General features: G+C 36.8%; 1 protein-coding gene across 1 annotated transcript; it reads right to left on the reverse strand.

The window, feature by feature from the left end:
- Positions 1-8,562: 8,562 nt before the first annotated feature.
- On the reverse strand, positions 8,563-23,398 carry LOC149299882 (endothelin receptor type B-like). Its single transcript, XM_089485843.1, has 7 exons — positions 22,955-23,398; positions 14,228-14,340; positions 13,342-13,543; positions 12,272-12,421; positions 10,156-10,289; positions 9,441-9,549; positions 8,563-8,697 (listed from the first exon to the last, which is right to left on the reverse strand). The coding sequence occupies exons 1-7, from the start codon at positions 23,396-23,398 to the stop codon at positions 8,563-8,565; spliced, it is 1,287 nt and encodes a 428-aa protein (XP_089341969.1).
- Between the last annotated feature and the right edge of the window lie 48,691 nt (positions 23,399-72,089).

A 72,089-nucleotide genomic window follows, 5' to 3' on the forward strand; every position in this document is an offset into this window, starting at 1 on the left:
TTTTTTTAACTTTATTTAACATGGAGGATGTTAAATAAAGTTAAAAAAAAAACCCCGATGTTTTAATTTAAATCCTGTGCGGCCGCAGACACGTAAGGCCGGCCTTGGTGGGGACTTCCCGGCCCCTTAGAGTGGCGGACCCGGTCGCAGGTGCGGCGGGCCTAAGGGGCAGGCGCCCCTTATGCCCTGCGTAGGCAAAGTATGTCTTACTTTCGGGGTACGGCTTATATTAGCTGACCCCTCTGAAACTCCCGATACGTCTTACTATCGGGGGTGTCTTACTATCGGGGAAACACGGTATGTGCCTCCTCACCTGTCTCTGTAAGTCAAATTGTTATGTTACATACTACTTGTGTCCTGTCCACCCATTGTACAGCGCTATAGTACTTGATGGCACTATTTAAAACAATAAATAATAATAATAATAATAATATGCAGACCATATTGAGCCATTTTTCCAGGACACATATACATTTTACTTATTGCCGACCAGCACAGTATGTGGAATGTATAACAGTAACTGATGCATGATATGTGTCCTGAAAAAATGGTTGAATGTGGTCAGCTTAGTAGAGTAGTGATATGATGTCAGAGTTTCAATGATGTGACCCTACCCCTGATTACTTTCCTCCTACATTCTTTCCACATATTGTGGGACAGAACTATATTCCAGAGACGCTATATGAAACAACTCTTTTAAATGACTTCATTAAAACAGGACATCCTTCTTGCCAAATAATTAAATCGGATTTAGAATAGCTTGCCTGTTGCTTAATGAATTGTTATGGTGTCATTGTCATGCACATGAAAGGGTACTCATTGGAGTTTATTTGGTGCTTTAATAAACACATTCATTGTTTTGTGGTATAAAACATGTTGCTATTAGAAATTGTTACTGGCTAAATGCATGTAAAGTAAAACCTTTAAAAAACGGCCACATTTTTTCAATTTGAATCTGGCTCTTGCTTTGAACAGAATTCTTCATTATTTGATGAATGGTGTGCGATTTGTTGCACTTGTCTAACTCCCAGGTTTGCATAACATAAAATTCAAAAATACTTAACAGGGATAACATTGTTTTCGATGGCCTAGACGTGGACAAACACACCACCACAGCAACTACAGATATTTGAAAGTATCCCTAACAAAGCTATAATATTTTTGTGAGTTGAGTTTAAACATAAAATATATAAATTTATGTTTTTAATAAGGGTCATACCAAGTTGACAAACTGGTTTCTTTTTAGGGACCACCTGGTTCAGGAGGCAGATGATGGTCATTAGGATGATTTGATACAACCTAGCTAGAGAGTCAAACATGCTTGCCACCAGTCCATTGGCCGGTGGGCAAGCAGGGTACGTAAGCTTACACAGTAATGAGCAATGGCTTGTTTTGCCTTTTGCTTCCTTGTTTGCTCTTGATTGTTTGCATTAACACATTTTGCACATAAGTGCTTAATCATAATATAACTAAGCACTCAGTGTGAAACGCGTTAAGAGTGTCCAGTTTGTTGTCCTGCTGTTTATTAAAGTCTAAATAAAGAATATACAGTATTTATATACTGAAACACTAGGGCTGGCCTTGCCTATTCTAACACATATATAGAAGGGCACTGTTGAGAAAAAGAGTAGGAAAGGTGTAGTTTGTTTGCATATTGCAAACAATTGATATATCAATCATAAATATAATGGGAGAACACTTTATAAATGTAGAGGGATGACATTTGCCATACTTCATTTCGGTTAATTATTCTGTTGGGTTAAGTTTGAAAAATTACTATTCAAAATATTTCTGTTTATGTGAAAAGAGAAGATAGAAGGGAGAAGACAGGACAGCAAGAAGATGCAGAACAAGAACATGCAAGACACGTAAGTGGAGCAGTGAGACACGGAAGCGTGGTCGGCAGAGTAGGTAGGGAGACATTCAGTAAGCATGAGAGGGAGTGTGAATGAAAAAGTCTGAGAGACTTTGAGACTGTGTGTAAATGTGGGTCTCGAAGAACAAATGCGTTCCCGAATTTAAAATGGCAGTAAATGGAATTTGTTCCCTAAAAATGAATGGGCTAAGAAAGAACCCAAAAATTTGTCAGAATCATTTGGTCCATTTGCACATGTCTAATATATATATATATATATATATATATATATATTCCACTAGAAACACACATTTAAAAATAGCATCGTGTTTACTTCTACGTGCTTATGGTATTGTGCTTCATTTGTTTATCCTACACTTTCGTCTTGCTTTTAGAAGTAAATGGGTTTCCCTTGATCACTGTGTCTGTTTGTAAGATTGGTGCAGTGGAAATAAATACTTTACTTCCTTGAATGAGAAAATTAGTGGTGTTGTAAACTGATCCCCAACAGCTTTAGGATATAGAAATTGACCATGTAATTTGGCCTATAAACAATTCACCATGTATTACCAAATGTATTTAATTGTGTAACCTGTTCTCCTGTTTAAATATATCCTTACATTTTTAAGTCAAGTTCTTCTACAACACTCAAGGAACATTAGAAGTAGATACAATTTCAATGCATTAATACCCATATTAATATAATGCCTATTCATTGGCAGAAATTATATATCCATTAATTCCATCCATTAATAGCATTTATAAGAAAATTATGTATGGAAGCATTAGAAAGAAGATTGATGCTTTTTCCCATATGTTTCTTGATGCTTAAGGTTTGCTGTGTATCTCCTCTATTACATGTATTACTTTTACTTGTCATAGTAACCATGCTCATATAATGTGGCCCTCCTCTTTGCCCATAGATAACTGAAACATATCAAAAGTTGTCAAAATCTTTTATCCCCAAGATTAACCAATAATAACAGAGATTATGTACAGATAATAGCAATTAGGAGGTACCTTATTCTAAAAAGTAAAATGTAACTTTTTTTAATTACTAGTTGTTAAAAGAAAATATGCGAAAGCCACACCTGTGGTAAAACGTACGTCAGGTAGGGTACTTGAGCACACATTAATATAGTGATAGCCAGCAAATGTCTACCCGTACCTGCTTCAGTAACTAGAAACGGAGATAGCAGCATCTGTACTCTACTAGGGACTACAGAAGAGTCTTCTGACAATAACGTCTTTTGTTAAATTACGTTTTTAAGTAGGGCTGTTCAAATGAGATCCAGCATTGCCACCTCAGTGCATTCGTTTGCATTATTCCCCTTTACAATTGCTTGGAGATGCTAGCTGCAACAATACACTACCATTCAAAAATTTGGGGCTACATAGAAATGTTTTTTAACATTTTTTTTTAATGTTTTTTAATCCTTTTTTTCATTTTTTTAAGAAAAGCTCTTCATAGGCATACAGAGAGGTCCTTAATCAGCAACCATCACTCCTGTATTCCAATGGCATGTTGTGTTAGCTAATCCATGTTTAAGTTTAAAAGTCTAATTGATCGTTAGAAAAGCCGATGGCAATTATATTACAGCTATAAATGTCATTGCTTTCCATGAAAACAGCTGTGACCTAAACCTTTGAAAGGCCATGTATATTTATTAACAACTAGTAATTAATAAGTTACATTTTTACTTTTTGGCATAGGCTACTTCCCAATCACTACTATGCGTAAAAATTATCTTTTTTAAAGCATAAAAATATGATTATTTGTAAAGTTTTGAGTGTGTCCTAATCATTGTATGAGAAGGGCCGCTAACAAGGGGAGGTTGTGGTACGTGACCATTGGTCTGTAGGTCAAGGATCCACTCTCATTCACACAGAGGCTACATAAACAGAAAATGTTCCATTAAAGTGCTTAATTGCATAGTAAACTGTATAATATAAACTAACAATAAAGGGAGAGTAAAAAAATCTTACAACCACCAATCTGCCATTCCTTTAGAAATATCGACAAGACATGCTTACAGTCTTCAACATAATCTGCAAAGTTTGTGAAATTACATTATTATAATGTTGTGAAAAAGTGGAATTGGCTATACATAATATTTCATTTTGTTTGTTTAAAAAGCAGAACTTGTGGATCTCGCATGCAGAGGGGCCAAAGCATGCAGGTTCAGTAGGCCAAGAACAACCCAAGTAAATAAAAAATCAGTCCAATCCGAAAAACAAGCCAGAGAGACAATCCAGAAATGAAAGCCAAAAATCTGGTTAGCCAGGAGTCGGTCCAATCCAGAAAACCAATAAAAGGGAAAATCCAGGAGCTTAAAACAATGCCAGGATCCAAGTCAGAGCCAGATATCAACCAATATCCAATAAAGTCCAACCAAACAGTCCAAGGAGTAATCCAAGAGCCAAAGACAGAACAAAAATGCAGATCAAACCGTGCAACAGGAACTGGGAACAGGAAGACACAGAGAACCCAGCAACACAGGACAGCTGACTACCAATTTTATCCACTGAATTGGTGTAAATGTTTGCAGTAACCAGGTGAGAAGTAACCAAAGCTTGATGACTAATGTCAAAAGGAAACAAAGAAGCCAGTGACTACATACGCTCCTAGTGGAGACATAGGTATGTGTAGGATCTTTTAAGCACAAGTTTGCTTAAACTAGTCATGTGCCTCCTAAGAGTTAGCGCTTCTTAAATGGTATATAAGCATATCCTCTCAGTTATAAAAATGTATTATTTATTATTTATTATTAAAATTTGGACCGTCACTTTTTGGATAACAAACAACATGTGTGTATATATGTCCGGCATTCCTGGAAAAACTAGACTAAAAAATATATATTGCCTCAAAAGTCAAGTACTGGTTTTTCTTCTGGGAGGGCAGAACATATATATCAGGGGTCAACAAATTTGGTCTGGATCAGACTGGAGCCAGCCAAACAATTTAGTAGCCAGCTAACCAGCATTTATTTCTTCCCCAATTATGTTTTTATTTTCATACATTAACCCCTGGTCTGCAGTTAAAGTACATATATTGTGGCAATATGACATAAAATACACCTTTCTTTAGTGCTGCACCACTTTGTATAGTACCAAATTTAACCCCTTCATGACAAAGGGCATTTTACACCATAAAGACTCACTTAAAGCTTGTTTGTTAAACTGTTATTCCTCTTTTTGTGTTTTAGTGTGCTGGTCAAATGTTTGACACTCCTCCCTCCATATTTGGCACTCCTCTTCCCATTTATTTTAATTTTTTAACATTTTGGTTAGATAACTTTTTTGGGTCTTTATAGAGCGTTCTGTGGAAGCTGTTTGAAGATGTGTTGCTTTCCGCTACTAAAGTGTTTTTCATTTGTTTATTTTTTAATTTTTTTTAAAACAACAATGACTAATTTATACTTTTTCAGCTCTATATTCCTTCCCATTAAGCACCCATGAATTTTTATCACAAAGCTTATAAAGATAAGACCTAAAGCTAAATAGCTAGCAAGACCTTTCCTCTAATATTTACCAACATGCATGCACAAAACAGTTAATGAAAACATCAGTTCTTTTATCTGCTCTGTATGTAGATGGATGCTTCATCCATTACAAATTGTAGTTGTACCTGTTACATCATACACTAGAAGACACTGTATAATATACACTACTGTTAGGTCACAGAGTTACAGCTGTTTTCATGGAAAACAAGGGTAACTGTGTTAACATAATTACCAAAGAGTTTTCTAATGATCAATTAAACTTTTAAACTTAAACTTGTATTAGTGAACGCAACGTGCCATTGGAACACAGGAGTGATGGTTGCGGATAAAGGAACTCTGTACAGCTATGAAGCCATTTTTCAGCTACAATAGTCATTTACAACATTAACAATGTCTACACTGTATATCTGATCAATTTCATGGTATTTGAATGGACAACAATTTGTCCCCTAAGTGTGTGTATGTTTATATAAGGACAAATGTTGAGGATGAGTGATAATGGACACTGCATTATGGGATGCAGAGGGAAATTGCATTAAACTCCCTGGCCTACATAATTAAGATTATTTTTGTCAGAGAATTGTATGTATGAAACTACTGTACGGTTTAAACATAGAAACATAGAATGTGTCGGCAGACAAGAACCACTCCGCTCATCTAATCTGCCCAATTGTTGAATACTTTCCTCGGTACCTGGCTTAATCTTATATCTAGGATAGCTTTATGCCTATTCCATGCATGCTTAAACTTGTTCGCTGTATTAACCTCTACCACTTCTGCTGGAAGGTTTTCCCATGCATTCACTGCCTCCTCCTGATCTTTGCACCTCTGTATTTTAAGTTGGTGCTTTGGTTGAGTGTGGCGTTTGCGTAACCTCCCTATATAAGGCGAGGTAGTTACTGACGGCGCCACTAGGTGGCACGAAGAGAACCTCGTCTGGACAGGAGAGCCGGACCTGACTCCTGGTTGCGGCAGCAGAGGCTGCCATGCCAACGGAAGGGGTCTGCCCCTTCTTCGCAGTGGCTGAGGCTGCTGAGCAGAGGCGGGAGGTCTACCCCTTCTTCGCAGCGGCTGAGGCTACTGAAGAGCGGACCCGGACGATCTCACAAGGCACGTAACACAATAGCCTGATTTTCCTTTTGCTGTATTTGACCTCTTGCACCCCGTCATTGAGTGTTTCCTGGAGAGTTTGCATTTGCTAATACTTAATAAGCAGCACCTGTAAGATTTATTGGACTCGATTGCTACCCACTTTGAACCTTTACCACATTTTCTGGAAATATTGTCAAAATGCTAACCACAGCTTATTTAAGCCTACTTGACTTCAGAAAAAGTAACGTTTTGTAATTACTGGCAACCAATGTGAAAGAAAGATTACTTGGCTACAACAGGCAAAGAAATAAACACATTTTAAGGACATTTTGGAGGTTTGTTTTGTTTGTTTTGTTGGAGACGCTCCTCAACAGGCAATCTTGTTAAAAAACAAGTTTGTACGAATGTGAATGCACAAGTCTAGTATTTATAATGTAGATAATAAAGGAAATAGTACAAACAATATTAAACAACAGCAGTAAACATAACTTAAATAGGTTTATTGATAATATTTTTGCGCCCACATATGACATCATTATATAAAGTCAGAAGACTAAATGCATCATTTAAACGCACTATTCTTTTATAATAAAACAATAATATACAAAGAATATTACTTTATGAAAATAACATTTACAGTTCTATATTTATTGTCTGTGTTACCCGTTTTGAATATAAAAATGCATGTATTGGAATAAAAAATATCTAAAATATATTTAATAGTTTTTGCATAGTAACTAACTCCAAGCAACTTTATAAAATCAATAAACTAATTTAATATTAGCATATTGTTTGAATTTGAGAACACTGACTTTTTTGAACATAAACGTTCTAAGATGGGTTATTTCTCCATTAACCATGCTGCCTTTATTAATGTTTCACCCAATGTTTTGTATTAAATTACATTGATATATTTGTGATGTATGTTACCACCCAAGGGAAAATATATTTTAATACTCTGCACAATATAATAATTAACACCACAATGTGTTATTTAATACCATATTTAGATATGACACTCTACCACCACCCCAGTTAATACATTTTCTGAAGATATAACCCCATGATCCTGGAGTACAATAGGGATGGGGTTTAATCGTGAATCTGTCCACTTCTTTATCTTGTAGTGCATACTTGGGATTAAAGGTGTCACATCCCTATGGTTTGCAAAACCATACCTGATGGCTATAGAGGTTTGGCCTGGAAGCTCTGGGTATGACAGATGTCTGCCAGTCTTCTGTCACAGACTTTTGCTATCCATGTAGGGAAATGATGTTAAGCAATGCCTAGCCTCACCTACTTCCACCCACTTACCATATATCCATCCCAGTTTCTTCTTCTAGATCTTACTGTTGCATTTTAGTCCTGCCTTGCTTGGATCAGCTCTCTCTTGACTACCATATGAAGGTGCAGATACATTTGGGGAGCATAGCCATGAAGTTCCCAGGCATATCAATAATACACAATGTGTTTGATCATTAGATAAAATAGAAAACAATATGAAAGGGCTTTACCTCCTGATTACGGATCTGTTTGCATTCAAACATTGTGGGTACATTGTGAAGCACCAATTTGAGGTTGTAATGCCCACCTGCATGATATCTGCAGTGACTGTTGTGCAAAGATGTTTTTAAAAATATATGTAGTCTAATGTGCCTTATTTTCACAGTTTGTTGCCTTGTTTTAGCATGACTGTGTGGTTGGATTTACCGTAAAATATTAAAGTATAAAATATACTACAATTGTAGTCTTGAGTTTCAGTCGTTTTCAGCATTCTGAATTTGACCTTTTTGGCCATATTTTCCAGATACCCAATTTATTTTCATCCTCACTCTCACTGTTTTTTTTTTGTTGGTCGCCGGTCATTGTTCTGTATGATTAAGTATAATTTTCCTAGACATGAGATATTGCTTGGGATAAATGTAATGAAGATCACTGGGAAGTACAGGCTCACATTACTTGAAATGCATAAACAATACCTCTTGTGAGCTTCTTTTGTTTTTGACCCAAGCCTTGTTTATCTTTCATTTTGCTAAATGCTATCCAATATAGATTACAAATAATGATTACAGGTTACTTAAAGTAACATTATACATGATGTAAAAGCTGTCTTCATGAAGAACTGTCTTTGATATTTGAATGAAAATTGTCGTATCCTGCGTGGTCGTGACCTTTGAATTTCGTACAGGAATGGTTATCTTCCAAGCTCAATAAATCTTTAGGTTGGCACCAACAGCATAAACATGACTAATCAAAAGCAAAACAAAAAAATAAAAGTTAACTATGACAAGTACGAACATCATGCATTTATATATACATACATTGGTATATCTAGTATGTTTGTACAGTATGTATGGTATATACAATAACAGATCTACAGAGTAATTTGAATGAGTGAGGAAGGGATACATTCTTTAAAATCAATATATGATTGCAAAGAGTTTTGCTCAGTTGTGAAGTTAATTAACAATTAATAGCTGCTGAATACACATTAACCCTTTTTTTAGAGGAATGCCATATAAAGATGAAAAAATATCAAATATAAAGCACTAAAAGGGCCACTACATGCAGCACATACTCATGTACATCCTCCTGAAAGAATGATGTCTCTTTATAAACTATTGTGCTCATTGCCACTGAGATTGAAAGGCTGGGATTTTATGATTTTTCAAAAAAGTTAATGATTTAGAATGGCTAGAATTGTAGTAAATGTAATAACATTTCCTTTTTGGCACATTGGAACAATATAAACAGGGAGCCCATCCTGTCCTTGCTATCAAATTGTAAAATTTGCTATATTCACATTTTTGTGGGGTCTGATTAAATCTACCCTGCAGTGAAACAGCATAGCATAATCTTTAAATTGTTATTAATAGTATTGAGGAGATAGGGATCTTTAAACAAACTCCTAAGCTATCACTAAAAAATGGTACAGAATTGCCCCTTTTACCTGCATAAACAAACATTGCAAAAAATACTTTATTGCTTACCTTAAAACAATTTTTAAATTTTTTGCTCACTAAATAAAGAGCTATTGGGTTGATGCAGGAATTCAAATTAGACATGTTTAGTCCAATGTAGTCCAAGGAGAGGAGAAAGCTGCAATAAAAGTACAAGTTACCTTATTTGCAGCAATATTCTCTTATTGCTTATACATATCAAATGGTTCTCTATATGGATCCATACTAAAAAAACAAAGATGTAACCCCTGAAAGGGAAAATGTGACGCACAAATAGTCACGCAAAGTGTAGAATATGATGGTTTTAAGTATTTCTTGTATAGCCAGATATTTTTCATGCTTTCTCTACGGAGCTTTAGGCACTCCCGGTTTGATCCTTCCGTGTACATTACATTTAGTCAGTGTGTGCCAAATAAAGTAGGTAAATGAGCTGTAGCTGAGATAATACTGGGAAGAAATGGAATGGGTTGGCCTTATTTGTTAAACCAATTTGTTACCAATCTGCTGCTAAATAATCCAAAATAGTGTTATACAAACAAAAATAGCATTCCTGGATTATTTAAAATATGGAACATATTTCTATAGATTATAAACAAAGTGTTACAGTGTAATTAGTCATCTATTGGAATCACTCTATTAAGGATGTTGTTGGATGTTAGTCATGCTAAAGAATTGATGAGTTTATATATATATATATATTTTTATTTTTTTTTATTTTGTATCTTCAGTTGACAAATATAGTTACCTTAGAAGTTCACAACGATTGGGATCTTGTTCATCATAAAAGGTAAATTTTATAATCCGGCTTAAATGTAGAGGAAGCCAGCAAACAGCAAATACAAGCACAAGACAGAATACTGTTTTAGCGACTTCACGCCTCTGAAAGAAAAGAATTAAACAGATGTTTAAAATATTTTTACATTTCATACCAAACGATTAAAATCCCACTTAACCATACATGTATACCTATTAGTGCACAAGAATGTGAGACTAGCTAAACCAAAGAAAGACAACACAGTAGTAGTCCTACTTTGAGTCCTCACTTGGAAGGGTCAAATGTTACCTCACTACAATTACTGTAGGAAAATCACTAACAAATTTTATCTCACTTCAATTGCAGTAGGAAAATTAGACCAATACAGAACCAAAAAATGAACAACAGAGCTCAGTGTAAAATGGTCAACTATAATAATGGTTATCAGAATAATCCTGCCCACAAGGGCAGTCTAGAACCAGGTTTCAAGGCATTTATTTTATCAGTACAAAGATGCTCATTCACAACAGCTGTATGTTATTGTTTGAACATAGCAAGAATGTGGGAGGCATATATTTAGTGATTTAGATGACCAAGATTCCCAGCAGAACTGCAATAATAGGCATTGTTAGAGGTTTAGAGGTTAGATTGATAGAGGTTTAGTGGTAGTTGGGTCTTTTAAGACTCAATGCCTTAGTACTTAAGAGCCCTGTTGCATTACATGCAACCCTTAATATTCCATCACTGTGAGTAAAGTAGTTGTGGAAAAGAAAGAATATAATAATTATTGGGTTTATATTACATTTATAGTTTATCATTTTGTCAATTGATTATGCAGTATTTTCAACAATCGCATATTGCATATAGAAAGAAGATTATTGGTGGTTTTTGTCTGGCTTTAAAAATGATTGTGTCAGGATCCACTCTCTGCTGCCTGAACCATGGCTGAATTATACTTCAGGCTAATACTTCAGTTACCACTAGTGGCCACCCTCCTCCCTCTGGAGTGATCAGAGCCTGATTATCAGGTACAGCTGCGCCTCATGAACTTAGTGAAGCCCTGCCTTTAAAAGACCTGCCCTGCCCTTCAGACAGGGCCTTGACATTGAAGTTTTAGGACTGCCTTGCTCTGAGCCGCTGCCTGTACCTGAGCTTGTCCCTGCCTGTGCCTGTGCCTGTGCCTGTGCCTGTGCCTGTGCCTGTGCCCGTTCCTGAACCCGTGCCCGAGCCTGAACCCGTGCCTGAGCCTGAACCCGTTCCCGTACCCGTGCCTGAGCCGGTACTCGTGCATGATCCAGTACCCGAGCATAAGCCTGTACTCGTGCATGAACCTGTACATGTGCCTGGCCCGGTAGTACTCTGTTCCCGTCCGCCCTGCCAGTGGGCCTCCGTTCCCGTCCGCTCTGCCAGTGGGCCTCCGTTCCTGTCCACCCTGCCAGTGGGCCTCCGTTCCCGTCCGCCCTGCCAGTGGGCCTTGCCTGTGCCTGAACCTGTACCTGGACCTGTACCTAAACCTGCCTGTGGGCTTACCTGCCTGTGGGCCCGCACCCGAGCCTGTACCTGTGCCTAAACCTGCCTGTGGGCTTACCTGCCAGTGGGCCTGCACCCGAGCCTGTACCTGTGCCTGAACCTGCCTGTGGGCTTACCTGCCAGTGGGCCCGCACCTGAGCCTGTACCTGTGCCTAAACCTGCCTGTGGGCTTACCTGCCAGTGGGCCCGCACCCGAGCCTGTACCTGTGCCTGAACCTGCCTGTGGGCTTACCTGCCAGTGGGCCAGCACCCGAGCCTGTACCTGCACCCGAGCCTGTACCTGTACCTGCACCTGCACCCGAGCCTGTACCTGTACCTGCACCCGAGCCTGTACCTGCCTCAGCTCCCGTCTCTCTGCCTCAGCTCCCGAGCCTGTACCTTCCTCTGCTCCCGTCTCTCTGCCTCAGCTCCCGTCCTTTCCAGTTCTGCTACTCTGTCTGTACCTCTCTCTGTCACCATGCATAAAGGGGTACAGACAGAGTCCCCCGTATCCCCTGCACATGGACTCCTACCAGACCTGCTCGCCCGGGTCCTGACAGATTGAAAACAATATCATAAATCATTATTACTACAATACCTGTCTTAAGTTGTCTGTTAAAGCAATTGTCATTCCACTTCTTTTCCGAAGTAACTCCAGTGTCATCAATGTATAGAAAACTGCCGTCACAACCAATGGCAAACAAAAATAGAAGATAAAGAGCCACAGATGCTTGTATTTCTGATAAAACTAAAAATAAAGACATGTATTTTATTAATAATTTGTGCTGAACCTGCAAATAAATAGTGATATGTCTTGTATTAATCTCTAATTAACCCCCTCATGTCCTTAGTATCTGTCAATCAATCACTCCATTGACTCCCCATACCCTCCAGAATCAAATTCAGTGTTTTTTTTATAGGCATATCCAGCCAGCGGCCGCACACTGCTGCAGAGTATGGGGTGCTGAAGGCCTGTCAGGACCTGCCTTAGGTGCATAAAGACACCAAAGACATCCAGATAGCAAAAAAATGAAAAAAGTGACTTAAATACCTTACAGCTCAAATACCATAAACCCTTACCACTAGAACTATAAAATAAAAAGCCCTTACCTATTCCCCTACCGAAAACATTTAAAAAATAACAAATCCGATTGCCTCTTGGAGGCAAGAAGGAATTTTTTTTCCTCTGATGGCAGAATTCGAATTAGCTTTATTAGGGTTTTTTTTTGCCTGCCTTCTTTTGGATCAAGAATAGGAAGGTTAGGTAGAAGGGTTGAACTTGATGGTCTTTTTTTCAACGTTATGAACTATGTAACTATGTATATATGTAACAAGTGAGGTATGTAAAAGAGCATTTTGCAAAAAACCTATGCATGTGGGATATTACTGTGCTTACTGTTTTGTTTTTTCAGCAGTGGTGCCAAAATTGTTGTTATCTATTTTAACATAGTACTCATACTTCATGATGAATATGTATAAAAATTGTATAAAAAATCTTAGGGTCAGCCCTTTTGGATCACTATACTACTTGTATTAACAAGTCTTTGTGAATGATGTACCACATTCAAATTACAACACACATATATAAACATTTAGTAAATAGTTTACTTGATACTTTTTTTTATATTTATATGGATATATAACAATTAAATTATACTACCAACTCACCATCATAAAGGATGTTGTTTGTACAGGAAGCAGCAAGCATGCTTGAATCTGTTGTGTAGGGTTGATTGTTACCGTGCCGAAACCAATCGCTTCCGGGATGGCTAGCACAACTGATAAAACCCAGATTAAAACAATTTCCAATGCCGTCCATTTTGAAAAACCAAGCCCTTTAATGTGACTCCAAGAAGCTACAGCCCGGTACCTATGTTAGGAAAAATATTATGAATATTATTTAAGAAATATTAACTTTTTTGAAAAATATGTATGCAAGTTTATCCATATATTGTTTTTGTCCATACAGTACAACACTACATGATTACATTTTTCAAATGACAATTCAAAATTACAAATATTGCACTGAAACAGCTCTAAAACTAGTCAAAGCTACCCACAATTAATGGGTTGCTCATTCCCCCCTTTATGAGATGCAACCTATAATTCCCAATTCAGTATTTTCTCATGTATACAGATGATAAGAAGTATTGTGCATGGTGGAAACAGATGCATATGTATAACTAATTTTGAATAGAAGTGCCATTGTTCTTGTCAATGGAATTTACCAGCACTGGGTTGGACTGGAACAGCACTTTCATTTATCCTAAACCTTCTCTCCTTACATTCTTAAGGGAGCAAGAGATGCTTGTATTATAGCACAGATATCTATACCTCTGCTGTTGTGATGGCCACAGGACGGACAAAATTAGCATATGTTTATAAATCTTGGCATCCTTAATCGCAGGGTTACACATAGCACGAACAGCGGTATTTGAGCATACAGTGGCTCCACTTTTAGTCTTTAAGAAAAATCCAATTAAATCAAAATCATAATCCATTCTTGAACTTGTAAAAATATAAATAAAAAATGTAAAATAGTGATAGATGTTACCTGTCAATACTAAGTGCGCATAAGCTTAGTACTGTAATTCCCACTGATGATTTTTGTAGAAATGGTACTAGTTTGCATATTTCAACTCCAAAGGGCCAGTCTTGAGCTAAAAGCTTTGGAAATAGAGAAGAAACAATTCATTTAAGGCACAATATGGTAAAAGCTTTCTATACTATTCTGAAACAGAAAAGCAAGAAAACTGTGGCCAAAATTGCACATTAGAAAAGTTAGATTTATTACATGCCTGGAAGTATAAATGTTGAACACTTAAGACTAGACATTTTGGACCACATCAAGCATTGGAAAACATCAGACGTTGTTTTTGCCAACACAGGTTCAAGTAGGACATGATCTGCCTAATGTTAACACTGAAACAAAATTAAAGACTAAATGCTGGAAAAATAGACACAGACCATTGGCAGAATGTTGACTATTTTAGTATTCATTTTGTAGAAAAAAAAAACTCAATAGCTTATATGCCTATTAGTGGGAATAGTGTCCATATCTTCTAAACATTTGTAAGCAATCAGACTGTTTCAACAAATAGCGATACGAGTGAGGAGGATTTTTATGCATTTCCTTATGGCATTCATTTTTCTAGAAACTTTGGCAAGTAAAAGTAAATGTCACTTAGATTGACCACATTTTTTCTTACAATCCTTTCTTAAATATCAAATTCAAATGGAAATGTACTTTGATTTCCAAAAAATCTGTTTTTGAACCTTTTGAATATGTTTAAGCATCCAAACTTATTAAAACTGGTGCACGTGAATTCCGGTAAAATAGTTATACATGTAACCTGATTATACCTGATATTGTGTCATTATATAATAGAACCTAGTAGTGGGGTGTTTTGATTTGGATATTAATGCTTTCCCTTTTAAGTTAGCCTGCTAATGATTAAATATTCTTAATAATCTACAAAACCAGTGAATGTAAAAAAAACCCTTAATTTTAAAAGTTTATCTATGTAAACATATTAAAGATCAAAACCACTCAAAGTGGCATTAAACCTTTTTTTGACTCTTTGGAATATTGTTAAGAAAATATCAAAACTAAGATTTCCAAAATCATTTTTTAAGATTTAAGAAGAAAAAAGCTTGCCAGATCAAAAAGTGTACTCGGCTCCATTTTGTTTTATGGACATAGCCAGCTGCTGTATGGTTGGAGACTGGCTTCTGCAATGAAGATCAAGGACAAGAGGGCACTATTTAAGCGAAGAGCCAACAACATTTTCGAAATAGCCAGATACTGTACAAGAATTTACAGTGAAGACCAAGGACAAGACAACGAACAGAAGTGAGCATTGACAAACAAGTAAATTTACTTTTTTTCTTATAAACTATTTTGAAAGATTCTTCAAATCTTATTTTTTATTATTTATTCAATGAACACAAAGTTTAATGCTAAATGTTTCATATAAATAAGGATGATGTGGGAAAACTAGTTAACTCTTGTATCCCTATTGTTTTTAGAATTTTAAAACCTTTTGTGGAGCTGGAAAAAAGTAGGTATAAATACAACAACCAAATGAGATTTACTTTAAAATACTTAGATGAACCAAGATATACATTATCAATCACCATTATGCATTTTGAGTATCATAGAACTATTCTTGCGAATATTTTACAGTAGAAGAAAGAAACAGCAGGTAAGTGGATGAGGGAGTATAATTTTATCATTGAAGACTTGAGGTGCCCTACTTGGACGCTTCTCAGTAACACATATAACAATCAAAACAGAACAACTCTGCATGCACTAGGCCTATACTATACCAAATAGACGAGATGTTGACACAGGTTGCATATCACCTGCATTTCAGTTCTCCAAATTAGGACACCTTCTTTGTGGGACAAGACTATAGACAGATGTGGAGGCAACATTATAGGCAAGACCAGAGAAACCTGCCTTAGCCTGCACCCACAAGATAACATCATGGTTCTTATACCCAGAGGTTTAGAAGAATAAATATTTTCTTAGAAACAAAGGGGTAGACAGATTTACGCATATTGGTTAAACAAAGATCAAGAATTAAGAATTTAAGGTAGGAGTACTAGATAAGAAGTCTAAATTTAGCAGGGCAGAACTTTTGATGCAGTTTAGGTAAGTATATCATCACTAGAAGGTTGCTATGAATAAGTGTAACAGACATGTCACAGAAATTATAGAGGTTAATATAGTGAGGGCAAATGTGAGGGCATAACACAAACATAAAAACAAGCAAGGTTGAGGTCTTACAGTAAGTATTAAAATGGAACCTAGTTTACCCAGAGAGCAGATTCTAAAATAATAAAATGATTTATATATGATATTGGCCATTACACATGGGATATAAATTGTTTTGACATAACTCAGAGTACTACAGATCTGTACTGAGGCTTAAAATATTCAGTTGAGTCAGACCAGGTAGAAATGCTCTGACTATATATATATATATATATAATATTTAGAGATATTTTACAAATATTAAGTGCTATTTTTACTTTCAGGATTCTACATGAAGCTGTGCAGACCCTTTTAAAAAATCATAAGATCAACAATTACAGATCTTTTTACAATTACGCTATAGGTATCATCCTGCATTGTCATGTTAAAGATTTGGTAGTTTAAACTACATTTCTATAGCAAATTGATTTCCAAGCATGTAAAACTGTTATTTAAAAAGATAAGTGAATTCATAGACTGGCCTCCAGCATTGGTGATTAATATAGAAACAGGTTAGGCCTTTGGGGTGTGTGACCACAGAGGGTGCAACACCCCAAAGGGCACCTCCTCTGCGGAGGACTGGACTGACCGCCACTGGAGAAACAGGGCCAGTTGGGGAGATCATGGATCTCCCTTTAACTGTCCTAACATAAAAGGCTGCTGTCTCACAATGCTTCTGGCTATTCATATCATATACCAGCACTCAGCAGTGGAGTCGAGTGCAGAGGGCTGTAAAAAGGAGACGCATTCCCACCACAGGACTTCATAAAGGTAAGAGATGGGATAAAGGGGAAAGATAGGTAGTATGGAATCGAATAGTAAAAAAAAATGGAGATATAAAGAGAACCATATAGGGGAGAGATAATGTGGAGGAAAGAGACAAAGATAAAGAGAGAGGAGGAAAGGAAAACAGAACGGCGAGAGATAGGGGGAAAAGGGTGACGTAAAGAGAAAAAGGAGGAGAGATACGGAGAAGAAAAAGGAGTAGATGTAAAAAGAGAGGGTGGGGAGATAAAAGGAACAAAGATATAAAGACGAATAGGAGGTAGAAAGGAGCAATAAAAAGAAAGGGATGATCAAAAATAAGGGGGGAAATAAAGAGAAAGAGGAGAGGTAGGAAGAAAAGTAAGAGATAAAGCAAGTTTCGGTATGCAAGGGCAAATGTAAGCCAGGATGTTTATGTATAGGGGCAAGCATGTTTATTTATGGGCAGGCATTTGTAAGGGTAGAGTATGCGTGTGTTTTCTGAGTCTATCCGTTACTGTTACTGTTTTGAGCCTAAAGGTACAATCCAGGTGCTGGCTAAATCCTGTGGATGCAATCTAGGCAAGTCATGTGTCTGTGTGTAATCTGGGTGCTGGGGGAAAACTTGTGGATGCAATCTGAGTTCTGTGTAAACTATGTGGATGTAATCTGGGCAAGTCCTTATGTGTGCAATATGAGTGCAGGGGTAATTCCTATGTGTGCAATATGAGTGCTGGGGTAATTCCTATGTGTGCAATATGAGTGCTGGGGTAATTCCTATGTGTGCAATATGAGTGCTGGGGTAATTCCTATGTGTGCAATATGAGTGCTGGGGTAATTCCTATGTGTGCAATCTGGGTGCTGGGCAAGTCCTATTTGTGCAGTCTGGGTGCCAGGTCTGGCCTTTGGGGTGTGCGACCTGTGATTTATGTATGAAGTTTCCATGCATTATTTATTTGTTCTATGCCTTCGATGCTAAGTGTGTTTATGATTTGTTTCCATGGGTTATGTATTTACTTTATACCTGCAAATACAGGGTTTGTATGTCTTATTTAGCTGAACTATACCTGCAATGTTGTGTTTCCATGTGTTGTTTATTTGATGTATACCTGAACTACATGGGGAAGGAATAGAGAGGTCTAGCACAGTGAAGGGGGGACAAAGGGACTCCTGGGGTGTTGAGTGGGGGCGGCTCTAATGGAATACAATTAAGGCATGTGACAGGCTTAAAGCCAGAATAGAAAAAGGCTCCAGGCACTCAAGGGTTCCATCAGGCAGATTTATTGAAGGAGAAAGACAACAACGTTTCGACCTCACGATGAGGTCTTTAAAGCCAGGGCCGGCCCAAGGCAAAATGCCGCCCCCCTTTAAAATGCCGCCCTGCCCCCATTATCTACCCTTCCTCTCCCTCCCTCCCTCCCTCCCTATTATCTACCCTTCCTCTCCCTCCCTCCCTCCCTATTATCTACCCTTACTCCCCCCTTGTACTTACCTTTCAGCAGTCCTGCGGCGAGACTCCCTGTTCGGTCTTGGTGCCGGCTTGTAATACTGGGCGCCGGAAATGAGGTAATCTTCCGGCACTCGGCATTACAAGCCGACACCGAGACCGAACAGGAAGACTCGCCGCAGAGGAGAGAGGGGCGCCGAGCGGGTACTGACAGCTTGGTAAGCGAAAACCACTCGGCGCCCCTTTCTTTCTCTTTCGCTTTAAAAAAAAAAAAAAGGGGCTTGGGGGGGCCAAGTGCCGCCCCTTCAAAAGTGCCGCCTGGAGCGGTTGCCCCACTCGGCTCCATTGTCGGGCCAGCCCTGCTTAAAGCTATTCTTAAAAATAGCCACCCGTAATTCAAGTCTGTTTTGATATTTATAGCAACATAAATGGAAACATGCATTTAGCACAATAAGATGTAGTTACAATTAAGAGCATTAACCTCCCTACTAATAAAAACAGAACAATGCTTTCTTTATGATAGTAAAACATCTGCCCTCAAACACAATGGTTCTATAGCACAAACGTATGCTTATTTCAAAGCTTATCATGACCATTAAAAAGGATTTTTTTTATATTTTAAATATTACTATTATTAAATTTTCAAAATGTACAATAATATTGAAAAAATAAATATGAGGAGCCAGTTTCAAGTAGTATTAAACAAAAATATCTACAAATAACATGACTGGTATTCCTCACTTGAACTTTATTGGAGGGAATACTAGGGGTGTATTGCATTAATATTAGGGTTGTTATGGTTAGCCTTTCAATCAGCAATAAAAAACTATATCTCCCAATATCTGTTTTCAACAAATGTGTTAAAATTACTTCCTGTATTGGCCAGGGAAGCTTAGATTTCTTAGATGCTCTATCAGTGTCTTGGGACACTTCTCAGGAATTGTTATTGCGTTAGTATGAGGATTTGAAGTCCTTTCCCGTTCTAAGAAATTACTACTAATAATAACCATGTTATCATTTTTCATGTTTGATATTGTGCAGTGACAGTCTTAAATATTACATGATGTTCAGACAGAAGTCTTTATGGCAGTGGGAAATACCAATGCTGTTAGATAGTGAGCTTTAGTGAATAGACTTAAAGCTATCCTTACTATGGGACCAGACCAAGGACTGACATGGTTTTGTACCTCTTACATCAGTCATTGTTAGGTATGTAATGTTATATATGAAACATAATAGTTTTAATAATATTTAATAATAATGGTCTATTCAGTGCGACAAAGTCAAACAAAACTCTATCCCATCTGTCCTAGGGTTGATTTCTCAATATTGATCTTGAACTGTTTCTGTTCTGAAAAATAAACCAAGGGATTTTGCAGAGATCTTGCCAATGTTAAACAAATGTGTGTCAACAACAGTGCAATGTATTGAGAACACAACCATCATTATTTTTTTTAGGAGTGTGTTGGATATTAAAATGGGTCAGGCTTCTAATTTAAGTTCTGGAAGCTATTTTCTCAGTGTCTGTGGTGCCAAATGCTACATAATGCTAGCATGTCATATTAACCATAAAATTGGGATTTAACATGGGTCACTTGGCTTTCAAAAGACCATCTAGAGACAAGACAATGCTTCCTTTCTGAACAGAATTGAGAGGAAATACATGTACACTGTGATATGTATAATTTGTGTTGGCAAATTATCCACAGAAATGTGGGATTTTAGCTGAATCGTCTTACAAAAAGTTTACTTGGATTTATTTGAACTAAAATAATATAATAAATATATATATATATATATATATATATATATATATATATATATAACTTAGATTAAAAAATATTAGGAAACTTAGTAAAGCCATAAATAACATTTAGCAGGTTTCTGTTACCGGTATATCTACATAATTATATTTATGTAAATATATTTACTGTCTTTCTAAAGCTACTGATTTATACGAACAGTTACAGTGTATGTTATATAGTATTACTGATGTATATTAATAGAATGTTATTTGAATAATTAAAAAATAACAAAAAATAATGAAATATATATATGAGTGAATGAAACTAATACTAAAATGACACAAAATGGTATAATGATCAATGTGAATACATACATAAGTAAAAATGTTGTAACCATGACAAAGGAGTTATATTATTATATTTTGTAATTGGTTTTGCCACACTGAATTTCAGTTGATAATTTATAATTAGGAATTCTGAAGAAGTCTAGACAAATAAATAAATACATTAAAAATAATAAAAAGGCTCTGTAAGTAGAGTGGGCATGGATGAAAAGAGACAGTAAATAGGCAAGTAGAGTGGAGTACAAACAAGACATTCTTCAACATGTGTTAAGTGAGTAGATTTATCATTCATGAGTGGGGAAGCACAACCATATAAGAAGATTAAACAGCTCCGTAGGGCCCTAATTAGTTTGAGGTGTCCACCATGGGGTGTGGGAGGGGTGAGACACAGATCCTTCTTAGATATATAGATTTTAAATGCACCTTGTTCCTTAACTTCTGATCATAAGTAATGTGCTCCATTGCCCCCTAGAATCTCACTAATGAAGTGCTTTAAAATGTATGCTTTTAACATATATGGGGGGAAAATTCAATGACTTTGCTATAGCATCTCTGTGCCCTGACTTTCCATGCATTTGTTGAGGCAACTACTAGTTGTAATGGTAGGAAAGCACTTTCATTGATGACCAAGTGGAGTAAGACCTCTTAAAACTCTCACATGAGCCAGTGCTGGAGCTGGCTGATGGCGAGACTCCGCCAGGAAAGAGGTAGATATATGGGGAGAATCCTGCTGAATCCTTCTATGCATGAAACAGTAATTTAAAGGGGCCGCCCACCTATCGTGTGCATTAAAGTGCTTGGGATGGCTCAAGTGTTTATCAAGTAAAGTAAAACATTTCTGGTTTTATTTCTTCCTAGCAGATATGTAAAAAAAATAACATTCTTTGTATAAATATATTGCAATTACAGTTAACAATATATCTTTTCTTTGAATTAACATTTTTTAAGTGGGTTACCAATAACAACAAATTGAAATATACTGTCATAACAGATCACTAATCACCTAAAGTGCTACATTTTTTCATAACAATTGCAGTCTTTGATGTTAAGTTAAGTAGTTCCATGCACGTTAGAAATTTGTTCAACCTGCAGTTCATTGGGAATAAAATATGCTATTACTACCAGTTATCAACCAGAAATTCATATTAATATTATGCTGTAATGGAATAACGGATTTATGTGTCCCTAAAGTTCCCATGATGCCCAGGCAACATTTGGTGTTTGGATTTCTTTGACCTATACAGTACGGGACTTGGAGTTGCACAAGCTGGATAAAAGTTTTTTCTGCCTCGCTGGCATAAGTAATTTACGTTCGACAATATAAAGCACACTTTTTTGGTCCTGTTGAAATTTTAAGGCCACAGAAGCTGAAACATAATTTCTGAATGCCACTACTTGAGTGCAGGTTGCTAAATTAAAATGATTGAAACCTGTTAAATCACCAGTGATCAAACAGGGATATCCAGAAATCCTGCTCTGTTTGTAGTATTTGAGGCCTGGAGTTTGTCACGCTTGATAGTATTTGTCATTTCACTTTAACCCCTTGAAAACTAAGCCTTTTTTTATATTTGCAACACTTTTTCTGCATTCTTTCTTTGACCCTAATATCTTTTTCTCATTATCATACAGTACCTCTTTTAAAGTATATGGCAAAAAATAAAACTACATTTTTGCAGATATATATTATTTTTTGTGTTTTGAAAGAGGCAAAATGCTGCCTCATACAATGCTCTAATATTTAATGAATAAAGTAACTTATATTTATACGTTTATAAGTATAAATACCTGTAATTTTGGTTAGTGCGTATCACAGAAGATTTCTGAAGTTTTTTCCTGTCTAAGGCTTTTTGATACTTTTGGGTTTTTTTAACGTTGTTTCCCCTTCTCACCCTCATATATGTGCCTGCTGATAGCTATAGGGCCATAGCCTACGTATGTCATGTCTGCTTTGCTGGACAATGCATATGTGCTGAGAGCAGAGGGGATCGTTAGGAATGCCATCAAGGTCTCTGTTATTACGAGGATCAATACTTGCAGAACAGAGGAGTAGGGAGATCTTCATACCAGACTAATAGAGTGGAAGTCATAATAGTATTTCCTTCAACGGGTGCTTTGTAAAGGCCTTACTATTTCATCTTTGGCACAAAGTTTTTGATTTTGGCAGAAACAAATCTACACAATTATGGAACAAATACGAGGCATAACATACACATTGTTTGGCTTTCCTGTTTCCTGTTCTTACCTTGTATGTATGGATAGGAATGTCAACAATGATATGGAGCAGGTCACCCAGTGCCAGGCTGGCAATTAATATGTTGGGGCCATTTCTCATCCGCTTATTTTTGTAGATTATCCTCAACAGAGTTGAGTTGCCGATGATACCCACAGTGAATATCAAGCAGGAGACCACTGTGTTGATGTATTTAAAGGTGTCACGGATCTCAATTTGTCTATTACACTTTGGTGGGGTTTTGAGTCTTTCATTACGGAAACCTTGACTTTCAAGGATTGATATATTTTCATTTGATGAATTGAGGCTTGTAGTGTTTACAGTGTTCATTACACTTCCCGTAAATGATTGCATTTTGTTAGATAACGGTTTAAATGAGGATTTGCTCTCTTCTCCAAGTACCAGCACAGCGGATAGTATCATTGCTGTTATGGTAACATACTGTGTTTTCGGCATGTTGTCTGTAATTCCTTAACTTTGATGGGAAAGAAATGTGTAAATATTTACTTGGGATAGATAATTAGTCCGTGTATCCAACCAGAACCTAAAGGCAGAAAAAAGAAAATGTTAACCTTGTGCTTTTAACTTGTGTTAATAAAGCATTTTTATTAATTGCCCTTCCTCCCACTTAAAAAAATATTTGAGTACAGTTTCCTTTTGCATGTAATATAACAGCTAGCGTTCAGTTATAATCTGAGCAAAAATATACTTAAATTACTTGTAGGACACCAGTGGTATGGAAAATACTTTTTTTAATTAAAAATTAAATTACTTAAAAAAAATTATATATTATTATTTATTAATATTTATTGTTTTCTATAGCGCCATCATATTCCGTAGCGCTGTACAATGGAACTCAATGCAAAATCCATAGTAAAATTATTCATTCAAAGCAGTTACATCTCCAGAAACTAGCTATTCTTTTTATACATCTGTAATAAACACAGTATCATATAAATAGTCAATATTTATATCGGCGTATAATAAATGCAAGATATTTATAAGACAACTTATAACCATAGTGAAACTATGGTTGCGCAAGCTCTGTTCTACAATACAATTATATATTTTTTTTACTGAAAGTGACATGAAAAAACAAAGCATTCAAGTCTCAATAGCTGAATTTTAACAAAACAATAAGCACGTTCTAAAAAGTATAATAAAAATGAACAAAGTAGTACATGTCACTAAAACGTACGTAAATTCCAAAAGGAATGAATGTCGATTTACCTTAAAGAATAGTTTCAGTCTTAGGGAATGTTGGTAGCAAAATCCCCAAATGAATATGCCACAGGTTGTAATTAGTGAGCGTCTCTGGAAAGTTTGTTATCAGACAGACTGTCTTGAAATGTTTCAGAGGATGTCAGTAATGAGCGATTCAGTCCCTGTTCCTGGCTATGTCTGTGTCTCGAAAACCCCACTGCATCAGTCAAATACTTCCACATCAGTCACTGACAGACCCCACCTACTACTCCTTATAGGACAACAAGCTTTTTCTCCTATCCTCCACTCGATCTTAAGACTTGCCTGGAAAGCATCATTTTCACATAAAAGAGACTGCGGTATCATTATGCTGAAACCTTTCTGTTAAAAATAGATCCTGCACGCCATTCACACTATTTTTCTCTTCATTTATGAATGGAAAAAAAATCTGTTTGTCAGAGCAAAATGAAAAATCCAGAATGTTTATTTTGAATCGTTTGAGGGGGAACAAATGCGAGAATATATATATATATATAAAAAATATATAGACTAATGGAAAAACTGTTTTTTTGCAGCCTTAATAGTAGGTTAGCAAAAAATAGATTTGGCAGAAGGAAATGTGGTATTGAAAATTCCAGGGATACACACATGGATATTATACAAAGGAACATTTTATGATGTTTTTATGTACTGGCATTAGCTATATGTTGAATTTAAAGTTTTAAGTCTAGGGTAGTCAGAAATGTGCTATTGGTTTCCATGGCGATTGTGTCATATGGCTCTGCATTACAGTCAGTTATCATCAGTCACCAAAAGGTGTTGTGTGACAATAATAGTACATTCAGTTTAGTAAAATGAATCAAACAATTTAGCATATAACAAGACATCTTATCAACAATATCAGAAGAAATACAAGTGTTAGAAAGGCTGTGCAAGTTATTTTTAACAAAATCTTTGACAGAGACCTATCCCTTACGAAAAAATTACTGCCATTTTTCTGAAGTAATACTGCAGTTTTTTGGACATGAAAAAACTGCAATACTGCACTTTTACTGCAGTATTACTGCACATTTACTGCAGTTGTACTGCATTTGTACTTCACTGTACTGCAGTCTTACTGCAGTTATTTTTGTACGGAAGTACAAATGCAATAAAGCTGCGGTACATTGAAGTACAACTGTAGGTTTGCAATATAAAAAAAAAGTGCAGTAAATGTGCAGTAAAACTGCAGTACAGTGAAGTACAAATGCAGTAAATGTGCAGTATTGCTGTTTTTTCATGTCCAAAAAACCGCAGTATTACTTCAGAAAAACTGCAGTAATTTTTTCGTAAGGGATGGCTTCAGTGTTTGCATCTAAGTGACATTTATGTTGCATACCAAAATGGATATCTGTACTTTTACAGAATGGGACTGAATAAGACTATTGTAATGCAATGGTGTGTCCTCATTGTGAAGACCCAGAATGGAATGTTAGTAAGGATATGAAGCAGAATACGTCCCTAGGGCACAGATTTAGATCAGCATGTGTGTCTCTTTCAGCATCCAGATAAACTAGCTTTGTGCCTTAACCCACATCCAATTTCTCCTGCTTAAGAGTTACTTTCGATGGTCTACATTTCATTTTATACCAAGATCCTCTTCAGACTTCTACGCTTTCTGGTTGTCCTCTCAAATACCTAGCAGAATGTAGTATGTGCTCTTAAAACTTTTCTTCAGGCAGAAGAAATATGATTGTATTTAGATGTGAGAGTGATAGGGCATGATCTTCATAAAGATGCTAATTGGATGAAGAAAGTAAATGTTGTGTCAGTGTTAACAATTCACATGCTTGCATTTGTATAACTGTACATATGAGTTGGTCAGATGTGCCTTGATGTGATTAACCATGAAAGGTTAGTTGTGACTACAGGGATTTTGTCAGCTAAATTTTGACAGCTTAAAACAATCTATTCATTACTGTAGCAACAAAATGTTTAAATCAAGTAAAAAATTGGATAAACCTGGACTTGTCCCATATTTGTGATGTCCTCCATTTGGCACCTTTTGCAACTCAACTATATGCCAAAGCTGCTGTCTATTTGAATATGGTGCTTCATGGTGACATAAATAGTTCAAAAACACATTTACCTTCTAACACAGTATAAATGTATTGTGTCCCTTTAAATAGCAATTCAAGGAACATAACTTGCATATCATGTGTAAGAAAATACTATGTTTTCTTTTTTTATGCACGGGTATATTTGAAGTCAGGGGTAAAATAGTCAATTTTTGCAACTCTCTGTATGTTCAATACATTGTGACTTTCCTATAGCTAAAACATTTATGTGCCATATAAAAAAAATAAAAATAAATATTACAAAAATTAATTTGTAAAATTGTAAAAATCCTACACCTTCCACACCCTTCTTGGCATATACAATGAACCAGTATGCACAGAGGAGATCTTATGTGCTACTAACCATTATATACAATCTGTCACCCTAGATGTGATTTGGCTTGCGTGGTTTTTCTTCCTAAGAGATAATGTCCCAGGTTTACTGTGTCTGAAAAATAATAACGTTTTAATTCACCGCATGTTGCAAGTGTATACTTTAAAAGTACTGACTGTTATTTCTTCTGGTTTTAATATAAATATGTAATGTAACCCTGCGGAGTTGAAAATGGCTTTTAGAATATTTTCATAGTTATTTCCCATAGGTTCTTTGTAAGAGAAGAATTAAGATTATACTTATAGCTTACTTTTTATTTTACAGCGATATAAAGAGCATCAGTCAGCTCTAAATGTATTATAAATCTGTTCCATATTAACGTGACTAGTTGACTGAGGTACATTCATATATCTTGTCCTCTTGGTGATGTTCACTTCACCCGGATACCCACCCATGTCTTTTCTCTAATTTCATATATATGGAACTTTGTGTACATCAGACAAAAATATGATAACTTTTAGTGGATCAATGTGCATAGATTAAGTTGTCACAAAAATGCAAAAATGTCATAAGTCTTCAAGACATAAGATGTATCATCTAAAGATGTCCACTTTGTCCATATGTAATTATCCTGCACATGTATCGCATTAGCTGCATTCTGAGGATGAGAAAAACAGCACTCAGTTGGGGAAATTATTTGAAAGCTTGTGAGTGAATATATTTCATTAGTAGAAATCAACACCGTTTTATGAAGGACACATCATGTCAGACTAGCTAAATTGAATGAAGAGGTGATTACAAAAAAGTATAATTGGGGTGTTTTTCTGTGGATGTGATTTATTTAGATTTTGTAAAAAGTTTGAGTTACTATAAAAAATGAGAGATAGCCTTGGGAAATATTGCTTGTGTCTGTATTTAAAACTGGCTTAACTGGTGGTCAATAAAAAAAAATATCAATTAAACAAGAAATAAGTGGAGTAGCTCAGGGTACCAGAGACATTTAATGCAGTGGACGTTGAAATTCATGCCCTTGTGTTTGCAGATGAAGCAAAATCAAGTGAAGTAATACAATGTGAACTATACGTTATTTCCCTGCATTCAATTTTATCAAATTGGAGGGCCGGGTAGCCGAGTGCCAGATGAGCTTCAATCTTGACAAATGAAAAGTTGTTCCTTTTATGGAAAAAAAGGAACATGTAAATTATACCTTAAATGGGTTTGCATTAGGCAGATTCTAAAGGATTCGAGAATAATTGTACATAATAAATTTAGCAACAGTATAAAAGATATGTCTTGTATAAAAAAAAAGTTTATTGTTTCAGGGGAGGAATTTTGCCTCTATATAAATCAATGGTAAAATCTCACCAGGAATATTTAGGGCAATTATGGCCTGACGATACGAAATATATAATATTAATTACTACTGTCTCTCTAAGTTTCCTTTTTCAGAGCTGCCATTGTTTTTCTTATTCTCCTTTATTATGTTGAAATTTTCCCACATATGTCATATGTTGTAACTCAGCAAAATTAAGAACATGCTTGACACTAGTTGCTAATCTTTACGTATGGTTTAAAGGAAGTGCTCTATAAACAATATTGTGTCTGGGTAATTTCTCGGTTAAGTCCCTAAAATATAAATAGTTTTATTAAGAAATGCTATCATTATAAAGTAAACAACAATGTGTAGAAAGAATGATAAATATACACAAGGGGAGTATTTTGAGCGGAGCACCTACAAATAAATAAGGATGGGTTCCTGGAAATCTGACAAGTAAAGTATGTTCCTGCTCAGAGAGATTGTCAGGGGAGTTACAAACACCATAGCAATATAACACAGAAGGCTGCAGAACAAAGTATCTGTGTAATGTTCTGACTTACTGGCATGGGACAGCGTTAGATACTATGATAAATAATTAAATCATTTCAATGTTTCTTTTAATGCGCTTTACTGTATGTACATTTATGTGTGTACGTGGCTGGCAAACTGGGCTTAGAATGCCAACCACATACTGTTAGAAGTGGCTATAAAACAATTGATGTAGATGGTGAGCAGCCTTCTCTTACTTCTCCTGCTGGAAGTCTTGTGTATTTAAGCGCACAGGCGAGGCTTACGTTATAAAGGAAAAGCCTCACATTTACACCAAACCACAATGGCTTCCACTACAATAAGAAGCTGCTGTCTGAAACTGATCAGCAGCTTCTCTAACAGTAAAATAAAAGAAGAATTGAAGTAAGATCGCTTCCTAAAACCGGGAGTTGGCAGCCTAATATGGCTGCTTACTACAATGGTATCTTGCTAAAGAAATTGTGGTAAAAGGCTGTATGCTGTCAGCAGATCTACAAGTGGCTAGATAAAGTCTGATATCATGCAGCGATCAGTGTTATTTTTCTCCCCCCAAAAAAGTAAAAATAAATTATAGAACACATAAAACTCCTAGTCTTATATTTTGATTTTTTATTTAAAAAATCAAAGTGAGAAGCTTTTTGAACTACTCCCATCACGCTCCAATCTAATTATAAGGTAAACAAACTTTTAAGCATAGTCACATAAAGACTAAGGATATATTTTACACATAAGGACTAAAGCGTTTTCGAACTTCTGTTATCTTATTTTTAAGAATAATTTCCTCCTCTTCCTCAAAAAATGATTTTTTTCAGGACATGTAGGGCTATTTTAAGAAACCTTATGCATGTAGATTTTAGAAAACCTAAAATAAATATACACAATATGCAATGGAATGTCATGTTTTTGGTTCAAAATAAATTTTTATGAGTTTTTACACCAGATCTTTGGACCTGCACTAATTTGTAAAAGTCATTTGAATCCCCCCAACCCTATGTGTAAAAATAACAAAACATAAAAAGCCCTTCAGGTTAAAAAAAGTAATCAAGCAGTTAAAAATCCAAATTAAAAAACAAAAACTGTGTGGTACTCATCTCAGCCATCTTATTTCCTTCTCTCTGCTTCATAATCACTGCTGATGGCAACTTGCATATGATTGGCTCTTCGAGCAATGACATTCATGGAGGTGGCTCCTATTGGTTGCTCTGCCTGGATCTCCGTGCAGCCATCTGCCGAGGCCATGTCACCAATCGCGGCTACTAATTGTAGCTCTAATCTGTGATGGTAGTGGAGGACGTAATATTACATCATAGGCCTTAAAGGACCGTTTTAAGGGATGTAACATTTGGTCCTCCATCCTTAAGGGGTTAAAATCTATTTAAAGTGACATTTTTTTTTATGTGCCTTCTGAAGAGGGAGGTGTTGTCATGCTACTATACTAAGCTCTAATACAATGTTATACTATAATATCTATATGTAATTGGAACCAGAGAGTCTACCAGGATGTCCCTGCCATCGATGCCGCCTTCCTCACACTCTGGCCAAAACGTAATACCGGACTAACAACTTACCACCAGAATAACAGCACAACACTAGTTAGGGGCAGACTAACTATTTTTTAAGGGGGAGGCACAGGTTTTTCATACATAAAAGTCAAAGCCACCATGGATAAAATGACAAAGAAGCAAATCAGTTTGGTTATAATTATCTATGGCTAATGGGATGATAAGGTCATGGGCATATGTCCCTTCACAGTGGCCAGTAGATTCAAACCTGGGGAGGTGCCTTTTGTGTTGCATATGGGATGTGCGGGTCGTCACATAGACACCAATGGGCTGATGGGAATAAGGGAATGTGGGAATATCTAAAAAATATATTACTTACCTAAACAGGACAACGAAATGATAAGAATAGTAATTTTGACAATAGCTGGATCGTGTCTGTCTACACAATACATTTATGAAAGCTTGGATATCAACAGGAAGATTTCCTACACTATAAATACTTTTTGAACCTGCACACCTTAGCAACAAGTGTCATCGTACAATAGTTTCTTAAAAAAATAATGAATCTCTCAAATTAAGGACATTTCAATTTCCTATGTGCGCACATTCCATAGTATGAAAAACCTAATTTTCAGAAACATAGAATTGAACAGATTAAATCTTCCTGCCCAACTTAATCCATATTGGACAATATTGCAGTATATGGATTCTGCTATATAATTTGGATAATAAAAATAATATTAAAAAAGTCATTAGTAAAATACCTCTCACATGCAGTGCGTATTAAAGCACAAACTACAATACTTTGTTCTGATTTTGAGTACCATATTCTAAGCAGTACCTTATCATTTTAAGTAGATCGTCTTACAAACATTCAGTAGTATCTAGGGTATCCTGTACATTTTCTGTATGAAGCTACTGTCCACTCATTTAGTTCTTTGATTGTTTTATTGCTTTTTTCAAATTTGCCGCTGGAGCTTTGTCTGAAAAACTCTTTTATGCCATGTTGTCTTCCCATCATTTCATAGGGTCAGTATTCTACCCTACTTTAAAACAAAGGAGATTGTCTTCAGATTGTTTGGCGCCCTTGTCCCCAGAATATGTTGTGCCTTGGATGTGTAATGGAATGCTTTTGTATGCAATGTAATTAAGTTCTAATTTGACATGTTACACAGCAAGATGAGGATGGTTCTGTCTGCTGGAGGCCAAAGGTCAGCCATTACAGGGCCGTGGGCAGACTCCAGATATTGAGTTAAGAGACTGGGGAATGTTTTAGGGAAAAAAAAAGAGAAACCTGTATTTTTCTAACTGTATGGAAGAGATTATGCTGCTTATTTGAACTATGCTGATTTGTTTATTTAATCCTTTGGGCCAAAAAGTTATCTTTTTTGACATTCAAATGGTTAGCCTTTTTTCTATTAAAAAAATGTGTTTATTACTCAGTTGATTTGAGTTTTTAAACAAGGAATTATGATATAGTCCTATTCACCCAATAGAAAATTGTGTTTTTAATTTAGCAGTGGAACTGGATATTGGAATGTAGAGTCTTGTTAGCCTTCAGAACCTCAGATGTCCCTTCTACTCCTTAAAAATCAACAACTCAGATGAGATCACAGCAATAACTAACATGGGTTACAGAAGATGTGTGTTATTAAACCTTACGCGCAAAAATGTAATTAAAATTAATAAAAAATATTAAACACGCCAATGCATCCTCTTTTAAGGGACACTAATTTTAAAGCATATGATACCTATGTGTCCCTCTTAAATTAACATTCCCCCCCTTGCAAATGCATGTGGGGATCCATCCCCTACCCAGCTACTTGGCTTCCAGAAGATGCATTTGGCCAAACTCATCTCCTGCTTGCCAGTTCGCACACTCTATAGTCACCACTAGCCAGCTCCAGGGGTCTAATGGAACCCATTGCAGGCATGTACATTTAATTCAATGGGATCATTGAAATGTTTATGTGGCCTCTGTGAAATGTTGTACTGCACTACAACTTTGACAACTTAGATGTGGTGTCATTCACCTTCACAATTTCCTCAAAAGTTGTCAAAACAGTCCTAAGATGTGATGCAATGATCAGTTTCATAAGTAAATACTGTATGTCAGCTTATTAAAAAAATATGCATTCCACTCATTCCATTTAGCCATTAAGATGATTTTGCTCCACAGTTTAAACAAACTTTTAGGGTTCTACAATAACAATTCAGGACTAAAGTCTCCATAGAGCTGCATGTATAAAAGATCAACACATATTTGAAATGACTGTAAATTTGCACTTTCCATCCACTTATTTTAAACAAACATTTATACATCAATCTAGTCTGTTCAACTTCCCCCTACACAAAGAACATCTGAAAAAACATGGAAACAGTGTGTGACTAATAAATCAACAGAACAAATGATATCTCGTCACAGAGTCAATATTACCAATTTAAAAATCCGCCCGACACCTGAAGAGCATTAGTAGCCACATGCAAGCCTGCTACAGAGCAAATGAGTGAATTATGCGTGAAGGTTAATCTATTAAAACAGAGCATATCTCGCGTAAAGCACTATTGCTCTTATTCTGCTAGATGTAACACATTTTTATCTAAACGTAGCATTAGAAATGTAATTATCAGTCCCACTTAATGCCTAAAACCATCCATGGAACAATTATTTTAAGTAAAATTCTGACTCATTTATAATATTTGCAGGGAAACCTTTATTGCCAGGTGATTCAAAACAAAGGTGCAGAAAAAGTCTCTTTACCCCTTAATGGCCCTATAAACCTACTAATACTGACACAAACGCAGGGTCACAATGATCCTTTGGATGTATCAGTACCTCCAGCATTTTGTGCAGTGGTAGGGGACATCTCCCTAGCACTCCACCGGAGATCAGGCTGTCTAAAGATGTTTGTTTGATTCTCCATTGGGAGTTGAAGGTCACCTTCAGGATATACACACACTAAACAGATGGATGGTACCTGAACAGAAGCCACACATGTTCTTATCATCCCATTGGTGCCATGGATAAATCCATGCTTTACATGTTGTGGTTTTGTTACTCCTGCACCATTTCCCTAATCTGTGCATCTTTATTTTTTTTATTGTAACTTTTTTGTAGGTCATTGGACAAACTTTTGTGTTGCAGTCAAGGACATGCAATGTATGAATGAATATGAAAGTTGGTTTGTGAGGTAAAGCATGTGTCATGCTCAACTAATGAACCAAAGGGACAAGTTCTCTAAGTAAAGAAGTTCTGTAATTATTAATGGTTTCATGATGTGTGTACCCCACAATTACTAAACAAACTTGTCTGTAAGCTTGTGAGCAGGTCCCTCTCTACCTAATGAATTAGTTTGTCTTTGAATGTATGTACTATAAGAAGAGCTGTGTAGAATGGTGGTACTATATAAATAAGATGATATTATAATTAAAAGAATAAAACCTTAACACAAACAGTTTACTCCCTCTGACATTGACTGCTCCATCATGCATCATTTTCTTGTCTGCATGATCAGGGAATCCATTATTTTAGCATGCTGTACTGGGTTAATCACTAAACTATTCCTCAGTTTGATGGATTGTTTATTAACATCTGTATTCCTGTCCTTCGGAAATGGCATGGCCCAAATCTAAACTTTGGGTTAACCACTCTTGTATTGTTTATGCTCTACTCATTTATAATGTTGAGAAGACATTATCTAGATGTGATCTATTTCCACATTAGTCATTCCTCACATTTGGGAATATGATTAATGAGAAACATTGTTTACTTTTTGGAAAACAGTCTACATAATGTGTTCAGTAATGTAACATACATTTTAAACCATTTGAGCCTGTTGGCCATGGGAGTAATTACGCACATGGCATTTATGGCACAGTTGGTGACTTAATCCGTTCTATGATAAAGTTTCCATTTCCCAAGTTAAGTGCCAGTTAAAAACTGGTATATTATTTACATAATATTTTAAATAAGTTGTTTTGAGACTACCCTGATATATGTAAATTTGTTGTAGTGACTTTTAATGACAACAAAAGCAACCTGTTTTTAAAACTACTACTACTTCTGTTAGCTAAAATGTAAACCTAAATGATTTATTTTTCAGCCAGTTAGTGAAAGAAGATTAATGAGAGTGCCTATTTTTGTGTTGCCTTGTGGTGTAAGAAAGAATGTGGGTTATGTGCTTACCTGGACACTCTCAGGGTTTGCCTCTGGGTCTCAGGGTTTTAGCTCCAATGTAAGGGTCACAGGGTGAAGGGGCAGATTCTCAGTCTGGAACTGACACCTTCCTATTCTTCATTGCCTTGATCATATCAGTGGTATGGTTGATGTACCTGCATGAATGCAGGTGACTCAATTAAACGTATCTTGGTTTATACGTTTTCTGTTAGTCTGGGTAGTAAGTTGGTGGTTATTGGTATTCATCAAACATAAATACTCAAGTGAAGACAACTTCTCTTAATTAACACGGTTACTGGTTGATATAAGGTGCAGCTCCAAGCAGGCCGTTTTCACTTGCATGCAGAGGCGTTCCTCAGAAAGTAAGGGGACTGCTTATGGAATGTTTAATATATTTTTGGAAAGGGTTTTTTGGCTTGACCCACGGCAGTACCCCTAGCCGCATACCCCACAGCCGCCATATTCTCTACGATCCCTTTGAAGCAGTATACGGAGGCACTTGTAACCTTGTAACTGGCCTATTGAGCCGCGGGCCATTTTTATTCACAGAGTAGCATATGGGCAATATACATAATGCAAAGACTGGTATGAGAATAAATCTTCGCTAATACTAACCTTATATGTACTGGGGGCAAACTGCTGTGTTAAATAAAATAAACAAAAGCAGTTTTCCGGCGTGGAGGAAATTAAAAAAGCATTTATAACCTATATGTTTTTTAACAGCAGAGAGCACTGTGACATAATGATACATTATCCCACGCTTACGAAAGAAATATGCATGTTAAATGTCTGCTGTGGATAGTTTTATGTGAAACAAGATGTATTAGCATCTAGCAAAGAAGTGGTAAACTTTGTCTTTTCCTTTTGAAATCCAGACAGGAGACTAGTCAGTCATATCTGAAATAAAATTTGCTTTGATATCAAAGCCCTTGCTAATAAGCAGCATTTCCATGCATAAACCATTAAACGGCAGTCAGTTGGGGGGGGGGCAGTTGTAAAATAGCATCCCTGGTGTTTGCACAATGTTACTATATAAACCACTCAAGACCCTAACCTCAGCCGGCTGCGGACATTGTATCGCCTACTATAGAATCCTTGAGAGTGAATGCACTTGGTAAATTAATGTTTCTATTAATTTGTGCCCCTTCCACATTATTTATCCTGTTTTAGATCTATATGGATTTGTCTTTGAACAGGTTATTGAATGGGTAGAATAACTGCTTAGTTATGTGCACATATATCATAGAGCAAATAAGCACAATTGTGTTAAAAATGTGATCTAATGGTATGTTAACAAACAGCGTGTCTGGTTAAAAAAAAATATTCTGGGTGTCAGATTAGTTTTAGTTTCCCAGGGCCCATTTCTGCACCAAGAAGTCTTGGGGGCACCCTAAAATGTGGAGCTTATATTAATCCCCTGATGAGAAAATAAAACCCTGATACACGGATCCCTGAAATAAATAAAATGTGCATGTACTGTATAGGAGGGAATAGAGGATACATTTAAGAAAAATACAAAAAAACCCTCACACACATGGTATTATATTTGTGTAAATTATTATCCTCCTCTCTTGCGTTACCAAACTCTGGAATGAATTCTGATTTTAGGTGATTTCTTTTTTTCCTTTTTCTTTTTATCTCACAATCTATACTAAAAATGTCAGTAAACCTTTTTCACGGTTTGATTATGGCAAAAATCTTAAGTAAATATTGAGTGCCTTTTTTTAGTACCCTTATGTGTAATACCATAAATCTGTTATGGCTAAAAAAAGACTTAAAAATATTTCTGTGCCCCGCTACTAATCGGGTCTACGGCATAATTGGATAGCAGTTCGCAATCGTTTTATCTTATATGTACCATATGCAGAACAGATGCAATGTATTTCAGGAATCTCTGTGCTCGAATGTGAAGTAACATTTGAAAAGCACTCATGAACAGAGTTACCACCCAGCAATTTTGTTTTTATTATTATTATTTTGTTAGCTACAACATGTTAACATATTACTGAAAGATTTACGAAGAAAAAATCCAGTATGCTTGTAAACATTGCATATTGATAGCTTGCACCCAGTGTCAATTTAATTCATATTATATTTAATTTAAATATAATATATATATATATATATATATATACACACAGTATATTCTTTATGATTGAGAACCAAAATTGTTCTGCAATGTCTATATTAATATAGATATTGCCGAAATGGGTCATGATGAATATATATATTTGTTGAATATGTTAGAAGTTTAGTATATAGGATCCCAAACAGCAAATAACGATGCACATAAATTGTTTGCCAAATAGGCAAGCTATTCTGAAGTTAACAAAAACTATAACAAATGAAAACAAAAATAAGTAAAAGGCTACAGTACAGGTGTAAATGCAGGAGTTCTGTCATGTCACTGTCACTCGATTGTCTACCTAGTGTCTAAGTAATCGATTAGATGTCTTTGCACCATTTTTTCTGGTCAGGTAAGTGTATTAGTGTTTCAGTATTCAGTGTGTCCAGGTATCTAAAATATAATTGCGTTGTATTGTTGTCTTGACTTATGAGGTCTTTCCTGTGTCTGTATTGCTCAGTTTGTTTGAACTAATGTGTTACCAGAGGTGCTTCTTTTTTTCCCAGTAGATCGGTATGATTTGTTGGGCTGCCAATATAACCTGTATCATTAAAGATTTTTGTTGTTAGGTCAATGACTGTTTGTAGAGGAAAAATAAGGTATTATGTTTAAAGGTAGAGTAATGCTCATTGCATTCTTTTCTGGAGATTTGTCCATTTGTGTGAGTAATTTGTGTGAGAGCAGTGTACATGCATCTGGAATATGTTGCACTACTGTTCCAGTGATATTCCTCTTCTAGTTCTTTATTCAATTGAATAGCATAACATGGTATATAGTGGAGATGTTTTTTAGCGTCCTAGTTTGTACACCAAGTTCAATCCTTTCAGAAAATGTTTCTTGGGGAGTCTTTGTATGTAGTATTTTAGTTGTGAATAATAGAAAGGATCAGAGTTTGGGAGTCACTGGATGCAGTCTGGGTGCTGGGTAAATTCTTTGCTTGTGTGTAATATGGTCGCGGGGGGAAATCCTGCGGATGTAATGTGGGCAAATACTATGGGTGCAAACTATGTGCTGGGGTAAGTCCTTATGTATATATTATACAGTATAGTTAAAATGGGATGTCTAAAGCAGATAGACTTGGTTGCATATTTCACAGAGATTGTTGATTTATAAATGTTTTGCAAATATTTGTTTGTGTATATATATATATATATATATATATATATATATATATAGCGTTTTTTTAACCCCCCCCCCCTGCTTTTGTCCCTGTTCTCTCCTGTGCCCCCTCTAAATATGCTTGCTGGAGACGCCACTGGCGACAACATGCAATGAATTAGCTGGATTTCAAAGACGAGTATTGCTGTTTGTAAAAGAGCAGTTATTTTACTGACAGGTTTATGAGTGGAACGTATCTATCAAACATTGCAACTATGTTATGGATTCTAGTTACAGTTATTTGTATAAAATACACATCTTCACAACATTTGTGTATTCAGTATAATTATTGGTTTTATTTAAACCATGTTGCCATGTTCGTATGGAACATATTGAGTGTTACCTATTTACCAAGCTGTTTTTACCCAGGCTTTACCTTGTTAACTTGGGCAGACGTATTAATAGATGTAGAATGAAATAAAATGAAGAGTTCCCTTCTACAAGTGTTTGAATCTACTGACCAAATAAAAGGTAAGGATGACATCTTTTGTGGAACCAATTTTTATTCCTCCAAGACATTATATAACCATCCCTAACTATTTTTCTAATGCAAGGTTGTAGTCTTATGTCCTATTCATCATTGCATAATGGTATTGTTTCAATCCTCTTGTGACAAATATGTATGTTATGAAGACAAGCATAAGCAATAGAGAGTATTTTCTAGGCTCAGATTCATAGCATTGTTTTAGCTGCCTGTTTAGCCAACATCATCCTTATGATGGGATCCAATTTGCTTTTCCTATCAACAGAAAAGCATTATGGTGTCTATTTTCACATACATTACCTCCAGATAACTACATTTTACAAGAAGATGTTTATATTAAATCATTGTGTATGGTGTATAAAATATTTTATTTTACTGGACAACTTGGCTCTCTGTGTCCAAGTTGGACCCACTGCAATTGAGTGTCACTGCCATGTCATATATGATCATGAAAAATTCTATATCAGTCGCATAAGTATTCAAAGAAAGCCTTATATCTCAAAACATTTCCCAGGAGGTAATATTTTCTGTGGCTTGGTCAGCCAATATTATGTGAATTTTAGCCATGATCTTTACTCATAAATCATGGTAGCGCATATTTCTCTGTACAAATGGTTATGATGCCTCTCTTTACCTTTTTAGGTTGTAGGTAAATCAAACCGTGGGTTTAAATAATGTCTCATTGTAAGCTCTTATGAATAATAATGTATTCAAAATTGTAATTAAAAAATCCCCAAAAATACAAAAATAAATACAAACAATGCAAGATTACAATTACATTACAAAAATACTCGTTTATGGTAGAGCTAATACAAAAATTGCTAAAAATAAATAAAGCAAATTTATATTTTTCCTTTGCCTGCATACATTTCCAATTTATATATTTTAGGTGAAACAATTAATCTCTACTTTGTCATGTGTATTTTAGATCCACAACCGAGATTGGAGACTGTTAACAAATTGAAGTGTTTATTTTGGAAACCTTTGTTAGTGCTCTGTAACCGAAAACCACAAATACATGAGATCCCTGGAGTGCAACATGTATGAGTCTTTTAATCAAAATAATACAGAAATGTAAAACCTTTAATTCCTTTTGGTCATCTGAAATCTCACCATCTAAGATTCTTGGAGATAACAGTCCTGGAAAGATTCCTAGAAATGGGAACATGAGATAACTAATTCTACAAAGGGCCTATCAGTGATCTAAGATACAAATATAAAATAGTCATGGCATTGATTTATATGAAACGTTACTCTTAAATTTAATTTATAATAATAATAATCCCTGAAAGAATTAGAATAATATTTTTATAAAACAAGAGCAGAAAGGGCTCTAACAATCTGAGTAAATAGCATATGGAATTAATTGGCAGATTGGTCGATGTCAATCACAGACCTGCACAGGTGCTTTTTGCTATTTAATTGATGTGATATAAGCAAGCAGTTTGCAATAAATCTACTGCACAAACAAGCATTAAGGCTAAGAGCTAAACTTAAATCTTATATGAAGTGTAAAATAATTACAAAAAATAAAACTGATTAAAGTGTACCATCTTTTCTCCTTGTTTTGTTTTAAACAGGATGAGGTTTCCAAATCTGTCAGCTTCCTTCAAAGACCCCACACAAAAGTATTCAATGGACAGGAATTAAAGTGAATGGTATAATTGATAGACTGACACGAGAACACTATAGGTGGTTAAACATCTGCCACATTCGGTCAAAGGATTTGTTAAAGAAATATTTAGTTATCTTTTCAGGCAACATCTGGATTTCAGGTTATTCTATACCACGATTCCCATTCTCCGTTTCCTCACTGGGGTCCAAATTGTCTAGACTACGCAAGGTTATTTATTATGAGACCCTACCGAAGCAAATCTAGTAGTGTAGCTCACATGGTGTTAAAAGACAGTGTCAGAAATATGTCTAAATTGATGTCTGTATGTAATACATAAGCTGTATACAAGTATGGTCAACCGATTACACTATTTTTTACTTAAATCTACTGGTAAATCAGTAAATATGCAACTTTATTAATAGTAAACAATGTTTATCAGGTCAATGGCATATTGGCTGAATGCACCTTGCCAAAGTAGAGATGAGCAAGCTGGCTGTTGGTAGGGCACGAGCCAGGTTTTGCAGGAAAAATATACTACATTTTCCCTTCGGAGCCATTAGTCAAGTCAATCACTTAAAATTTAGTTTAGATTATAAATCCCAAAGGATTGAAGTTTAGCAACCAAAGCTAATTTATAAAATGGCTAAAATAAGCCCAATAATGTAACTGCTTCTTACGTTCAAGTTTGAACGAGTTTTGAATCGAAGAAAATAGACCAACAACGGCCCTGTACCGGTGAGAATTAGGCAACATTGTTCATTTGTTCATGTTGATTTCTTAATTAAGGGATGTATATCCCTTTTAATTTATCTTAAAAAAAACAGTTTCATCTACACAATTTAATACAGAAACCATGTGCGTTACACTTATTTATGGAGTATTATTGTTGGTATTGATCATATACTCCCATGTGTTGCAAATTTCAGAATGCAGACATTTGTAAGGCATTTAGAAAACTGTAAAAGGCAAACCTGGTGAAATGTTCAGTGATTGAGGTTTTAGCAATGAGGGACAGATTTGTGCAATACAACAGGTATCCTTTAACAGTTCTCAATTCATAACATATGTAGTGGTTCTTAACAGAGAACAGTCGTTTTATTGCTGAATAGAATGTAAAAATTAATACTTTGAACTAGAGAAATATTGGCTTGGTTTCCCAGAAAACATCTTCATGTTGTAAAGAATTTTGATTGGCTATGAAATATCATAGAAACTTACAGAACATATATTAAGGCCAGGGAAACTTAATATAGCCATTTCTATAACAGTGTAATAGGAGGTGAATGATAAAGCCATCACAGTAAATAAATATTGGCATATTCTTTCACTTTTATGACATTCAGGACAAAAGAATATATATAGACATATAAGAATAATAAAATCATTCAGGTAGGTTAATAAGAATAGGATGAAAACCTCCATAACTGAAACAAGTACATTTTGTTTTAAAAATCTACTACTTTAACATTGTGTTCAAATCCATATTTACTCTCATTTCATTACTTTAGGCATTTGTTTCATATTCGCATAAACTGATGCTGGTATTCTGCCAAATCAAATATGTTAATCCTAATTGTTTCCTCTTTTAATTGTTAGCCCCAAACATGAATTGTCCTTCAATGTAAGCAAATCCATCATAGTGCCTACACCTGAAGTCATTTTGCATGGTCTGATCTTTGACTTCCCACACAGCCAGAATGTGAAAGAGAAATCAGATGAGATTTAGAAAGACATTTGTTCTATATTGGTTTAATTGGGTAGCTCCTAATATACAGTGAAGGACAAAATATTTGATCCCCTGCTGATTTTGTATGTTTGCCCACTGACAAAGACATGATCAGTCTATAATTTTAATGGTAGGTTTATTTGAACAGTGAGAGACAGAATAACAACAAAACAATCCAGAATAAATAGGTTCTAAATTGATCTGCATTTTACTCAGTGAAATAAGTATGTGATCCCCTATCAATCAGCAAGATGCCTGGCTCCCAGATGTCTTTTATACAGGTAATGAGCTGAGATTAGGAGCACTGTCTTAAAGGGAGTGCTTCTAATCTTATCTTGCTACCTGTATAAAAGATACCTATCCACAGAAGCAATTAATCAGATTCCAAACTCTCCACCATGGCCAAGACCAAAGAGCTGTCCATGGATGTCAGGGACAAGATTGTAGACCTACACAAGGCTGGAATGGGCTACAAGACCATTGACAAGCAGCTTGGTGAGAAGGTGACAACAATTGGTGCGATTATTCACAAATGGAAGAATCAGCCCAGAACTACACAGGAGGATCTTGTCAATGATCTCAAGGCAGCTGGGACCATAGTCACCAAGAAAACAATTGGTAACACACTACGCCGTGACGGACTGAAATCCTGCAGTGCCCGCAAGGTCCCCCTGCTCAAGAAAGCACATGTACAGGCACATCTGAAATTTGCCAATGAACATCTGAATGATTCAGAGGAGAACTGGGTGAAAGTGTTGTGGTCAGATGAGACCAAAATCGAGCTATTTGGCATCAACTCAACTCGTCATGTTTAAAGAAGGAGGAATGCTGCCTATGACCCCAAGAACACCTGGAGTGGCCTAGCCAGTAGACTTGGGCACCAGGGGGCTCTTCGTTTTCGTCTTCGTACTCGTCTTCGGAGAAAAAAAACAAACTTCGTATTCCGCGAATATTCGCCCGTTCCTGTCTTCTTTTCGGGCGAATATTCGTGGACATTCTTCGTGCTCATTTCATCTTTGTTTTCTCCCGGCTGCGTAGCAGGGGTTAATACGGGGTTAAGAACACATCGGAGCAGCAGCAGCGGCAGCGTTCGCGCCATGAAGGTACGTGTGTGCGACTCTATTGGTCGCCGGAAGGGGGCTGGTCTGGCATCAACAAATGAATTGCAGAACTGCAGAATGCACCTCATTCGTTGATGGCAGGCGAGCCCCCTGCCGAAACGACCAATAGAGTTGCACACACGTACTGAGGTGTACTGTACACAAAATGACCTAGACAAATGCTCCAAGGAACTTGGCCTCCTTTTTATCATACACAGTCACACATCCATAGATGTTTAATAAAAGAATAGGGATTATTTAACATTTTTAAATTGATTTTGGACCACTTGTAATACATGCCTAACATTTGCTACCTATTTATAATGGCATACTTTGCAACAACCCAACTTTTACTGGACAGGACTGGAAAAAAGCAGGACTGTCCACAAAAATGTTGGGTGTGTTGGCAGGTATGCGAATGGAAAAATGTTGCAGAAGAACTAAAAAGATAGTTTAGGGTTAATGTACAGTTATTTTTAAGATTATTAGCAGTGCACTGTTTTGGTTAAAGATGTATTATGTCTAAATAATAATTTAATTTTAATGGGTTTATTTAATTTTATTTTAAAGTTATATTTATTATTATTTACTTTATTATATTTATTTATTTAATGTTGTAGTGCTACCCTACCCAGCTATACCTATGTGCACTAGCATACCTAGTTTAGCTAAATTTGATGGGACAGGAAAAAAGCAGGACTGTCCCTGAAAAAGTTGGGTCTGTTGGCAGCTATGTGGATGGAAAAATGTTATAGGGTGAAGTGTGAGTTATAGCGTTAATGCTAGTGAGTGTAGAAGTGAAGGCCAGGGCAAATAACAGGAGGAAAGGTCCTTGTGATTTGTGAATTGTACATGTGTGTGTTATGTGTTTTGTCATTGTGTTATATGTGTTATTGTGTGTGTTATGTTTGGTAGGTTGTGTATCAGATGGAAAAAAATGAAATGGAAAAGGAAATGGAAAAGGCAAATGAGTGGGCAATTGGCGACCCACTCACCTGTTTCACCCCAGGGCAAAGCATCCAAACAACTGTCAGTCCTAGACGTTTGGCAGCGGACTTCCAGAGCTCAGACATTAGGCCCTAGCGTAAGCTGGCTACACCGGCGGAGGTAGCAGGCGTTGCCACACCGCAAACAGACGCAGCCAGGGGGGAGAAACTACCCTTACCATTAGGGACATTTTGGGCATGACTCTAGCCAGGAAGCCAACTTGCAAAGAAGAGACGCTGGCACCACCACCACCAGCAGCAGCATTGAAAAATGGAAAAGGCGAATGAGTGGGCAATTGGCGACCCACTCACCTGTTTCACCCCAGGGCAAAGCATCCAAACAACTGTCAGTCCTAGATGTTTGGCAGCGGACTTCCATAGCTCAGACACTAGGCCCTAGCGTAAGCTGGCTACACCGGCGGAGGTAGCAGGCGTTGCCACACCGCAAACACATGCAACCAGGGGGAGAAACTACCTTGAACAAATTAACTTTCCAAGTCAAGAGCTGGGTAACTTGGGCAGATTGAATTTAAGAAAGGCAATCTGCTCCATCAAATGAGGTGCCATGCGTGAGCGCTGTGGACTCAGTATGTTTCCAGTCATAGAAAACACGCACTCACTTTGAACAGTGGTTGGCGGACATGATAGAAGCTGCTGCGCAACCCATGAGAGTGCAGGCCACACACTCTTCTTTTCATCCCAGTAGCTAAGAGGATCAACATTAGGTGCAGAAGGAACTTCACAGAGGTAAAGTTTGACCATTTCAGCAGCACTATTCTCCTTTCTGCTGCTAGCTCTGTCAGATGGTCCAACTATACTCCCAAGTGCCTCTTCCCAAAACGCAGCTGCTCCACTCAGCTGTCTTGTTGTGATGCTTGTGGCACTGCTGCTGATGCTGCTGCTAGGAGTAGCAGACCACATAATCTCTTCCTCCTCCTGCGCCTCTCCCTCCTCGGACAGCATTCCCATTTTACGCTGCCAGTCACGCACCTTGTTGACCAATTGCTCCCGGTAGCTACTGAGAACATTGAATTTCAAAGCTAGCTTTCCCTAAATTCTTGGATCGCAAAGGCACGCTAGCATCATTTCGGGACTCTCTTCCATGCGTTTGCGAAGGTGTACTTTTAGCAGATCCTTCAGCTTCCTGACTATGGCTGCTACGTCAGGATGTAGAGTGCCACCTTGAACAGCCTCACGGTTTTCAAGGAACACATCCATCTTGCTGCCTAGATGGGAGAACACTGGGATTACCTGGGCCAGACTGGCAGTGTTTGAGTTTAAATTTTAAGTGGCATCCCTGAATGGTTTAAGGACTGCCACTAGCTGGGCGATCACTGTCCAATCCTCCCTATTCAATTGAGATGTAATCCCAATATTGTGCTCTGAGGCAAGATTATGGATTGCCCTCTGCTGCTCCAAAATCCTCTCCAGCATGTCTAACGTGGAGTTCCACCGTGTACTGACATCCTGGCGTAGGCAGTGTACGAAAAACACAAGAAAAAGAAAACACACACCACTAGTGTAAATGAATAAGTAATACTTTCCCTAATTAGGCAGCAGCACCCAAATAAGCGTTCCTCCAACACTTAATGATCTATACAATTCTTCCAAATGGGGTGCACATCCACATAGGGGAAAAAAGATTTTTGAAAAAAATATAGTGTGACTCTGTATGCAAATAAGGCTTAGCAATACTGCAAGTAAGTAGTACACTCACATTTCCAAGGACATAAATGCGCTCATCATAAAATATTCTTTAATTCTTTGTGGCTAAAAAATATAAAAACACAGCAGCAATGGCACAGCATCACTTGGTCATGTGGATAAGGTAAAATATTGCACTTACAACAGACAAAATGTACAAAAGCGTGCACAAGGTAATCAGCTTGTAAACCAGGCACAGGAAAGTCCACCGTCCAGCAGCAAGAACTTTCACAATATATCCCTCTCTCTCAACGCGTTTCACCGGACAACCGGCTTCCTCAGGAGATGAAAAAAGGGGGATAAAAAAATGAAAGACTTTGAATTTACACGGGCCTAAGAGCCTATCCTACTACTATGCTAAACCTAAAGCTATATTAGTATTCTAGTCTAACTCTAGGCAGACGCTCTCAAACCCATTAAGCTAAAGTGAGGTTAAGTTATATATAATATTATATTATCAATAGATTAGAATTACCTATATTTTGGATTATAGATAGAATATAGATTATGAATTAGAAAGAATTACTTATATATATTATAGATTATGAATTAGAATTTATATTATATTATATAATATATTATAGATTAAGAAGATTAAAGATTAGAATTATTTTAGTACTACAGCTAGTAGCTTGAAGCTTTACTTAGTACAGTTGTTGTCGTCACACAGTCACTTTTTCTTGAAAAGAAATTAGAAATAAAATAAAATGTCACAGCAAAACAGTTAGCTTCACTGCTTGCTGAAACACACAGCACTTATGCGGCTGCACTCACTAGCCCAACAAGTTCACTTCACTGATGGACTGAGGTGAGCAAAACACTAAGGGTACTTTTAATAAAATTAAAATAAAATGTAAAATAAATGAGAAAATCTTTGCAAAACAGTTAACGTCACTGCTTGCTGATCAAAAAAGAACACAGCACTTATGCGGCTGCACTCACTAGCCTAACAAGTTCACTTCACTGATGGACTGAGGTGAGCAAAACAAATGTGTCTGGCACTGTTCAAATAAACCTACCATTAAAATTATAGACTGATCATGTCTTTGTCAGTGGGCAAACGTACAAAATCAGCAGGGGATCAAATATTTATTTCCTTCACTGTAAGCCACTACTTTGTTTTTTTTGTATTTGTTTTTCATTTTTAAAGGCATTGAGTTTGTGTATATTTTTGTGTAAGCAAATTCATTAAATGAAAGCCTTAATAAATGTGCAACAAAGCACTCACTTCATTTTTATATTTAGTAAAAAGGTAATATATTTTGGTAAGATTTAATTTAAATATAAAATGACTGACCTACTTATAATGTGCCCATGGAGACTTTGAACTCTCTAAACGTGTAGTCTTCTTCTACAGGTGTTTCCTGTTAAGTTCCTCTAAACACTTCACAACACATGTTCAAGGAGCTTTTCCCATCTGGAAAGAAACATGATATAGTTAGGATACTTAAACTATTATAATGAAATCCAGGCATAAACAGAGTTTTAAAAATAGAAGATAAACCTGTTCCTCTTTCATGTTTATTGGCAGTGTCATGCAAAAATAATTAAATCAAAGATCACTTTTGTTTTGTACACCATCCTGCCTATTTTATCTACTGAGAAGCAAGCCAATAAATAGTTAACAACGCAGAGCCTGTACTTACAAGGAATATAGTTATCAGACAATACCAAATGGTATGATGGAAAAGGGAGACATAACCCGTCAGGAATACTGTTAAAGTGTAGAACTGTATGGATTATGGAAATGGAATTTGCATGGCTTCTAGATACATTCATATTTTTAATGAATCATCAGTAAGCAAGTAGGTGTGGCACCTAAGTCAACGCAATATTGGTAATGGCCCAAAATTGGGTGACCCAGTATGACCCATTTTTGAAAATACCCATAACAAGTATTTTTCCAGGCCCTCCACAGCTCTCCCTCTCCTGCTCCTAATAGGAGGTAGGAAGGGGTAGGAAGGCATGTTCACATTAAGGAAGAAGGGCTAGCCACGGACTTGAAAGGGACAGGTCATAGAGTTTGTTTGGCCTAGACAAGCACTGGGTAGAGTCTAGTTCCCTGCTCACAAATGAAACACATTGGGAGAAATCCAGTTATGAGTTACCAGTTATAAAAAGTCACCCCTATCTGTTCCAACAACTCTGCAACTGCTGTTAATAATTTGTGTATTTGCCCCAGCCTTACCTTATCATGCAACATGACATTGAACGACTTCATGCATAGACAAAGTTTTTTCGGTGAAATTTCAATTTCATGTCATATTTTTACCTTTAAATCATTTGTAATTAAACCATATCCACTTATAATTAAAGGGATTAAATATGTCAACATTCACACCAATATGTAGTTTTTCCAATTCAAGTAAGTATGGGAAGAAATATCAAAATAAAAAGTAATGAACAAAGGAAATCAACAATAATTTTTTGAAAAGATTAAAAATAACGTAGTCAAGTAGCCATAAAGGTCAGAACAGGCCAGACAAGGAAATTGCAGTAACTGAGGGAGTAGTCCAAAGTTTGATAAGGAACACGATAGGGTCAAAGCCAGGAAACAGGTATAAGAAACAGGGGCCTGGAACAATCCTGCCCGAATTATGCAGTGCACAAGTGAGTCAAGCTGCAAATAGAAGAGCATGACCTCAAATTATACTTAGAGTTCAAAATGAAGGCAGACAGCTTCTCGATCCATAAGGAAATAACAGGGGTGAGTCTAACTCAGATACGATCCATGAATAAAGTTCATTTGTAAAATACACTAAGCTACTAGAAATAACAATATGCTATTATATTAAAAGGTTAATCCCAGTATCCTTTATGTCCTATGCTGTATATAAAATGTTTAGGTAATATTGTGCAGAATGCTTATGAGAGCATTTTGACGGTCTATCCATCTTTAGATATTAAGATTCCTGTAATGTGTTCAATGTCAATGCCAGGTCTCTATGCCTGATGTTTCTATGTAAATAAATTACTCTCGTTTTAGTTATTGATGCGTTTATATATCTCCACAAATGTATATGTTGGTATATCTCTACGGTAATTTTGATTATAGGCAGATATTGACTCAGCACTAACATTTTGCATAGTTTTACTATTTTTCAGGGAGGTCCAAATTACATAGGTGGGTCAGGAGGCTGGTGTTGAAATGAAAATGGTTTGGTAGGCCGGCACCTTATAGCGTTCCTCGTGGCCACCGCTTATTGATGTGCCTCCCCACCACCCAGTGCATTGTATGCCTACCCTCTTTTTTTCTAAAGTGTCATCAAATTAATATGTGTGATTTGCAGATTTATGTACAAAGATTAGCATATTTACGTTAAGAATTGGTGGGATCAAAACAATATGTTTATTGGCTTTGTGGACAGTTGTAATCGTAGACCACAATTCTACATTAACACATAGGTAGCCCACCAAGTGTATTTTGTTTGTTGTGCCCATGTTGGGCTACTTTTGTGGAAAGTTGACTATTGTGACATAAAAATTTAGTACTTTTGGATGCTTAAGCTGTTATAATATAAGTTATTCATTTTCTAATTAGCTTTGTTATATACTGAAATTATAGTATAAACTTTGTATTTTGTCCTCTTAAATATGTAAAGCAATAAAACACTATAGCAAATTAATATAGTTTAATTATATGATATTTTGTTTAGTTATTGCAGATATGCACATGAGAATTTCCTGACTATTTTGAGATATCAAAAAACAGTGAGATGGATGGTAGACTAGAAATTTCCTTTGTGGTGTAACCCCTTTTATATATTTCTTTTTTTAGTCTTCCTTTTCAAGCGTCATTGACCTGAACTATAACAATTTGTATTGTATATTTTTGCTGAAACTCTCAGTATTATCATTAAGGATGTTATATTGATGTAGATAAACATAACCCCATAACCTGTTTCCCAGCCTTATGCTGGGAAAATCACCATTTCTACTAACCTTCTCCTTGTATAATGTTACTAAAATGATTCCAGCAGACTATACATATAAATGAACTGCAACGGTAGTAACATACAAATGAAAATATATACATTCTAATTGAACTCACGTAATGATAAAACATGGGAATAGTTTGTCTGTTTGAAGAATAGAGAGGATAATCAACCAGCTGGTTGACAGAGATATACATATGCAGATACTGTATGACATGTCAAGGTTGATACATGGACCATTCATGTATACTAAGGGACATGGGAAAAAAAGTATTAAAGTACTGTATGCACAAGAACTGCATGTTGTAACATTATAAAATAAAAAGTTCTATGATTATAAAGGTCACTGTCCAGTCCACGCAGTCTGTTGCTTTGTATTACTGTTTGTTTCCCACTTGTTATATTATTCATCAAGGAGGTCATGGAAAACCAGCAATGTCCTCCAACCTCTACCCTGATGCGCTCTCTTTGTTTTGTTAAAAAAAAAAGAAGCCTGGTCATCAACTTAGCCTTGCTGAATATCAGCACTGCAGGATTGAATGGTCCAAAGGCAAATACAGATAGCAATTTTCAAGATGGTGTTAGGATGTCAACTTTGCATAGCAAATGCATTGAAGTTCATTTTGTTCATGATTGTTTTTCATTTAGAAATAATCTAGTCAAAGGTTAAAATGGTGGCATTTATTATTTCTTCTAAATAAATGTAAAAAAATTTTTGTTCGTGAGATTACATCTAACCTGAAGTGACCTGGCACAAGGAGTGGGCATTGTGTTAGTATGAAACATTTTGTTCTGGTAGCAACAGAAAACACATTTGGGAAAAAAAATAATCCTAAAGCTAATTAAAACCAAGACTAACATGGGTAAAGAAAGTTGTACTGTTATCTCTTAAAATGTAAATATTTCAGTATTGTAGAAGGCACAGTTGCTCTTCCCCATTCGAGCACAAAACAGATAAAACATTCTAAAACAAGAAAACAAGAGGATTTCACAAGCACAAAAAATGAACAAAATGTTTTTACAGTTCGTTTAATTACTCATAATGGCATCTGAGTTAATGCAAAAAAAGTCTGTTTGCTTTGCATAAGCTGCTGTTTTATTGGGAAAGATTTCTAGCACATCCAAGATGTGTATTTTGGTACTACAGGCATATGCACAGTTTATATGCAACTTTATGGTCCTGATAAAATAGCAAAGCAAAAAAAACAAACGGTTTTGTTTCAGTGAAGTAGAGATGATTTTCAATTAAGATGAGTGGACAACCTGGTTCGATCCACTGGTTTAGGGACAGCCTGGCCAAGCTTGAAATTAAAGGATATCAACATGTTTCCTGCAACCTATTCAGAGGTTAATGGGTGCTTTTGGGCCATCATTTTACTGAGTCATATCTCTGGGTTACTCCTCAGCTTAAAGTTGTCCGCACCCCATTTGGTCTCATAAAAAGTATTACTGGATTTGTAGGAAAGGTGGGAACAAAATGTGGAAATTTGTATCCCCCTGAAAGATACTCTTCATGCATCCCCTCTTTTATGTTTTCCCTGGTTGCTTTTTTGTATACTTTTGTCTAGAATATTTGGTTTCACAAACTCAACCCCACTAATGAGGTGTCATGCTAGAAGGCATAACTTGACCTGTGTTTTATTTTGCTTGGCTTTGCTTGTTTATTCATTCTATAGAATATTTTATTGACTTGTAGAATGAGGCTGCCCTATTAGTGTTCATTTCTCTTTTTATGTTCTCAAATTGTTATCTTCTTTGGAAAGGTTTTCCATGAATATCAATGTGTCAATTCTTATTTCTTACTGTTTCAAAATCTGTTCTATGGATTGGATTTTAAGAGGTGTGATGATATGTTTTTATTAGGTGCTTAGGCAAATTTGGCAAACTTGTAAGGAATTTCCATGTGTGTAGGGTATGAAGGTTGCTGTGGTTATACTCTCTCAAATAGAAGAAAATAGCTTTATGTTCATTAGACAAGGCAGTGATATAAATATAGTGGTGTGCTCTTCTACCTTACCTGTTTCATAATTGAGAAAATTCAAAAATTCTTGTTGCCAAGAAGTATGATCCAGCATGCAAAGCCATTCCCAGGTGAAAGTGTTTACATTTAGGGCTAGCTACTTCCCAATTCATCAGAGCCGCCATTGTCTGCCTGGAAGATACTGTACTCCATTCTCCGCTGGAGGGTCATTTGTTTCATATTCTCCTTGTTCCTTTTCTTTTGAAGTAACTTATTGCCAGCACCTGCTGATTGTTATGGATATTTAAACAATCTGGACCCAACAGCATTTGCTTAGATGTTCTTTTCCTAGGTGGCTTGACATTTCCCATGGCTGCACCTGATCCTGGGTTGTTTATTCATGTGCTCTAGGAATTGCTGTCTGTTCCAACTTGATGAAAATGATATTTCACTATTGCAACACTGCTGAGTGTCATAGACCATGAGCTGCTTAAGCCAGTGTCTGCCTCTGTTTTTGATACCATACCTAACTACAGTATACCTGTATTCAATACCCAGACATTGGTCCTCTGCTGCTGTGTGTGAACAGTTACTAGTAGGTGATATAGTCATCTTATAGTTAATATTTTTCACTCACTCGGAGTTATATATAAAAAAAGAGCGATTCTGGTGCCAAGCCTGAAAAATATTCTTAACATTATCGAACCTTTTCCTAAAAATCATCTTTAATCACAATTCACTATGTCATTGTTACTAGCAGTAACATCCTGATATCTTGCAGATACATTCTATTTAAATGGCTGGCCAGTTACTTCATGTTTACCGAAACATATTGAAACATTCACTGAGCATAATCCAATTCACTACCATACTAAACACAAATGGAACTGTGGATTTATAGAAAGCCATGTGTGATTTATTCTAGCTGCTATTCTAGCACATAGACGTTATAGCCAAACCTTTTTCTGTTGTCTATTAGTACATGTTTTACATTCCTAGTTTTATCTGTGATCTCCCTGATGCTGATGAATCCCCATTAATGACAAAGTTATGGTTTTCTAGTGGATCAAAAGGTTTGCACTGTTCTAAAGAATAATGAATCTACACTCCATAGACTTTATACTGAATATATATTGGGTGACATGGCGAAGAGATTGCAATAAAAATGTGCTTTAAAGAGCTTCAAAAACTATTTTGCTACGTAATGTCTGTTGTATGAAGTTCAAATCCAGCTGTGGCAAAATAGGGTAAGATAATTTGTAGCTTATCAGTTATAAGGCATGATCATCCTCTTTACTGTACTCTTTCTCTGGTGACCAGGGTATGAACCATGATATGCTTTCCAGTAACATCTGCAGTGCAGCTGATACTTCAGGAGTAAACAAAGCCTCAAGGTATTAAGATATTCACTGCAGGTGGTAGTCCGTTTTTGTCATTAACCCCTTAATGACAATTGCCGGTCCTGGCACGGCACGGAAAAGCATGTGCTTTACGACAATTGACGTGCCAGGACCGGCACGTCTTTAAACGGGTGCAGAAAGCGATCTACTATCGCTTTCTGCACCCAAAAAGCGTTGCTGAATGCCTCGACCTCGAGGCATTCAGCAACGCCGCGATCGGCACGAAGGGGCCATCTCTGGCCCCTCCACGGGGCGTCAACATCCGCCATACTTTGTATGGCGGCGGACGCCCGTTTTAAAAGCGTTTAGGAGGCGATCGACGATCGCCTCCTAAACTTAAATGGTGTCGCTGGAATGCCTCGATCAGGAGGCATCCAGCGACACCAAACACTAACCTTTTGATGGGCTGTGACCGCTCCGGAGAGCGGTCACAGCCGCAGCTGCCGGCAATCTTCGCCATCAAGGAAGATGGCCGCCGTCCTGTAACAGGAACCACAAATTTTAAAAGTTCGCTAGATGGTCCAGACCATCTAGAGAACTTTGGCTCCACTTGCAGGTTGAATACAGGTACTGCATTCACCATGCAAGTCAATGGAGCCCAGCTTTCTAATCACAGTGTGATTAGTAAAAATAAATAAAAAAATAAAATAAAATTAATAATAATTAGAAAAAAATAGTAAAAAAACAGTAAAATGTAAAAATCATTTCCCACTGATGTCACTATCAGGGGAACCTCCAAGTTGAAAAAAAATGTTAAATTTTTTTTAAAAAAAAAATAAAAAAAAAATATATATATATATAAAATATATATTTTTGTGAGCAAGTCCTAAAATTAGCATATTAGCTTAAAACAATTCTCGCATGGAAAGAGTTAAAATAATGGCATATTAAATGCCCGTGGGGTGTCTACTTTTAAAAAATGTATGATTTGATGGGGTAAATTGAATGGGCCAGGTTCAACAACGTCCCAATTAACACGGGGGGAAGGATGGCCACACATCTAATTTCCAATTAGAAAAATGCACACGTACCAAATGTGGCCTTTTAGTTCCCCCAAAAAATGACACACCCATGCATGTGGGATATCACTGTACTCAGGAGATGTTGCTGAACACATTATGGGGTGTCGTGTGACAGCGGCATATACCAGGAGCTGTAAATTCATACATAAAGTAGGTGTGTGTGGGAAAAATACACACACAAAAATATTACTGCAAACTTTGAAAAAATGCTGGTGGTAAAATATGTGCATGCAAAGAGTTAAAATACCAGCATTTAAAATACCCTGTGGTGTCTAGTTTTGAAAAATATATGGTTTTGTTGGGCACACTGAAATGGCCTGGCTCAAAGATGTACCAAATAGGGCATGGGCAGTGGATCCCAAATGCCAAAGTTCAACATTGAAAAAAGCGCATGCCCCAAATGTGGCCCTTTTGCCCCAAAACAGCCAGGCAAAATCATTCATGTGAGGTATCGCTGTACTCAGGAGATGTTGCTGAACACATATTGGGGTGTTTTGTGATAGTGACATATACGAGAACATTTTAATTCATACCTGAAGTAAAATGTGTATGACAAAACAAATGCAAAAAAATGACTACCATAAAGTTTGACAAAGACTGGTGGTAGATATGGTGCATGGAAAGAGTTAAAATACTAGCATTTGGAATACCCTGGGCTGTCTAGTTTTCAAAAATATATGACTTGATGGGGTAAATTGCATTGGCCGGGTTCAAAGATACCCGAAATGGCACATGGGGGGAAGAATTACCAGATTTGGAAAAAATGGCTTTGAAATAGCAAAACGCTACCTGTACTTATTGCCCCATAATGGGTAGAAAAAAGCAAAAAAACATAAAAACATTGGGTATTTCTAAACTCAGGACAAATAGTAGAATCTATTTAGCAGGTTTTTTCATTACCTTTTATAGATGAGTAAAAGATTTTTCAACTAAAAGTTAGAAACAGTCATTTTTTTCTAAATTTTTCACCATATTTTATAATTTTTTTAATAGTAAATAATATGATACAATCAAAACAATGTCATCTAAAGAAAGCCCTTCTTGTCCTGAAAAAAACAATATCTAATGTGTGTGGGTTCAGTAAACGGGAAAGAAGAAAATTACAGCTAAACACAAGCAGCGCAGAAATGTTAAAAAGGCCATTGTCACAAAGGGTACAAAAAGTAAAATCAGCCTTTGTCTCGAAGGGGTTAAACATTTAGGTCACATACCACCATGTTTTTTCTATTCCGTTCTTGTTTTCATATTGAAAGTGCAGGCTAGTAGCTAGTCATTGGCATACCTAGAGTATTTGGCAACAGTTACACATACACATCCATGCTCATATACACTTACATATGCACACCCATGCTCACACATGCACACCCATGCTCACACACACTTACCCATACACACCTATTCTCACACACACACATTAGTCACACAGACATAGATTATAGCTGTTATTGATATCATTACGCTAGTCTTGCTTCTAGAGCACTTTTTTGGGGGGGCTGTATAGGAAGCAGGTGGAGAAGGGCTAAAAGGAACGGCAATCTTCAACCTGCAATAGATAAAATTAATGTCTTACCTTTGGGAATGTTGCAGCTCCAGAACTGCAGCTCATTTCTCCCTTTATGATCATGTTTCTGCCCCAGTGTTGGCTGCTTGAAGTAGACAGTAGCCATCAGAAAAGCACCTCCAATGAAGTCAATGGAACAACTTTTTGCGCATGCACCCTTTTGGTCTCAGTAGATTGGCAGTGCTTTAGCGTACAGGAGATTCTCTTAGGTAAGCAACAACTCTGCAAGCTTGGTAGCGGGAGGGGGTAAGGAAATGAGGCATTAAAGTGTATATGATGCTTTAATTGGCCCTTTCCACCCCTACACATGCACTTACTTTCAGTTACCTACTGTCCCTTTGTTCAGATGTTTTGTTCATTTTCTGCAAAGCCCTGTTCATAAGGGCAGATGAAAGTCTTGTACGGCCCTGGGGCAATACTCCAAGGGTCCCCTCCAAAAAAAATAAAAAATACATTAGATAGTTTATTATCAACCCATTGCCTATTGTGTATGATTTCTACTTTTCCAATTACAGTTTTGGAACTTTGTTTTTGCCCACTGCCAGAAATTGCAGCTTAGAGAGGAAAAAAAATAAACTGAATTAGAGACCTAGGGAAGAATAGCTTTATCTGGAAAATCCAGGTCAAACCCAGAGAGTTCCCAGATATGTCTATTCACACGTACATCACAATTTAACCTGGAAAAAGCCGCAGCATCTGCAGGAATCATATTTAAGGGGACAATAGGAGGATTACAGACAAAACAATGAGAATGGCATGCAAAGCAAGTTTTTGTTCCCACAAAGCTGCTTTGAACATTAATAAATCCTATGGGGTAATTAGACAAAATATGTATACAAAAAAGCAGGACTGGTCCCAGACCAAAGGATACCACAGGCACGAATACTCTTTGGTGCCCCCATGTTTTTCATTTTAGAGAGGATTAATCTTTTGGACAATTCGTGTGTGTTTACACAATACATTCTCATCTCTTAGAAAGGAGGAAGGGTAGGGAAGATTTCTAGTTTCAAGGTCTGCCACTTAAGACTTTTTTCTGCAGAAATAATATGCCACTGTCTGACACACCATGATGCTAAGATTGGCCCTGCAAACATAAAAAAACAGATATTGTTTTGAACAGATATAGGACACATTTGGAACTGTGTCTGTTATTATGTCACAATCTTTTGGGGCAAGAAGAATATCCTGCCTATAAAAGAATTATGGATACATTCTATGTAATACTTTTTTGTTTTACTTGTATGGTTTGATTGATAATGGCTTTTTTGCTTTGTTGATACCACCCACAACAACATCTGGATATTACTCTTTATTTAGTATTATATACAGGTGCTCAATACCCGGGAGCGTGCAGCCAACTGTCCATCTCTGCTACTGCTACTACATATAATCTTGAATTACTGGAGGAGCCTATACCTGTAAGCATGAAATACACGTTGGGTATCACTTATACCCATCATATAGAACCATGCCCCCCACCACAATGAAAGATGTCTAAAGCTAGCCCTGTCACTTCACAGAGCTACTCCCCCAGAAGAGGGAGACCTCTAAGTAGTCTACCCAGAGTAGTACCCAAGTATCCACATCCAGCTTTCATGGAGACATAAAACCGTCAAGGTCACTGAACTCAACCTCCTAAGGCTTGAGATCCCTTCTATCAAAATAAACTGTTTACTAGGAATGCCATATTTGCAATTGTTTTCCTTGACAATCAAGTTTATTAATTGTTCATAATGGTCAGCAACATGTAGAACTTAGATGTGTCCTGGAAAAAAGCCATGTATGATTAACAACCCAAACTCCCATGCAGATTTTATAATCCGAGAACTGTAATTAAGTGTTTTAATATTAAACTTAATTTTACTATATTAACTTATATCTATCTATCTATCTATCTATCTATCTATCTATCTATATATATATATATATATATATATATATATATATGGAAGTACTAATCAGTCCCGTAGTTTCCTTCCAAAAATCTGGTCATTTTACTCGAGCAAATGTTTGATTCTCGTTCCAAACAGCTGACAGCAGATTAGCTCATTTATTTTACAATCGTGCCTGTTTTTCAAACAGAAGTTTGTATTTAGTTTGTGTTTCTATTGCCTTATCTCTAAAAATAGAAGCGTTTCAGTCTAACTATAGCTAACTAATTGGGGACCCAGGAAGGAATGTTCCAAAGATGTATCTTTTCTAAAGCTATTTATAGTTCGGCAGCTTGAGGCTATTATCTAATTACACACACCAATCCAAAACAGAAGCCTATCTGAAATTAAGCAGGAAAAACCCCAGCAACAAGAAATGTGTATGCGTACTAAAAAACATATATTGTATTTAAATCTGTTTTTTGATAGCATAATTATGCATTTTTCTTGTTGAAACTTTATAGATTTACTAAAGTTCTATAACACAACGCCTGTCTGTAATCTGATGCTTTTTCCTAATTACTAAATATTTAGACTTTAAATGGGGAAAACACCATTCATATGTGCAGTTCTATTCAGCGTGTACTCTGGAAATGTAAAATAAGCCCCAAAATATTATGGGACATATATTTCACATTTATCTGGGGAGTGTTTGCCGTAGGGTTGCCTTTAAATAAATGCACAAGCTCCTATTTAATCAAATATTGCCCTCACTCTTTACTACCAACAATATTTTTTAAATAAAATATTGTAGAACACACATTTTGATTGTTTTATTTCAATAATTAATATTTGTAAGTTTATAATTGACTACCTTTTATTGTTATGTATGTATTACATTTCATACATAATGTACAAAAAGATCTTATGTTAGTCAAATATCTTAATATATCCAACTTGAAACAAAAAAATATGCCATATATTGAGCTTCTCGGTTACCCTCCTCGTCATGCTTCATATAAATAGTGGGTAGAGCTTAAATGGAATAGGTGGGATTTAAACATATCAGAGTCACTCAAAATCAAGTGAATACTAGTGAGGTTTGAATAGACTGATTTTGGTAGATTGATCTCCTCTAGTGAGCTTGTGCTTCATGACGGAGGTTACTTAGTCCTGCTATTTTATGCCATATGTAGCCCTCATCATTTACAGGCTAGAAATCATCAGGGCACATATTATACAGATCTATGCCCCATCATTATTAATTTATATTATCCGTCTAAGCCAAATGTAGATTGGAAGATATATTATTATCTTTACTACCAAACACAACCACTATTTAGAGGATCCATATTTCCAGGGACCCAGACAATAGTATAATTAGCAGCTCTAATGGATGGGTTGAAACATACCAAACCATAACCAAATAATAAGCAAATCTAAGAAGGCTTTTGGAGTCATTAGCTGTTCAAGCAGCTTTGCTTGGGGTTCTTTGGACAGTAGGCCAATGAACCATGTTAAGATTCATACTTTACCCCTGGGATAATGACTCAAAAGCATCAAAAGAAACATTCATACTATATGTGTATGTATTGAAGTTCACTCAACTTAACCCTAACCCTGCATACATATTATTTGTATAGTAGCTTTTTTTCTGAAGGAGCTCCTCTTCCTCAATATGCAGGTTAGAGAGATTTGGGGTACGAAAAATATTTTTTCTTTCTTTTTTTAATAATGATTCCATGCCATAGGACATACAAAGAATACAATACCACAGATTTACATTATAACTTATATAGTTGATGCAATGTAACATTAAGCTTTCACAATGAGTAGATAGAAACAAAGAGAAACTGATAAATCAGGCTCATGAGGTAGGTATTCCTGGAGACAACTTTTCTTTAAAGATATGAATATATCGCACATGCTTTTAAAGAAATGTATTCACTCGTAATTCTGTGAAATATCTATTATGTAGCATCAAAATGTATTATTTGGTTCATACATTACTCTTCTAAAAGTAATGTGCTCATCCACAAGCCTTGTTATGTCCACAATTGAATATTTGGAGAGAAAATAAGTCATTAAAAGGTGACAGTTGACAAGAGCAGTTCATGACCTGGAAACCTTTTTAAGCAGTTTAAGGCAATTTTCTTCTTGGTGGTTCCATATGTTTCCTAAAGAACCCAAGGCAGGTTGATGCCACATAGCACAAGGAATTAAGTAATCTCCATACCATCTCAGTAACAAGTTCCAGGACTACTTAATACGGGTTCTAGGAAAGAGCCAGGATTTAAAAGATTTCTCTGTTATACTGCACCTGACAGATTGGAGGCAAATCAGTTTTAATAGTGAGTAAATTGTAGTACCAAGCTATTTTAAGAGTAAATTAGAATCAGTAACATACCTAAACTTAATTAAATCTATTTTTATATATGTGCAGTCCTTGTTTGTGTTATTTTTAAATCATCTACCATGGATATTTCATCATGGGATATTACCTTTATAATAGAATTAATATTTTTTACAAGGGATTTTCTATTCAGTTTTTTTTTTAAACAATATGAGAAACAAAGTTTGTGCAATTACAAACATATGGTTTGGAAGGATAGGTTTTTAATGTCAGTACGCCAATGTCCATCCCTTTACCACCAAGGGTTGCAATATTGACCATTGTGTTTTTAGAGAAACAAACAATTCACATATTGCTGACCAGGACATGTAAAGTGAGGCAGTTTTGTGGGATGTATAATTGAGTAACCGATTTTGTATGAGTTTATATACCCCACGTACTCCAGGGACCTTTGCTCAAAGTGTTAAACTGCAATAAGCACTGCGTAAATCCTTGGCACTATATAAACACAAATAATAACACAGAAAAGGTCTTTATTTCCCTTTACGTGCTAGATCACTTAGGAGATGTTTTGTTTTTGTGGAATAACACTTTGAATAAGTATGGAGATAGCTACGTAAGCTCACAAACTAGAAGTGAGAGATCAACAAGTATTTCCTGAGCATAGGACTTGCAGGTGGTGATAGTATGACATTGAGACACTTCCAAGGATATGACTCTTAAGGAGTACGTCAACCCTCCAGCATCCTAGGTTATATTAAGTCTTAACAAGCACATGATCTGTGAAACAGAAGGATGTATTCACTAAAGTGGGAGTTTGCAGGAGAATTGCACATTCTCACTCCCTGAACTTACTATACATTATGAAGTACCTATCTCAGAAGAACCAAGTCATAAACTTAAAATTGGGACATTCACAAAAAAAAAGTTTAACATACATTATTTCTCATCTAATTGTGTAATTGATGGCTAAAAAAAGAATGGATAATATAATATAATCTACAATTTTATCTTTTGTTTGCAATATTAACACCAATATTTAAAATTGTCAGTTCAAGATTCAATTTGGACTAAATAGATCACACTAATTCGGATAAAATTTGGTCTTTGTCTCTCCCTAGTGGACATAGAGTGACACAGCAACAAGTAAGTACAAGTAACATAAGACCATGTGGCGTCTCAAGCTAACCCTTTAACTCACAACCACATATCAGATACATGATTCCTTAATGCTTTTTATTTCTAATATATTAAGATTTTCTTAAAATATGTTACATATACTCATACTTACCATTGGGCAAGTACACCAATCTTGTTGATGTGTTTGTGATGCATTGCATTAGTTTAATGATCCAGATTAAAGATGATTGGTCTGGTGGCCTTTATTGTAGATTAGTTTTGTTATGTTTGTGTGTTTTGTTTAGAACATTTTAGGGTATTTTAAAAAAAAGCAAATGAAAGTGTTTACAAGATGAGAATCAAAGTTTTTTCTGAAATATTTCGGTTGCAAGAGTTTTCTACTTATCTACCACCCTCTCAGTAAAGTAAACATTTGGAGGTTGGTGGGAAGATAGGAAGGAAGATCTAATACAAACATTGAAATAAACAAATGAATTCAACAAGTGCATGATGGATGTTTATACCAGATGACATGTACTAGGAGAAAGATTGGTCTGCACCAGTGAAACACATAGATGCATGTGTTTGTTGGGTGGAGGGACAAACTGTCATTTAGGATGTGGACAAGCCTCACAACATACACGGTGGAAAGCTAAAGATGTCTAGAAAAGACATAAATCTTTCCTAAATATTTAACTAGTTTTAAATGATGTAAAAACACTAACTGAAAAGATGGACACAGTAATTATACTCTTCTGTATACGTGTGACTCATGCAGTATATATGGAATAAGGTGTATTGAAAACAAGATCCTTTAAGAAATATATTATTTAACAAATTGTCACAATCAACTCAATAAGCTGACTTTGTACAGTCTATTGAAAACCGTGTGAAGAATTCACTTCTCCACATTTAGCAGTATAAGCCACAGCTTGTTGCCAAAGTCAGTCCGAGTCTGCCTCCTACAGGAAAAACATAAAATAAATATTATCATATTTAATTACAGTGTTGTGGTATACAGATAAACAATTAATGATCAAAAATATAAACAATACAGAAAAACATGTTATGTTACATTTTATGATGGGGGCTTTTAACCATCCTAATAATATTTAATATTACCAGTAGTAGTAATGCATTAAAGAATCCAGAAGCAAATGATATAACTGTCACTTTCTCTTCTTTAAAATCCACACATTTTCAGGGTATCCCAACTAAATGTTGAGAAATTATGATTTTCGCTTATATTTTACCAATACACATGTATATAACTAAAAACTAAAAAGTTTTTTTCTCTCTCTGTGTCGTGGTGCAATGAATGCCGAATTGGGATGGATTTGGAAATAGAAAGATATGTGTGTTTTTACCAGGGCTGGCCAAGACTTAATGCCGCCTGGGGCGAAGTTTAAAATGCCCCCCCCCTGCCGATGCCGGGGGGGTGGCATTTTAAACTTTGCAGATGCCATTATCTACCCCCCCCCCCGGTACTTACCTTTAAACAGTCCTGCGGCGAGTCTCCCTGCTCTGCCACGGTGCCGGCTTGTAATGCTGAGCGCCGGAAACTGACGTCACTTCCTGCGCTCAGCATTACAAGCCGGCACCGAGACCGAGCTAGAGGGCTCGCAGAGGAGAGAGAGGGGCGCCGAGCGGGTAAGCGAAAACCACTCGGCGCCCCTCTCTCTCCTCCGCTTCAAAAAAAAAAAAGCACTTGGGGCGGCAAAGTGCCACCCCTTCTAAAGTGGCGCCTGGGGAAATTGCCCCACTCGGCTCCATTGTAGGGCCGGCCCTGGTTTTTATACCCTCCCTCCTTTTCTTCAGGTAATAGAATCTATCCATTACTCTACTGCCTGTATAAACACTCTCCAATGAGGCTTTTGAAAGTAGCATTGCACTGCCATCTGCTGGTGAAAGTCATACTAATGATTTGCAGAAAAAGTGTATTATACACCTAGATTTGTAGTTACTATATATATATATATATATATATATATAATATATATATATTTCTATATATATATTCATATATATATATATATACACACAAATACAGAGAGAGAAGCACACTGTAAATTTACATTCCAGAGTGCTGTTGAAATGACCAATATGAACACGCAACAAAAACCATATAAATTGGTCTATCTATCTATCTATCTATCTATCTATCTATCTATCTATCTATCTATCTATCTATATGTTGTATGCATATTATTATAAGAACCACCTAAAGATTAAAAGTAAAATAATTATCTGACCTGAAAAAAATGTTATACATGAGAGAATACAGCACATCATCATTCTCTAAAATACTGACATGGTCTAGGATTTTCTAATAAGAAAATGCCTAATGTTTAATCCTTAAAAAGTCCATCAAAATATATTATTGAAACAATGAGCTACATCTATTATAGTTTGTAATCAATTTAAGGGTAGAAAAAGATCCTTTTAATGTCCACAAAGAAACTATTATACAGCTCAGAACCTGAACAATACACTAGAAAAGATATGTTCCCTGTCGTCTAGTCTATGCACTTGCAGGCGCCACACAGATGTCCTTTTAACTTTTTAAGGTGGCTTTGTCTTTAATGTCTCTATATATACTTTTTCTTTTAAAATGCATTAATTTAATTTGCATGTATTTTCTGAAACATTAGTTTGGTTTACTGGGCCCTCTATATGTTCACATAATAATGTTCACATAATAAAAAAAAGCATAGCTTCCAACAATGTCTTGCAGACCAGCATGTCTTGTTCTGTTTTACAGCATACAGCAATTATCTGGACTGGTATAGCAAATATTAACTATTTGCAGGTATGAAAAATATGGCAATTATTGTAACACTATTCCTGATCATCCCATAATGTATCAAATAAGTTTTAATCAGAACTTTTATGGCTGCAGTATTCTATTCAATGTGAAATGTACAGAAGACACCAACAGAAAAAGCATAGTCTATAAGTTTGTTATCCCCTTCTTAGCACACTAGTCTGTCATGATCTACTCATAGAAGGTTGTGTGAATATATCAATAGAGCCATACTATACTTCAGTAATGTCCTGAAATTCTCCTTGGTGTGTCGTATTATATACAGTATATACTATTGTTGATTGATGAAAACCCAGACATTAGCACGTATAACATAATGGCCATTGTATCCTTTGATCCAGCTGTTGCCTACCTCTTTGTAGGATCCTACATGACATTAGTTTTTTCTCTCCATTGTGGACAGTTCACAACTGAAACAGCTGTAAAAACTGTAATTTGTCGTTTCCTTTAGACACCTTCTAATAGGAAATGTGAAAGTACTTGTTCAAGTAAGTATAGCAAGTATAACAAGGGCACTTGACTGTAGAAGTCAGTTTGATAAACTCTAATTCTCATGGGATATCAAACTTCAGGCCGGGACAACATTTCTGGATGTCCCTGCTGGAGCACAGGTGACATATTCAAAATGATGTAGTCAAGAATAGATATAGAAAGAACAAGATTCATCTGCTTCTGAGGCCTGGTGTTTGCTAATCTGACATCAGGGGCGTAACTAGATGCCTCAGGGCCCGGGTGCGAGAATCTGTTAAGGGCCCCCCCACCCCCTCACCCCCCCCCCAAAAAACATGATTTTTACCCAACAATTTTTTTTCAACAAATTCAACAAATTCAATTTACATATTGAATCATATCTGTAAAAAAATCAAAGAAAAAGGGGCGCATGTACAAAGGGCATAATCCAGGGGTGTCCAAGTTTTTTCTGCAGTGGGCCACTTCATCAGAATTGTATACGTGCGCGGGCCGCACTCATTTTTCACTGTGACAAAAAATATGGCCTTTAATAAAATATGCAGATTAAAATAAAGTAAAATGACACAAAACCTTTACTCTTCCTCTCACTGATTTCTGGGCCTTGAAAGTTTCGCCACTACAAATTCAGGATTCCCTAGATTTATTCTAGGGATGAACTAAAATGAAAATTCTGGACCAAAACATTCAGGGTTCACTTAGCCAAAACCGAAAATGACCCCCACCTTTAAAAATAATAATAAAAACTCACATGTTTAATAAAAGTAGGTAACACACAATTGGACAAAATTAGCAATATGACTTGGCATGATAGGAGTGTGATTGCTAACAGCAATCACACTCCTATCATACCCAGGCAACCAGTAAATGCTGGTACCTAGGCATGATGGGACTGTGCTCGCTGTGATTGCTGTTAGCAATCACACTCCTATCATGCCAAGTCAGCCAGTACATGCTGGTACAGGGTGGCTGTAAGTGATGTGCAGACCCCATACTGCTGGCAGCATCACTACACAAGGGGGGCAGCTAGGTTTCAGCATGTACTGGCTGACTTGGCATGATAGGAGTGTGATTGCTAACAGTAGTCACAGTCCCATCATGCCTAGGTTCCAGCACTTACACATCCATCCAGTAAATGCTGGAACCTAGGCATGATGGGACTGTGATTGCTGTTAGCAATCACACTCCTATCATGCCAAGTCAGCCAATACACGCTGGTACAGGGTGGCTGTAAGTGATGTGCAGACCCCATACTGCTGGCAGCATCAATACACAAGGGGGGCAGCTAGCCAGGTTTCAGCATGTACTGGCTGACTTGGCATGATAGGAGTGTGATTGCTAACAGCAATCACAGTCCCATCATGCCTAGGTTCCAGCACTTACACCCTCATTCAAACACCCTCCCCACCCCCTTACCTGCACTGCAGCTCCTCGATGCCGCTCACTTCAGCAGGGGGCGCGGCCTCCCTCTGCCTTCTCTGCTAAAGCACAGAGGAAGTAGGATGTCACGTGAACTCCGCTTCCTCTGTGCAGTCCAGAAGACCCTCCCACAAGTAAGTAGCAGGGCTTGAGGTGCGGCTCGCGGGCCGCATGTTGGACGCCCCTGCCTTATTTAAAAAAAAAAAAACGGAAAAAAGATTTCGGGCGGCCCCTTGGCTTGGGCCCCCCTGCCGCCGGGGCCCGGTCGCAGCCGCAACCCCTGCGACCCCGGTAGTTCCGCCACTGTCTGACATATAATGGGAAATTATTGAAAATGTCTTAGGTTATGGCTTTAAATTGAATGCCATGGACACTTCTCACATGGTCGTACACCTAGAAACCTGTCTGCTTTAGAAGAAGAACAATTTAGGCTCACCCTGAATGGTAAAGTGTTTGGCACATTTATTTTATGTGGCCAGATGATATACATACAGTTAATTTGTCACATAAATTGCATTTAAGGAAGATACATTTGTAAAATATCTAATTACAATGCTTTTTTAGATGTCAAATGTTCATTAATCTGGAAACTTCTCACTAGATCTAAGAAGTTAAAGATTTTGACTTTCATTAAAGAATTGTGATGTGGAGATTTCCGAATATTATTACTTTCTTTTTAATCTCTTTCTGACTTGTAGCACATTTTCTTTTATGATTTTTATTTAATTCCCAGACAACGTACCAATCTATGAAAGTAATATATCTTCATATTAGAACTCCTTATCAGCACTTTTGAATACACTTTAAAACATTTTGAACTTTTAGTTTTTGTGAGAATGTTATTCTTTCTATAGAATGTAATTAATTGATCATAGATCACTAAAACACATGTAAGTAAATACACATTATACAGGTATTATATGCAGGGCCGGTCCTATAATGGAGCAGACTGGGGCAATTGCCCCAGGCGGCACTTTTGAAGGGGCGGCACTTTGCCGCCCCCAAGTGCCGCTTTTTTGTCATCCGATGCGGCTACCGCCGCCGGTTTCAACACAGATGTAAAACCGCCGCCGTTTAATTATTGAAAAGCTTGCCTGCGTGCCGATCGGTTCGGCTCTTTGTTCCACCCCCTTGAAGATGCGCTGTGACGCTCAAGGGGGCGGGCTCACGCAGAGCAGTTGCCCGTCACCGCGTGACAAGGAGAAGATCTCGAGGGAGAAGAGCACGTCAGTGGAAGAAGAAAAAGTAAGTATTTAAAAAAAAAAAAAAAAATTGAGGTGAAAGACGGACGGATGGAGTCATGGAGAGACATATTCATGCCCCTGAAGCCGGCACCGAGACCGACCAGGGAGACTCGCCGCAGGACTGCTGAAAGGTAAGTACAAGGGGGGGGGTAAGGGTAGATAATAGGGAGGAAGGGTAGATAATGGGGGGGGGGCGGCATTTTAAAATTCGCCCCAGGTGGCATTTTGCCTTGGGCCGGCCCTGATTATATGCTACACATAAAGTGTAAAATTATGTTTTTGCATAATATCTAGCTTCTTCTATGAGCATCTCCATCATCTTTACACCAAACTTGGCAAACCATGTCTTTATGGCTCTTACTTTGGGTAGGCCACTTTGCTACTTTATGGTCAGGGGCCCATAGATTGAAATCAAGACAGCTCCTACCTTGCTTTGGATTCCGAGATGCAAGCACCCTCTTGAACTTTAGTTTGCAGGCTGTAGTGACTGGTACTCCCACCTGACCGGTGGGAGTACCAGTCACTACAGCCTGCAAACTAAAGTTCAATAGCAAACTAAAGCTCAATAGCAGATAACAAAAACATCATATGACTCCATGCAAACAATAAATGAAACACTGGGCAACTAGAAGCTTCTGCAAAAAAGTGCATTTATTTTCGGCACTTACAGGCGCCCTTCTCCTTGTGGGTGCTATAGATCACAAGCATGTGGCCACCTGCTGCATACATGTGAATGTACATTACACTTTTACATACTTAGATCTTAGATGTGTAGCTTGTGTTTGCGTGTATCTAGCAGATGACTGCATGCTCTTCTTATTACACTGGCTGACCAGCCATGCCCATGGGTGGTGTTATTGACACTGACTTACCAGGCTCTATGAAGATTCTTAGAATAGTGATTAGTACAATTTGGCATAAAAAAAATGGAAGTTTAACTTTAGTCCAACTAGTACAAGTGTGTAGCTTCAAACTCACATTTTGGCAGCTTGCATACATTGGCAGTTTTGTGAACAGACCCATGTGCACTATATGAATAAAGGTATGGGGACACCCCTCCTAATTATTAAGTTTAGGTGTTTCAGCAGCACCCATTGCTAACAGGTGTATAAAATAAAGCACATCTTCATAGACAAGCATTGGCAGTAGAATGAGTCATACAGAAAACCTCAGTGACTAAAGGTGGCACTTTCGTAGAATGCGATAAGAAGCTAGTTTATGAAATTTCTGCCCGGCAAATCTTCCCCAGTCCACTGTTAGTGCTATCATTTTGAAGTGAAAGCATAAAAGTGACAGTTAAGCCACAAAGGGGTAGACCACACACATTCACAGAGTGGGGTTGCTGAGTGCTGAAAATCATACAAATCGCCTGTCCTCTGTAACATCACTCACTACAGAGTTCCAAGCTGCCTGTGGAAACAACATAAGCATAAGCACTGTGAAGCAGGAGCTTTATGAAATGGGTTTCTATGGCCAAGTAGCTGCACACAAGCCAAAGCTCACCATGTGCAACACCAAGCATTGCCAAGTGTTGTAAAGCACACTGCTGCATGAGTATGGTGCAGTGGAAACGTGTTCTCTGGAGTGATGAATTATGCTTTAGTATCTGGAAGTTTGATAGTCGAATCAGGGTTTGGCAGATGCCAAGAGAAAGCTACTTATTGGAATGTATAGTGCCTACTGTAAAGTTTGGTGGAAGAGGGGTATTGGTCTAGGGCTGTTTTTGTGGATTTGGCTAGTCTTACTTAGTTCCAGTGAAGGGTAATGTTAATGTAAGGCATTTTAGATAATTGAATGTTTCCAACTTTGTGGCACCAGTTTGAGGAAGGCCCTTTCCTGTTCCAGTCTGACTGTGACCACGTACACAAAGCAAGACCATAAAGACATGGTTTGCCAAGTTTGGTGTAAAGATGATAGAGATGGAGTGACCCTGACATTGAAGACTTTTAGGATGAATTGGAACATCAATTATGAGCCAGGCCTTCTTGAACAATATCAGTGCCTGACCTCACAAATGCCCTGTTGGCTAAATTCCCACAGAAACACTCCAAAATCCAGAAGAATGGAGGCTGTTATAGCTGCAAAGGAGATGGCAAATCAATATTAATGCCCATGGTTTTGGGAGGGGATATATAATAAGTTCATAAACCTATAATGATGAGGTGTCCACATACTTTTGTACTCATATATTTGCCCCATTCACACAAATCCTGTGTGTATCCTTAATGTTTCCTTTTGTATTGCTAATGTGCTACTCTAGTAACTTGTTCTGTTAAATTTGAATTACTCAAAGTTTTCCTAAATAGGACACAGGTGTGGATGACCAGATGTCAAAATTCCAAATAGAAAAATGCACACCTCCCATATGTGGCCTTTTAGCCCCCAAACAACCCGACAAACCTATGCATGGGTGGTATCACTGTACTCAGGAGATGTTGCTGAACATGTCCCAAATGTGCCCTTTTACACTACAACACTTCCGGAAATCTATGCATGTGTGGTATCACTGTACCAATATATATATATATATATATATATATATATATATATATTGATGGGGGGTAAATTGAGTTGGTCGGCTTCAAAAGATATCACAAATTGGACATTGGTGCAGGATGATCTGGGTATTTCTAAACTCGGGACAAATATTATAAATTTTGTGAGTACACTAAATTAGAAAGACGAAAATTACATCTAAATATTTAAACCGAGCATCAGAATGGGGAAGAAAGGGGATTTAAGTGACTCTGAACGTGAATAATTTGATTATTCGAGGAGCTGACAAAGGAGGAGCCACAGTTAAAATGGACAAGGCTCTATACAAGCAACTTGTTCTTAATATTTTGAGGGATACTTCCACGTATAAATTAATATCTTATGATCCCACTGAGTTAATAAGCAGAAGTTGAAGTATATAGCGTCTGAAGGCATTTTCCTGAATATTCTTTCTGTTCAACAACAAGAGTTTTTGTGTCCTGATTTTCCGGTTTGCCCAGTCTTTCATGGGCTGCCTAAAATCCATAAAAATGTTTCCCCCCCCTCCCCTTCGCCCTATAGTGGCAGGGATAGGGTCAGTGCTTGAAAGACTGGATGCATGGGTGGATGATATACTTCAACCTTTAGTCACTTGCACTATGGGTTATATACGAGACACCAAATCCCTATTATCAGCTATGAATGTTATATCTTGGACAGATGGTTGTTCTTGGATGTCATGTGATGTTGCCTCACTTTACTCTTGTATTCCTCATAGACAGGCTTTGGTTGCAGTTGATTTTCATTTAAAAAAATATAGTACATATAGTACTTCTTTAGTTATAAGTTTTGGAGGTTCTGCGATTTTTGTTAGAACATAATTTCTTTAGGTTTGACAGTAATTTTTACTTTCAAATCACTGGTTGCCCTATGGGCGCAAAATTCTCCCTTACTTTGGCGAATCTCTATATGTCCTACTGGGAGGAGAGTCATCTATATGCGGCTGCCAATCCGTTTACATCTTGGATAGGCTGGTATGGCCGATATATAGACGACCTACTCCTGGTGTGGACAGGGTTACGCGTAGATGCGGATAAATTCCTACATTATATTAATTCTAATGAGTTGAATCTTAAATTTACATTAGATTGGGGTGGAAATACCATAATTTTTTTGGATGTCTGTCTAACTGGTGATGTGGTTGGAGCCAAGGTGGTTACATCTTTGTTCCGTAAACCCACGTCCGGTAACAGTACGTTACATGCCTCTAGTTGCCATCCCCGACATGTAATTCGTAATCTCCCTGTAGGAGAATATATTCGTGCCAAAAGAGCCTCTTCAAATGAATTTAATTATGAAATTACACGTAATGACATTATGAATAGACTTAGGAAGAGGGGCTTCTCTAATACCATCTTAAGTAGAGCCCAAAATATTGTGAGCTCGAAAAAACGTAGTGACTTATTATCCACTAGAGATTTATATGTTTCTCCTTCCAATGAGGCTAGGATATATGGTAATAATGATTTAAAACACATTACTTTTTCTACTGCATACAGCACAGAGTTTACACATATAAAGGATATTTTAACTAGGCATTTACTGGTGCTATATGAAAATGACTTAGTGAGATTCTTAGAAACGGCGTCAGAGTAGTGGCAAAAAGAGGCAGTACATTACGCAATCAATTGTCTCCTAGTGATTTTTTAACTACTGATAACGCACGTAGTTGGTTACATCTTAAAGGTTGTTACAAATGCTTTAAACCCAGGTGCAACTTGTGCAGCTACATTAAGAAAACTAATTTTTTTAAGGCATCTATTAATCATAAAAGTTACTCTATAAAAGCCTTTATTAATTGTGACACAACGCATGTCATATATTTAGCTACATGCACTTCATGTAATGTACAATATGTCAGGTGCACTACTCGAAAATTCAAAAGACGTGTATATGAACACATACATAATTCAGATACAGCGTTTTCTTCACTGCGATCTATGTCTGGTTTATCCAAACATTTTAGTGAAGTACATAATGGCAACACATCAAACTTAAAATTAATAGGCATAGAGCGTGTTCACCCCCCTAAAAGGGGAGGAGATTGGTCTCTAGCTCTATGCCTAAGGGAAGCCTTTTGGATTCTATGTCTTGATACGAGATTTCCTTTGGCTATGAACTTCAGAAATGACCTAGCATACTTTTATTAAGCATTTTTTCTTATGTATTATTATTATTAATTTGCAAGTTTTTTATTTGTTATACGTATCGGAACTATCACCTGATGTAGAATCTCCATGTGTGTTGTAATTTCCACCTATTACATCTGCTTCCTGTGTTGGCTAATCATGGGATAATTGGTGGGCGTGAGTATAGATCAATCTCCCAGACAAGTTCATTTGTATATAAGGCTTGGTAGCAGCTACATACTTCCAAGCCATGATTAACCCCTTAAGGACCAAGCTGTGTTTTACCTTTTGTACCATTGGGACCTAGGCTGTTTTAACACTTTTGCGGTGTTCGTGTTTAGATGTAATTTTCTCCTCACTCATTTAGTGAACCCACACAAATTATATGTTGTTTTTTTCAGGACAAAAAGGGCTTTCTTCAGATACCATTGATCATATTATCTAATTTGCCATAAAAAAAATAATAAAATATGATGAAAAATGTAAAAAATGTATTTGACTTTTACCCCAAAAATCTTTTACTCATCCAAAAAAGCTAATGAAAAAACCTACTAAATATATTCTACTATTTGTCTTGAGTTTAGAAATACCCAATGTTTTTATGTTTTTTGCTTTTTTCTGCACGTTATGGAGCATGACAAGTGGCGTTTTGCTATTTCAAAACCATTTTTTCCAAATCTGGTAATTCTTCCCCCCATGTGCCATTTCGGGTATCTTTGAAGCCGGCCAACGCAATTTACCCCATCAAATCATATATTGTGTTTTTTATCGCTAAAATTGCTCTTCAGGTATGGATTTACAGCTCCTGGTATACAACGCTTTCAAACAACACCCCAATATGTGTTCAGCAACATCTCCCGAGTACAGTCATACCCCTTTGTTTGTCGGGTTGTTTGGGAGGTAAAACACCACATTTAGGAAGTGCACATTTTTTAACTTGGAACTTTTACATCTGGTCATTCTGCCCCCATGTCCTAATAGGACCATCTTTGAAGCAGTCTAATTCAATTTACCCCATCATACCATATATTTTTAAAAAATAGACACCCCAAGGTATTTCAAATGCTAGAATTTTAACTCTTTCCATGCACTAATTCTACCACCAGCCTTTGCCACACTTTGTGGTAGTATTTTTTTTGGTATTTTTTTTACACAAATTGTACTTTGGGTATAAATTTATAGCTCCAGGTATACGTCACTATCAAACAACACCCTAATATGTGTTCAACAACATCTCTCGAGTACAGTGAT

The sequence above is a fragment of the Sceloporus occidentalis genome, unplaced genomic scaffold, assembly GCF_023333645.1.
Source record: "Sceloporus occidentalis isolate IW3139 unplaced genomic scaffold, rSceOcc1.0.p SCAF_27, whole genome shotgun sequence".
Taxonomy (NCBI): domain Eukaryota; kingdom Metazoa; phylum Chordata; class Lepidosauria; order Squamata; family Phrynosomatidae; genus Sceloporus; species Sceloporus occidentalis.

Coding starts and splice junctions, on each gene's coding strand:
- LOC149299882 (XM_089485843.1), bottom strand. CDS start 23,398: ATGCCGAAAACACAGTATGTTACCATAACAGCAATGATACTATCCGCT. Junction 13,544..14,227: donor TGCGCACTTAGTATTGACAG/GTAACATCTATC, acceptor TTCCTAACATAG/GTACCGGGCTGTAGCTTCTT. Junction 8,698..9,440: donor AATTTAAAAATTGTTTTAAG/GTAAGCAATAAA, acceptor GCTTTTGATTAG/TCATGTTTATGCTGTTGGTG.